General features: G+C 41.4%; 5 pseudogenes; 2 read left to right on the top strand and 3 right to left on the bottom strand.

Moving 5' to 3' along the window:
* Positions 1-277: 277 nt before the first annotated feature.
* LOC138848120 (histone acetyltransferase KAT2B-like) lies at positions 278-10383 on the bottom strand (annotated as a pseudogene).
* Positions 2943-3880, bottom strand: LOC127487016 (proteasome subunit alpha type-6 pseudogene; annotated as a pseudogene).
* Positions 10384-15334: 4951 nt separating the features above from the next.
* LOC100358932 (SERPINE1 mRNA-binding protein 1-like) lies at positions 15335-18312 on the top strand (annotated as a pseudogene).
* A 3424-nt stretch (positions 18313-21736) lies between these two features.
* On the bottom strand, positions 21737-33452 carry LOC138848119 (serine/arginine-rich splicing factor 10 pseudogene; annotated as a pseudogene).
* A 912-nt stretch (positions 33453-34364) lies between these two features.
* Positions 34365-45319, top strand: LOC138848118 (ubiquitin-conjugating enzyme E2 D3 pseudogene; annotated as a pseudogene).
* Positions 45320-60948: the final 15629 nt, after the last annotated feature.

Raw genomic sequence — 60948 nt, 5'->3', positions numbered from 1 at the left:
TAAGGTTCTTCAGAATAAAAAATAAAAATAAATTCTCACATTTCATTAGAAAAATGTGGAAACATTCATGGTCTGAAATTTTGTAGACTCCCCAAATCTTCAGAAAATGTGCAATTTCCTCATATACAGGAATTATTTATATATATATGTATATATGTTCCATGTCAATTTATATATATATACATATAAAGCTAAAAGGAGGGTTTTTTGTTTCTTTTTCAAAAGTGCTAATTATTACAAGTCTCTTCATCACATTTTGTCCAGTTCTTTGCACAACTTAACCACCTTGCATTAGGCACACTGCTTGATGAATTTCTAAGAAGCAGAGAGGGAAACATTGCTTGTCAATTAATCCAGCTTCCTTAATTTTACTGAAGAATTTCTCTAGAATATTGACACATTTGCAGTGTTCACTCTCAGGGGGGTTGTACTCTTTACAATTGGTAAAGACTCACTGTAAGTCTGCCATGAGTAATTTCTTAGATATGTGGTACCCATTCCTGAGGCATTCACTCATGATTTTCAGATCCATGGGAAACCTTATAACTTCATAATATCCCAGAGCTTCTGTTCTCTTCACCGGTTCCATGAAGAGCCAAGTGCTTTGATGGCTCTTCACCTGCTGAAGGATGTTCTTCAGCATGCTGTAAAGCTGTTCAGGGTTTTTGGGTTCCTTACGTTTATCCTTTCCACTTGGTGTCCAGCCTGTCTCTCTAATTCCAGGAATGCTTTCTATAGGAATTTGCCAAATTCTATCTTTAAAACATGAAAGTCCGGGGTAAACTTTCTGAATCTGGGCCTGCTTTCTATCATCTTTTTTTAAAAAATATTTTTATTTATTTATTTGAAAGGTAGAATTACAGACAGTGAGAGGGAGAAACAGAGAGAAAGGTCTTCCATCCATTGGTTCACTCTCCAATGGCTGCGACAGTCAGAGCTGCGCCAATCCAAAGCCAGGAGCCAGGTGCTTCTTCCCAGTGTCTCATGTGGGTGCAGGGGCCCAAGCACTTGGGCCATCTTTTACTGCTTTCCCAGGCCACAACAGAGAGCTGTATTGGAAGAAGACTAGAATGCCGGTGCCGCAGGTAGAGAATTAACCTACTGCACCATAGTGCCAGCCCCATCTATCAGCTTTTTAATGATCTCTTTCTACTTTTTAATGATGACAGAAAATTCTGCATATGGTATCTGAGAATTTAGCTCACATTCCATTAAAGTGGCTCCTTCATAATCCTTAATATAGCCAACATGTTTAGCTTTAGGTATTTTAATTTCTTTGGAGAAACCGTATTTCTTAAAGTACCCAACTGCATATTCATTTGCATATGTGAAGAAGTTCAGGATGTAATGTTTTATATGATATTCTTTCAAATGATTCATCACATGTATTCCATAATCCTTGACTTATTCATTTGAAGTTACAGCACAGAAAACAATCTCTGTGAATCCTTGGGTTGGGAACATATGGAAACATATACCACCAATAACATGGCCATCTTTAATTAAAGTGAGGGTTTTGTGTTTCTGGTCACAGACAAGTCACATGATATACTCTTTTGGCATTCGGGGCAGCTGATGGAAGAACACATTCTGCAGGCCTATCAGCCACATCAGGATCCTCTTGTTTGATTTTTGGTTCAGGGAATTGCCCAGCAGGTGAAATTCAATCCTGTCCCTGTGCTCTTCCAGCCTTGCTGCCTCATCCCTGGCTGAATGGGCTGACAGAAAACTGGTCTCTGGTCCAAGCATTGCTGCAGGGTCCATGATGGTGGACATCACCTCATGGATTAATTCCATTGGAATATCCCCCATTACTCGGGGTTTCTTGGCCTCCTCCAGAACATAAGAGTCATTCATTTTCCTCTTTTCTCCTGGGTTTTCCTCTAGCCCAGAAGAAGCTTTGCAGGCAGGACTGCTACTCCCTCCATTTGGCTGCTCAAATGAAGATGAGTTTGAATTGTAGGAAACTGTCCTGGCCACAGGAGGTGGGTTGATAACTGTTTGGATTCTGGAAGAGGCTGAGAGAAAATCCTGATCCCAGATGGGAAAGTTTTGTCTATAAATTTCTTCTGACATGGACAGAAATTTTGGGAAATCAGTGAGGATCAGAGTTTGTTTCTCAGGAGGCAGTTTGTCTTTTTCCTGTCTTGCTTGTTCCAGGTGTTGTCTCCTCATAACAGTGAAGACTGAGGAAAGCACTATTCTCCCAAACACGTGGGTAGTTTCATACCGAGGTAGACTGTCACAGAACTGTGGCACATTGTGGTAACACAGCCACCTTGTGCAGTTCTCTTCATATCCAGAAAGATCAACATTGGGAAATCACAGTCTTCATTGAGACAGTGCCACAAATGCCAATTGTTGATGTGGTTTAGGAACATTTTTGCCAACTCAACTATTCTTTGTCTTTCTTTTGATGGCAGGTGACTAAATTTATATTGTACAAAGGTATTCACAGCCTGTTCAATACTAGGCTTTTCAAATAAGGGTTTCTTCTCCAAGGAGCCTTCAGCCACAGGCTTTCCTCTTTGTAAATAAACTGTCTCAGGAGCTTAAATAGGTAGAAATAACCTTGCATGGTATCTGCATCTTCCTCCTTCTGGACACATGTAAAGAGATGCTCCACATCCAACATTATTCCCAGGAGTCTGTTCATTTCTTCCTCTGACACATTCTCCAGGTGAGAAACATGAGCAGCTAGGGCATGGCTACAACCCTGGCAGGATTCCATTAGACTGATGATTATTTCCTGCAGATGGGCTCTGAGGGGAGTGGGAGAGGGGTTGGGGTTTTTCCAGCCTGCCGGGGTCCAGCCTTGGTAGGTCCAGGGGATTCTGAAGGAGGGGAGGCATTGGCAAAAAAAAGGAAATGAAGGGATGAGGTTTAGGTGGCAAGGGGAGGCATCATTTTGCCGTTCCTTCTTATTGCTTTATCTTATACTCTTTTTTTTTTTCCCAAAGCACTGTTTTTATTTATACAGACTCGTAACCACTTCAGTGGCAAGAGGAGTGGGAGAGGTTCCTTTTTCAATCTAGGGGCCTCCATAATGTTGGTACGGTGTTACCAAACACACAGGCAAGTGGCATCATGGATCTGGTAAACTAATGACAATGTTTAGTCTCTCTCGGCTAGAGCAACAAGGTGAGCATCAATCTCCGCTTCTGTTAGGATCCTGAATTTGGGATTTTCAACTGTAACTACTCCAACTTCTATTTCTGAAGGTTTGAAATCAATTGATAGGACAGTAGACAGGCATGTAATTGCAGTTTCCACCATCTGTTCAAAGGTCCAATCAAATTTCTTTTTCACTTTTTTTTCAAGGAAGCTGGTTGACTCAGTTTGTTTAACTCCTGCTGCAGTGGCTTTGAACCCACAGTAGTAACCCGCAGGATCACATTTGTACACCTGAGGGCCTTGTTCTTCATCTATGCCAATTAAAATCATACAACAACCAAGTGGCCTCATTTCAGCATTCTGTGTGTAGACCTGAGAAATATCAGCAATTCTTTTACACAGCATGTCCACAGGAATCTCATAGCCATACTTGTATTTCCAGTTAGCTGCCTCATAGCGTGCCCTCTGTACCTGGGATCTGCTGTCAGCTGTCATTCCTGTCATCACACAGCCAATATTTTCGGTTATCTTAAATAAGTGAGTCACTGTGCTGGAGTCCAACAATTTGTCAGGGACTTTCTTCTGTGTGACAATTACTGCACAGTCTTTCCCTCTGACAGCTACCGACGTAAGGCCACCCTGGTTAATAGCCTTAAAAGCATATTCTACTTGGTAGAGCCGACCCTCAGGTGAAAATATAGTAATGTGGCGGTCAAAGCCAGCGCTGGAACCACGGGACATGTTGGTGAATCTACTACTTCAAGCACACTCTATACTCTTTTTACATATACTTTTATTAAGCCTTCTTCCTCCCAAATCTCTCTTCTTTCGGGAAAGAACACACCACAAGTGATCATGTATGCATACCTTTCTCTATTAATCTTGTTTTGTTTCATTTTCCTTTCATGGCCTCATCGTAACCTTTCCACTAACTTTTTCTCTATTCATAGTGGATACATTAGCTATATGAAACTTGCTTAACTTATCTAAAGGTGCTAGACAAAATGTCTAAGATTTTATGTTAATCGATTTATTTTAAAGGGTTAAAACTGTATAGAGAAAGTTCTAATGATTATATCCTATTTTTCTAAAGGTAAACCACACCTCCAACAACTGTTTTTTATAAAACCTACTCCATTCCCTAATGTAAGTGTTCCTTGTTCCTTTGTTCTACATTTCCAAGCAGGGGCATAAGGTCATAACCTTTGTAAGAATAGTAGTGCTTGTTCATCATTCCATTTGCTGTATTATTAACTACGTACCTCCCAGTCTCATCATATACTCCTGTGTAAGGCAAAGGGGAGGTCTGTGGGAACAAGCACCTGCATGCTCTTTCTGTTCTATTTTCTCATAAAACTCATTACTAATGTTGCTAATAATATTTTACTCTATACAAATTTTAGGGGATTCCCCTCATTACTCCAGTCACCTCCTGTAACTCATTTTTTTTACAAGAAACAACAATTTTGCTTACATTGATATCCTTTATTCTCACACCCAAACCCAATGATTACATCACTATTAAGCCTAATAAAAACAACAGAGAAGATGGCTTCAGTTCAGTCAGGGCCTTCCTGCTTTGCTGAGTTCTGCCTCCTGCAGCTGTGACTTTGTCATACAGCACGGGTGACATCGCCTTCGCCCCCAGCCATTACATTTACAGGACGCCTCAGCCTTGCAGGAGGAGTACACTCCAAGTTTCTCCAGTTTCTTCGCCCGCGGAGCGGAATGCAGCTGTGCCTTTTTCAGGGCGATCTGAGCCGTCCACGGCCTTCCGGTTCTTGGGCCGTGCCAGCCGCAGCCACAGCTGTAGCCGGACCTCAGGAGCCCGAGCAGGCGGCGGCAGCACCCGAGGAGCCCTGCGGCGGCGCAGGCGGCGGCGCAGGGGACTGCGGGAACAGCGGCCCGGGCCCGGCCCCGCCAGCCTCGCACAAGCCGCCCTCCAGCGCGACAGGAGGCGCCGAGTGGCAGGCGCCGCCGCCAGGGTCTCCCTCTCGGGTTCTGGTCGTCGGGAGAGCCAGACCCTCCCCGCACGCCCTCCCGCCCCTTCGCCCACCTCTATCCTCCCGGAGCGCCACCAGCCCGGCTCGCCCTGGCCTTGGCCCGCGCGCTGGTGGCGGTGCTGTTCCCTCAGGAAGGAGGGAAGTAGCGGCTCCAATGCCGAGGCCGCCGTCCCTCGGCTCTCCTTCCCCAGGCTCGAAATTCTTTTAACATGTTGAGCACTCTATAATTCTGAGACATTGAGAGTTTTTATTCCTGAAGAAGACTCCACCTGGTCTGATATAAAATGCTATGAAAGAATCGAGATGGATGTAGGTTGTCAAAGAACAAAGGTTGTTTCTTCAAAATAGTGAATCCATGTGTAACTATTTATTTGTGTGTTTGTGTGTGACACATTACAGAGTCCTTGACTCATAGCCCTTTCATGAACAATTCCCAAAAGGTGATTCTCTCTTAGTGTAAGGGTGACCTTAAGGGTCTTGATCAACCAGGAAGCCTGGACTGGCCATGTTGTCACGTTTCTGCCAGGCCTCTAGCTCCTCCTGCGCTGCTAGGTCTCCACAGTGCTCCATGTCTAAGCTGCAGTATTGTGACCCCAGGGACTATGGAATGAGGCCTCTGATCACTCACTAGGGTGTGATCACTCACTAGGATCATGATTCTTGAGTGCTGCTTTCCTGTGGGCGAGATGGGGGAGCATGAAAGGTGGAGACAGGAGAGAAGACATGGCTGGCTTCACTAGTTGCAGCTTGGCAAGGGATCAAGACGAATGGAAACGGTTTCTTATCCCCAAAGGGTTCCTCAGAGACTTGGTGCCTGAACAGTTGCTGCAATCTGCCCCAGATTCTTCCAACAAAGAAGCCATCATACAAACTCCTTCTCCATGTTAAGTTTCCTCATAGTGCGTCCAAGGAGACTAGTGAAAATGCCAGCTGTGTAGTCTGGGGCAGCTCAGTTGTCATGAGGACATTGGGATCCAGGGCTGTTTCTGTCTGGTATTGCCTTACCACTCAATCAGTCAATTCTCAGGTCCCACTGATCTTATTGAAAGGTTAAGAAAGGGCTTGAAGGACTGGCACTGTGGCATAGTAGGTTAAACTGATGCCTGCAATGTTGGCATCCCAAGTGGGTGCCAGTTGGAATGTTAGTTGCCCCACTGCTGGTCCAGCTCCCTGCTAATACACCTGGGAAAGCAACAGAAGATGGCCCAAATCCTTGGGCCCCTGCCACCCATGTGGAAGTTCTGGGTGAAGCTGGTGCAGCCATTTGGGAAGTGAACCAGTAGAAGGAAGATCCCTTTCTGTCTCCCTGTCACCAACCCCCCTCTGTAATTCTGCAATCCAAATAAATAATCTTTAAAAAAGAGGAAAAGGCTTGGGTTTTATGACATCTAACAGAATCATTGGCTGGATGTAGGGTTTCTCTGAATGTGGTGCAATGAGAAGGCCATGCCAAGATGGCCACAGGCAAGTGAGCATCATTAACTCAAGAATGATTTCAAAACCCACCTGGCAACAGAGCCTGCCTCACAACAGGCTGTGATTGGTTAGGGCATAAACCACCCCTTGACCAGATTGTCTGCCTTGGCTATATAAGCTACTTTACCAACTGAAATAAAGGAGTCTACAGGATGATCGTCTCTGGCCCACTTTCACCCAGCTCTCAGGGTCTGTGTGGTGACTCTGTGCCTCTTACCCCCACTGCGCTCCTCCTCTCAGAACAAATCCACAGCAACATTTGGCCCCCAATGTGACTGAGAGAGACAGCGTGTTGGACTTGGTGAGGTCCCCCCTTGATTTTGGCAAGTAGGCCCCTCTGTGTTTTGTGTGCTGTTTGGTTCTGTGAGGGTGAGCACAGAACCCCCTCCTGTACCCCTTTCCTTATCGTTGTCCTTGGTCTAAGTGACCCCAGGTTAGGCACACACTGCCCAGAAGCATAACGCCACTTCTCTGCTCCTCCTTTTACTTTCGGTTCATCCGGCAAATTTACGTAAGGGACTGATTATCCCAGAATTGGAAACCAAGTCATCTTCCCTCACTTGAGAGGGGTGATGCTCTGGAGACACTGTGTGGGCATATGGCCTTGACCTAATGAATCAAGGAAGTCTTCCACTTAGCACAGGCCATAGTTATGATCTGATACACCACTGTATGTTCATCTAATGTAGGGAACCCCTTGCATAATGCCATCAGCCACTGAGGTGCTAGGAATTAGTTTTGTTATGGCAGCAGTGCTGTGGGTGTCTTTCTTTTGGCTAGAATCAGTGTGGTTGCCGCTATTAAGTGCTCAAACATGGGAAACATATCACCCTCTCAGAAACCCACACAGATTACCAAACATAATGAATCTGTGAGTGATAAGAGCCTGTCACTCCAGGCCTCTGCCTCACAGGCAAGAGTTGATGACTTAGGAGAGAGAGCTCCCATAGTGAAAATGACATGACAGCAGACAACGCAACAATGCCTAGTCAGCAACTCCCCAAATATCCATGGAATGAACTTAGATGACCTTGAGGCAATAACCCATGTGAGGTCATCCCATCTGCACCTAGTGAGGACCCTCACACTTGTGGCAGTCCCCGGGTACCCCAGGCTCTCAGGGCAGCCGCTAGACCCTTTCCCACCCACATGTTTTCCATTAATGTAGGAGTGGATGCAGAATTCAGGCCTTGGATTCCAATACCTACAGATGACCTTACTATGCTAAAAAAGGCTTCTCAAGAGTAAGATCCTGACTCTCCCTGCTTTGACCAGGTGCTCACACAATGGGCAGCGAATCTTCAAACTCATTTTGAGTGGATTACACTGCTCAAAGCATATTTGTCAAGACCACAGTTCAGTTCTTACTGTGGAAAGCCTCCTATGAGGAAGAGGATGAAACCGTGGTGAGGAATAATGCTGCCTATGGAATAGCAGTAACCTTTGATATGCTTAGAGGCCGTGGCACCTACAAATATTCTCATGAACAGGCCTGCATTGGAGTAGTTACCTATTTTGATCAGGTCAGAGATTTGGCACTTAGAGCCTTAAAAAATATAAATCCTCCTAAATATAGTCAGCTCTTTAGAAACCTAGTTCAAGGCCCAGGTGAATGGTTCCTCAATTTCCTTGCCAGAGTCTTGGAGGCAGTAGAGAAAATATCACTGCTTGGCCTGATCAAGACAATCTGGTCAATTAGCTTGGGGAAGTGCTACCAAAGAGGCAAAAGCTCCAATTGCCCCAGTCCGTAATGAAGACCTTTCTAAATGGATAGTAGCTACAAAGGAGGTAAACCCTGCTGATACATCAATACAGGCCTTAAATGTGGCCATTAACAAACTGAACACAAGGAAGTCTAATGACCCTCCAGTTTGTTGGGGATGTCAGGAAACAGGACACCTATGGCAAAACTGCCCAAACACTGACAGATGGGGCAAGCCCAAAATGCTGTGTCCCAGATGTAAAAAAGGCTTTCATTGGGCAAATGATCGCAAAACCAAGCCTTTAAACTCCCAGTGGGGTGGCCCTCAGCCCAACAAGTAAGAGGGAGTCCCACCACCATTAACTGGTCAATGCCTATCTTCAATTTGAGGCCAAAATGGACCCTATACTTAGATTACATTGCTTTTGTGGGTTTAATTGATATGGGGGTGGATGCCACTATCTTAAAAGCTAGGGACATAAGAAAAATGCAACATTGGAAGACAGCACCTGGGCCTGACCTCCAAGGCATTGGAGGATTAAAATCAGCTGATCAGGTCATCAAGCCAATAATGTGGTGAGATGACACAGTGTGGTGAGATGGTTCCATACAGGAACCATCTTTCTACTAATTGCTGAGGTTTCCACGAGCTTTCAGGGGAGACATGTGCTCTCACAAATGCAAGTGGTCCTTACTACAGATCACAAATCTCCACAAGCCAACAGCTTTAATGGAGAGCCTACAAGTAAGATTCACCCCCAATTCTAGGGGCCACTGCTCACCTCACAAAAACCAGGCCCAATCCCCATTAAATGTGAAAGAACAGGAAACATCTGGGTAGAGAGAGCAGTGGCCAATATTACAACCCAAATCTGTAGGTATTGGAATTGGTACAGGAACAATTGGAAAAGGGACACATAGAGCCCTCCACTAGCCCTCACAACACACCCATTTTTGTGATAGCAAAGAAACAGGGAAAATATAGGCTACTATAGGATTTGAGAGCCATCAACAAAATCATAAAAAAGATGGGAACATTCCAGGCTGGCATTCCCCATCCAGGGGCCATTCCTAACAGATTCCACATAGTTACCATTGATATCAAAGATTGCTTTTTCCATTCCCATCACAGAGGAGGATAAGGCCTGCTTTGCCTTTACAGTATGGGAGCCCAATTTCTAGCTCCTCACAAAAAGATTTCAGTAGACAGTACTCCCACAAGGCATGAAAAATTGCCCTGCCATTTGTCAAAAATATGTTTCTCATGCAACCAGCACACCTAAAGGTCAGTTCTTGGTCATACATTATCAGGATGATATCTTACTTGCTCAGGAGAATGTGATGACTCTGAAGGCCTAAGTCAGACAGTAAGAAATTTACAATTCCTGGGTTTGTCTATTGCCACAGAAAAGGTACAATATTTTCCTCCTTTTCAATTCCTGGGTTATCAAATCTCCTCCCATATATTTCCAATGGGTCCAAATCTAAAAGTCAAGCATAAATATTCACTTAATGAACTTCAGCAACTATGCGGCCAACTCAATTGGTTGAAGCCCTTCCTTCCCTTAACACCCGCAGAGCTTAAATCACTATTTGACTTACTAAGGGGAACAGCCCTCCCTCAAAAATCACATTGACAACAGCAGCCAAATCCACTATAGAAAAGATCAACACCCAGTTGTCAAATTTAAAAACCCTTAGATATGAACCTTGGGTGCCTCTATTTGCCATAATCATTTCTACCCTCAAGGCCCCATTAGATACTGGGTTACCTGGCATGATTTTCCAAGGCAATGAAAAGGTTGATCATCTTATCTCCTGCAATACGGCTTCCATTGGATACCTACAACAAGCCCATATTCTACACCAAAAATTTCATATGTCAGCAAGCAACATAAAATTGCTTTTTCCAGAGCTAACAATGATCCAATGGAAACACCTAGTGTGCTCTTGCAAGAATTGTATCCCCCTCACCCCGTTAGGCCCACTGCAACAAGCAGGGTGAACTCTCAAGGCCTTGCTCCTAATAAGCTCTGGCAAGTGGACATCACTCACATTAACTCCTTTGTTAAACTTAAGTTTGTCCATGTGGTGGTAGATACTTATTCAAAGGCTGTATTTGCAACAGCCCAATCTAGAGAAAAGGCTAGTAATGTGATAAAGGCTCTCAAGTCAGCCATGTGGGTCTTCAGTATCCCTTGGACCATAAAGACATAATGGGTCACCATATACATCACAGGAATTTAATTCCTTCCTGAGGTCCTGGAACATACAGTGCCACAGGTATCCCATACAACCCACAGGGACAGGCAATCATTGAAACAACTCATAGGACTATTAAATATCTCTTACAAAGACAGAAAAACAATCTCATGCCCCCAGACACACCGTTTGCTTTGACTGAGGTTCTTTTCACTATCAATTTTCTTACTTTTGGTTCCCAAAGTGTCAGCCCAGCTTATAAACACTGGAGATCCTTTCCATCCCAGATCCCAGCCCCTATGTTTAGGTGGAAAGATCCCCTGATAAGAGAATGGAAGAGACCACACTCTCTGCTAACCAAGGGCCTAGGATATGCTTGTGTCTTTCCAGAGAATGTGGGACAGCACATTTGGGTACCAGCCAGAAACATCAAGCCTGCAACTGACAGTCAACCAGAACCAGCTGAACAAGATTGAGAGTCTGTCTTGTTAGTGGATGCACCTACTACCAATTGTCAAGCTGCCGCTCTATCATCCTACCCTGAGGAACTGCCCATAGCCACATTCTCTACTGCTTTATACTCTACTAACTCTGGTCAGCCACTCAAATGGCCCACAGCCTGTGTGCAGTCACTCTGTTCCTGATTACCATTGTTCCTCATTCCTACCCCCATCTGAGCAAGCACTCCTGTGGTCTCCCATTTTGAGGGCTGGTTAGTCAATTATGGGTAAGGTCCCCTGGGGGACAACCTAAGACAGGCACAGCCACATACAGAGACCACATGGAAACAGAGTCAACAATGATATGACAAAGGATCATGCCTCCTGTTGCTCAAAAATAAATGAAAAGGGGGAAATGTGGTGGAATAAGGCCATGCCAAGATGGCCACAGGCAAGTGAGCATCAGTTACTCAAGAATGATTTCAAAACCCACCTGGCAAATGGAGCCTGCCGCTCAACAGGCTGTGATTGGTTAGGGCATAAACCACCCCTTGACTGGATTGTCTGCCTCAGCTATATAAGTTACTGTACTAACTGAAATAAATGAGTCTGTGGGCTGCTCGCCTCTGGCCAGCTTTCACCTGACTCCTGGAGTCTGTGTGGTGACTCTGTGTCTCTTACCCCCACTGCACTCCTCCTCTCAGAAATAATCCACAGCAACATCTGAAGTAGACTTTTAATTTTAGTAGCATCTTTGGTTTCTCGTATTTTGTGAGTGTTGACAGATACGAGCTATGTGACAAAGAAAAACTGGAAGATTTGGGGCAAGATAATCTCCCATCTCAGAATTCTATTACTGTGATGCTCTCTAAATCCCCTCCAAGCCTGAATGCTCAGTGGGTCTTGGACTTGCTACACACAATGATCCTGAGGTTATTCATTTTTTATCTGAAAGGCAGAGTTACACACACACACACACACAGAGAGAGAGAGAGAGAAGCAATCTTTACCTGCTGGTTTACTCTCCAAATGGTCTCAATGGCTGGAGCTGGGCCAGTCAAAAGCCAGAAGCCAGGAGCTTCTTCTGGGTCTTCCTCATGGGTGCAGTACTTGGGCCATCCTCCATTGCTTTCTCATGTACATTAACAGGGACCTGGATCAGAAGTGGAGCATCTGGGACTTGAACTGGCACCCATATGGGATGCTGGTGTCACTGGCAGAAGCTTTACTGACACAGCCTAACCTTTTTAAAAAATATTTTTATTTTATTTTAAAGGCAGAGACAGAAATTTTTATCTGCTGGGTTATCCACAAATACCCACAAAATCCAGGGCTGGACCAGGCTAAATCCAGAAGCATGGAACTCCACCTGGGTACGCTATGTGGGTGGTAGGAATGGAGTCATCATTTTCTGCCTCCCAACATGCACATTAGCAGGATGTTGAAGTGGAGTCGGATTAGCCAGGACTTTTGAACCATAAATGCAAGTGGAGATCATTATACTTAGTAAAATAAGCAAGTCCTCAAAAGACAAATATCAGATTTTTCCTGATTTCTGGTAATTAATATACAGAGTACAAAACAATATAATGTATATGAGTAATGTTGACATTTTAGGATTTGATTTTTAAAAAAGATTTATTTGAAAGGCAGAGATACAGAGAGGAGAGAGGGAGAGGGGGAGAGAAAGAGAGGGAAAGAGTGAGTAAGAGAGAGAACCTTCCATCCACTGGTTCACTCCCCAAATGGTTGCAACAGCAGGGGTTGGAACAGGCCAAAGCTAGGAGTCTGGAGCTTCTTCTGGGTCTCCCACATGGGTGGCAGAGGCCCAAGAACTCAGCCATCCACTGCCCTCCCAAGCACATCAGCAAGGAGCTAGATCAGTAGTAGAGCAGCCAGGATTTGAACTGGTACCCATATGGGATGCTGGCACTGCAAGCAGCAGCTTAGCCTTCTATGCCACAATCCTGGCCCTCATAGATTTGATTATTATTTATAGTCCTATATTCCTTGTCTATACTCCTGAGGAACAGTGGTTATTCTGCTTACTACTTGTTAAGCCTTTTATTTAGTGGATGATTAAGCTTGTGATTATAAAGTAAATTGAAAGTTTGTCATAGCAAACCTTAAAATATGAAAGGAATATGAAGGGGGAGTGTGGATGGAAGTATCATTACTCTTAAAACCATATATATGAAAAACATGAAATTTGTTGCCTGTCCTTCAAGTTAATTTTTAAAAAGAGTTATCTATTCATACACCACTGATTCTCTTGAATTGCTGTTGCCATACATTTTCCATATGGCACCAATTATTTCACCATTCTTCCACTTGAGTTGTACCATCAATGTGGAGTTTTCTCTGTATTTTCAGAATTCATGTTGCATTACGAGCTCTTTTGAAATTGTTGCCTTATACATCCTAGCACCTCAAACTACATCCTGTTCAAATATGTTGTAATAAGTTAATATGAGTTTATTTTAAGGCAAAAATATCAAAATTTATGCACTGTTTTTGTAGTATGCATTTCCCACCAATGTTCTGAAGACCCCTTTTATTATTATGCTTTCTCTCTCCATAGTGGACTTAGAGTGTATTGAGAACTTTGCCTTTTTCATGTCAAGATATAGCATATTTCAAGCACTTGGTTGGAATTCAGCATTGATGTATGAGTGACAGATGGGAACTCCTTGCAATTGATATCTCAGAAATAATCATCAAAGTTAAAAAAAAAAAAGCTTAATTCATATAATTTGTGTGTGTGTGATTTTCAAAACTGTTTTTGAGAAACAGAGAGAGAGTGCTCCCATAAACTGGTTCATTCCCCAAATATTTGCAATGGCTGCAGCTGAGTCAAACATTTGAGAATCACTTTTATTTCACTTTCCCTGATATGAAGATATTCTTGAGAGACTTGAAAATGCAAACTTATGCTTTTCACAGGAATTTCTAATCTACTATAGATTCTTAATGTTTGGTTTATGGTGTTTTTGCCTTGAAGAAAGTTTTGATTTATGTGACTCAGATTTTATTTTATTTCTTTTGTGTCTTCTAGATTTTATGACTTCCTTTGTAAAGGTTTATTTATGGGCCATATTGTGGCAAGCAGACCAAGCTACTACCCACAAAGCCAGCATCTAGTATGTTCCCAGTCACAGAGGGGAGGGTAGTTACTGGAGTGAATTCAGTGGGTTCCTTTCCTTAGCCCAGTAAAGAAAAAAAGCCTGGAAACAATGGCAAGTGAGTGGAAACTTTATTGCTTATTTGTTTTGCAAGTGAAAGTGAGCAGCTCATCTGAGAGGTGAGATGGAGTGCCAGAGTGGGACACTGGCTTTTCCACAAGTGCACTGGGTTTTTAAGAATTTACTATTTTCTTATTGGGTCATCTTATGGGCTTTCCCATTGGATAGGGGTTTCACATACTGTATGCTCATTGGCTTGGGGCCCATAGTAATAGTGGGATTTTTGTTGGTGACAGTCTGAATGGGAATTTCTAAATGCTAACTTCCTCTTTTGGTGGCCTCAGCCCTCTCTCTGCTAGTTCTGAGTGAAAAATTGCAACTAGTTTGAAGACATTGCCAAAATCACAGGCTGTAGCATAGGATGCTACAATGGGGAGAGGTATGAGCAAGTCTCAGAGAAAACCACAGTCACAGCCTACAGCCTGCATGCTAAAGACATTCTGCTAAAGCCTGAGAGGCCCACAGATGCCCAGCCCAACTAAACAGGCTCAGCATTTGGGCACTGGTTCGTGTTCTGGCTGCTTCAATTTTCTTTCCTTCATTTTGTTTTTATTAAAACATGTTTGCTTAATTTACAGCAAGCAGAAAATAGGCTGGGTCTTTTTTTGATCCAAGCATTGATGTTTTAAAGGTTGTACACAATATTTTTAAAAAGGACATATAAAAATACAATATTAGAAGTTTCCATAAGAAAGAAAATACAACTTTTAACCCCACAACTTTTCCTTTTTCAGAACTGCAAAACTACTGCTAGTAGTTTTATTTTTAAAACTAGTTTTAAGAAATAGAAAGAGAGAGACAAAGAGAGACAGAGAAGTCTTCCATCTGATGGTTCACTCTCCAGTTGGCTGCGATGACTGGAGCTGTGCTGATTTGAGGCCAGGAGCTTCCTCCAGGTCTCCCACATGGGTGCAGGGGCCCAAGCATTTTGTGCCATCTTCTACTGCTTTCCCAGGCCATAGCAGAAAGCTGGATTGGAAGTGGAGCAGCCGGGTCTCAAACCAGTACCCATATGGGATGCCAGTGCTTCAGGCCAGGGCATTACCCCACTGTGCCACAGCACCGGCCCCTAAAACTACAGTGTTAAGTAGATCCCCTGAGCTGGATCATCTTGTGGGAAGTACTGAAGCAGGAGCTCTTAACTCAAGGTGGCCCATGGCAATCTGTGGAGAAAAGCACCGCCGAGCCACAATCAGGGCTGGGCACCTACAGGAAGGCTTCTCTGCGTGGTTACCAACCAAGTAAACCAGTTATTTGACATTGAATCCAATCCATTCCAGATGCTAAAGGAGCAGAGACCAAGAAAAAAGAAGCCGGCAGAAGGGGGGCTGGGGGTGGGGTGCATTGGAGTCCCCGTGGCCAATAATGCAGCTCAGGCAGAGGCCCAGACCAACTCCAAAGCAGCAGGCAAACAGCCATGGAAAGAGTCCCAGAAAGACCAATAAACTCACTGCCAGATTGGCCTGGTTGACAAGAAAGAGGAGGTGCAGCCACCTGTGGCGTTCAAGAAAGAAGGAATAAGACATGTTGGAAGAAGACTGATCAACAACTTCAGGGTGAAGGAAAAATCATTGATAGAGGACCAAAAAGGTGACCACCTCTTGAATGGTGGTGAAGAAGGGTGAAGAAGCAGGTTTTCTTTTCTTTTAAACACTGAAAAACTGCTATTTATTTAAAAGGAAACTTTTCAATACAATAAAGAAATGGCAATAGCTGGTACATACATTAAATCAAAATATTTTCGTTAAGCACCAAGTAGCATCATTCTCATTCTTTTCATTAAGAGCACCTTTATTATTAAAAGACTAATACTTTTAAGTTTTTAATCAAATTTAAAGCTGCCAATCAGAGCTTCTAATTAGCTTGAGATGACTGGGTAAGCCTTCTTATAGTGTGAGCAAAAATGACTTATAAAAACTTTGTTTAACTGTAACTGAAGGGATTCACTGGCTTCAGGCTGAGAATCAGTGCTGGGGGCTAAACGCTACCCACAACAGAAAAATGAGTAATGAGTACCACGTATCAATGATAGATGACATATGGTTTCTTCCTAGTCAAAGGACTAATACCTAACTCTAATAGGTCTTGAAGGATTGACCCACAGGGACTGATTCAAATTCTTAACCTTCCAGGGTGAACAAGTCAAGGACAAGGAAAGAGGTGAAAGTCCTGCACCCTGGGTGGCAGGGGAAATGGCAGCAAACCAGGTGGGGAACATCAAGGAGTGTTTAAAGGCCAGGGAGAACAAAACAGCTGAGACTCAGACCCACAAAAGTACTAACTGGTCAGAAGGCAGTTCAACACATGTTTTGGGAGGAAGGACGTAATCCACTAACAGATTATATGCATTATATAAAGGAAAATGTCATTCAACAAGAGAGGGAAGATGTCTCTCCTAGCACAGAGACTCCGCAGCTGTTTGGGGAAGCTCTGAGGCTGAGGATCACCCTGGGATCCAGTCCACATTCCAAAGCCCTACCCCCTTGCAATTAAATCCACAAACCAAAACTTTATTAATGGAACTGTCTGCTCCAAAAAAGTGAAACACAAACACAAGCAAAGAAAACAAACTGAAGGGCCATTAGAGTAAGCTTTAATCCCTGCTACTATCCCTGCCCTGCAAGAACAGGATCTGCCCTGTTACTTCCATTGATTCACTTCTGCAAAGCTTGTCAAAACCCAGCATCTTACTGTTCCTGCTACATCCTCTCCTAATGAAAGCAAATACTATGCAAAAACACAAACACACCACAAATAGAAGCCAGCATCAACTTAATGACCCCCTGGAATATTACAAACCTAACCTAGGATATTTTAATCATCTTCTGACTTATTCACAGAATATCCACTTCTGTAATGTTTTGGGAGCATTGCAGACTTGGCTGCATTAGATTCCTCTTCTTGAAGTAGTTCAAAGTTTGAATGCAATTTAGATAATTTTCTAAATTATCTGAGGGGAAATTATCCTAAAAGGCCCAGGAAAAATCCCTTTTCCTCTATTCTCAGGCTCCAGTAATTCTTTTTCTCATATCATAAAACCTAACCTAACAACTGGAAAGAGGATAAAAAGTCATACAAAAAATACAAAAAAAAAAAAAAAAAAACGGAAAAGGGAACCAACATCATCATAAGGGTCTGTCAGTGTCATCACACTATCTCAACATGGCACAAGACAAAAAAAAAATGGTATTTTGTCTAGCAAAGTTATAGTCATTTTGTAAAGTATGCAAGAAATTAACAATTTATAAAAATAGGGGAAAGTTTTAATTGGGAGCATAAAACTAAAATGTCATTCTCTGGCGAAGAGTGCTTCCCAACATCAGGTCTACAGGTGGAAGTTGAGGCACAACTGTTGGCTCAAGGCTGCCTCAGGTCTGCTTCAGAGGGGCATGGATATTAGCAGATGAGAGGTGAGTTTTCTGTTGATACATTTATAATTGACTGACCTGAGGTAGTGGTGGTCTTAGAAGAGGTCAGGAGGCCATGGATGTGGAATGGGCCTAGGAGATGGATTTGGTTCTCACGGCAAATGTGAATTTGATAGACACAGTAAAAGCAATAGATCTTTATCACATTACAGTGGTCTAAAGCAGGTAGACAAATGTGGAGGTTGTGGGTCTCACAAATGGGAAACTGTCAAAGATGAATTAACTGACTTTGATTCATCAAAATGTGACTCAGGAAACACTTGAAGGTGAAGAACATCCAGTGGCCAACATGGAAAATGGGGAAATGTGAATGGAAGAGGTAAAAGAGAGTACAAAAGAGATTACTTTGGATGAGTGGAAGACAATTCATAAAGACAGGATAAAACTAGAATTTAATATCTGAAAATCAAATCAAGGTGCTGATTGGCAATGAAAGGATTTGTTTTTCATAAATCAAGGTGTGAAGAGGCTCATGCTGAAGATTCTATTATGGCCTATCATTTTTGGAAACCAGCAAATGATATAACATCTTAGCTAGAGATCACCTTTGGAGACTTAGGCCACCTAGATTATGGTGGTAGAAGAGGGCAGAGGTAGACATGGGCATGATGGATGTCATGATGGATGACCTAGTCCAGCAGGACTAAGTCAAGTGTTTCTGTTTCTGATATGAATGATCCAGAGGCATTTCTAGCTATGGCTTAATGGGATGTCCTAACAACCTTAGTTCCTTTGTGGACTTTCCTGTGCAATGCTTTTGCATGCTTAATGATCCCAAAGGACTAAGAAATTAAAAAAAAAAAAAAAACAGCCTAAAGATTGAATTTTATCTGTTTTGCAAATGAGTTTCTCTCACTACCCAGAAGTAACAAATATGGTAGTCACTTTTGTACTTAGGAATGTATTAGTAGCAAGGATGTTTTAATAATTTTCATAGATTATGAATTATTCATGGACACTTTTGCATGGCTGCTTGCAAATGTGCATTTCCAAACTTGAAGTGCAGGTGTTAATAGTGTGTAACAGTTTAATAAAAAATTGACTTTGTTCTTTATACATCCAGAAAAATCTTAAAAAATTAAAGAAATGTGCATAGCATGATTTTATAGCAAAACATGAACATCAACTGCAAACAGTAAATAAATGAAAGCTAGAAATACTATCCAATATATAGCAGTCCTAGAATCAATCCCTCAAACACAATCCACAAGCAGTATCTAAAAACCATTGTCTTGTTCTTCACAGGCAAAACCTAGGTTTCCAAAACCAAAATTGGAAAGAGTACTCCTCTGAAAGAAATTTTTTCCCCACAATATTACCTAGATCTACAAGTAAACAATCTGAGATTTAAAAAAGATGTTAGCTTCTTACTCTGAAATCAGTTTGGATATGTCAAGTCACTTTTGGTTCCTCAAAGAAATCTTTCAGAGAAATTACAGAAATTATAAATGGTTAAGGATTTTATTTCCTCATTTTTAGTCAGCTACATTGATAACTAAAGCTGAGAGATGACTCTTGCTTAGAACTGATCCTTTTCCTGAAATATTTTAAACTTCACGACACAACCTCACCTAAAATGGGAGTGTTGTCTCTCAGCTTGCCACACATTAAATAAAACTGAAGTGTGAAAAGCAAGCCTCCCTCATAAATAGGTAGGCACATTTTGATACAAATACACACTCTAAGTGCTATAAGCATCACCATTTAGTTTACACAATGCACACTCTCACACAAACAAAACTTACTTTGAAACAACTTACTTCTAATGGCACTAAGATAATTAGTCAGCAATTCTCATTAAACTTCAGAGTAATTATGTGAGGACATTCTTTCCCCCTTCAAATTGTTTCTGCCACCAATGATCTGCTCAACTTCTAAGGTGAGATTTTTGTATATTCCAAATCTGTACAGAAGCCAGAATAAAAGCAGTGAAGGCTCTGTGTTTCAGCCAAAATCTCAATCACCCTGAAAATGTTGTTTAACCCAGCCGGGGGGGGGGCAGTCCTACAAGTACTGGGGTTAAAAAAAAGAACTATTCTAAACTGTGTAATACATAAACTTTCTAAAAGATTTATTTGAAAGTCAGAGTTACACAGAGAGAGAAGGAGAGGTAGAGAGAGAGGTCTTCACTCCCCAATTTGCTACAGTGGCCAGAGCTACACCAATCTGAAGCCAGGAGCTTCTTCTGGGTCTCCCAAGCAGGTGCAGGGGCCCAAGGATGTGGGCTATCTTCTACTGCTTTCCCAGGCCATAGCAGAGAGCTGGCTTGGAAGTGGAGCAGCCAGGTCTGGAACTGGCACTCATATGGGATGCCAGCACTGCAGGCAGTGGCTTAACCCATTACACCACAGTGCCAGCTCCATAAATAAAATATTAACAGGGGACTAGACATCTTAACAAGACCTAAAAGTTCACCATGAACCTACTGTGTTTGAACAGTCAGTGTTATACTGTGGCTGCTTCATTTTTGTATTAATCTATCTTTTTTTTAACTTTTATTTAATGAATATAAATTTCCAAAGTACGGCTTATGGATTACAATGGCTTCCCCCCCCATAATGTCCCTCCCACCCACAACCCTCCCCTTTCCCACTCCCTCTCCCCTTCCATTCACATCAGGATTCATTTTCATTTCTCTTTATATACAGAAGATGAGTTTAACATGCATTAAGTAAAGATTTCAACAGTTTGCTCCCACACAGAAACATAAAGTGAAAAATAATAGATGATTTTTTAAATGATGATGAAATCAGATCAGACCTATTGTCATGTTTGATCCCATAAATAAAGGGGAGAGTGATCCAACATGGGAAGCGAGATACTCAGCAGACTCATAGAATGGCAGATGTCCTAAACAGCACTCTGGCCTCAGAATCAGCCCTTAAGGCATTCCGATCGGGCTGAAAAGCCCATGAGAGTATTTCAGGCATGGAAAGCCAAGACACTCTGGAAAAAAAAAAAAAACCTAAATGAAAGATCTCTGTGAGTGAGATCCCAGTGGAAAGAACAGGTCTTCAAAGAAGGAGGTACCTTTCTCTGAAGGGAGGAGAGAACCTCCACTTTGACTATGCCCTTGTCTAAACAAGAAAAGAGTCAGAGAACTCAAGGGGCTTCCATAGCCTTGGAAACTCATGACTGGTGCATAGGGAGATTACTGATGCCATAAACAGGAGTGTCAATTTGTAAAGTCAACAACAGGAGTCACTGTGCACTTACTCCTCATGTAGGATCTCTGTCCTTAATGTGCTGTGCATTGAGACTTAATGCTATAACGAGTACTCAAACAGTATATTTCACTTTGTGTTTCTATGGGGGTGCAAACTGTTGAAATCTTTACTTAATGTATACTAAACTGATCTTCTGTAAAAAAAAAAAAAAGAAGAAATTAATCTATCTTATTAGCAAGCTACAGCTCTAGGTTTCCAGTTCTATGAAATATGGAGATGAAATTTCATTTTTAGTAAGACAATGTTGCAAATTCAAGTCAATCAACATCTTTTCAATGAATACTTCAAGCATAATGAGAATCTTTGAGAAAATTGCAGATCCCACAGATTTGTTTTTATTTTTTTTTTTTAATTTTTTGACAGGCAGAGTGGACAGTGAGAGAGAGAGACAGAGAGAAAGGTCTTCCTTTCGCCGTTGGTTCACCCTCCAATGGCCGCCACGGCCAGCGCACTGCAGCTGGCGCACCGCACCAATCCGATGGCAGGAGCCAGGTACTTATCCTGGTTTCCCATGGGGTGCAGGGCCCAAGCACTTGGGCCATCCTCCACTGCACTCCCTGGCCACAGCAGAGAGCTGGCCTGGAAGAGGGGCAACCGGGACAGAATCCGGCACCCCGACCAGGACTAGAACCCGGTGTGCCGGCGCCGCAAAATGGAGGATTAGCCTAGTGAGCCGTGGCACCGGCCGACCCCACAAATTTGTACCTGCCCATGACATTAAGTAAATTGGACTCTTCAGAGTGGCTTCTAAATAACATGTCATTTTAATTATAACTGGATACATGGAAGGCTAACAAGTATTTCTAAAGTATCATTACAACATTGTACTTCTGATAATTTAAGTAAACCACACTATGAGTAAAATAATGATATATGCCTACAGATTATCATGGTTTATATTATCAGTGGCCACTGGACTTAGGACTAGTCTAAGATCTTGATCTAAATTTTGACCTAGACCTAGACTGTGATCTTGACTGAACTTTGGATTTAGGTAGTCCTTTTCTCCCTGGTTCCTTTTCATCACTTGAGCAAGACTTATAATGTGTTTTGGAACCTGTTTTAGGGGTGCCTTTAATTTTTTTGTGAGATGCAGATCTAGAATGTGATTTAGTCTCCAATTATTTATTGGGCTGGGATATCACGATCTTTGGTGTTTGAATCTAACAATGTTGGAACGGCTTCTGCTACTGTGAAGTCTTCTAATCAGTCTACTGTTTCTAGGGCTATAAGATTTATACTTGTAATTAAAAGACTGACTTCTTGCTCTCCCTTCATAACATTAGATTCTAGAACATCAATATTTGTCAAATCATCATGACATAAAGAACTATACACATTCCTCCCTTCCTTGGCTTCCTTCTGATTTGGTGTCTTCTGATTGCCCTGTGCAAATTGTATTTTTGATGCCCACAAATCTATTTTCTGTCCAAGTTATGTAAAGCATTTTTGGAATCATGAGCATCCTCAAATTGAATGTAAGCAAATCCTCTTGGATGGTGAATGTAGAAATCAAGTGGAACATACACATGAACTTTAGGATCATAACAACAAAATTTTCACCATAAGTCTTCAGACCTGGTGTTGTCCACTACGTTCCTGACAGAGATGTGTTTGCAGGGCACGGGTAGTGGCGTGAATCTTGCTCAGGGTACTAATAGGCTCAGCAAACCACTTGCAGCCAAGTCTGACACAGACACACAACTTTTTTTTTTAACATTTATTTATTTATTTATTTGAGCTGGTGCCATGGCTCAGTTGGCTAATCCTCCACCTGTGGTGCCGGCACCCCGGGTTCTAGTCTCAGATGGGGCACCGGATTCTGTCCCGGTTGCTCCTCTTCCAGCCCAGCTCTCTGCTGTGGCCGGGGAAGGCAGTGGAGGATGGCCCAAGTGCTTGGGTCCTGCACCCACATGGGAGACCAGGAGGAAGCACCTGGCTCCTGGCTTCATATCAGTGCATCGCACCGGCCGTAGTGGCTACTTGGGGGGTGAACCAACAGAAGGAAGACCTTTCTCTCTGTCTATGTCTCTCTCACTGTCTAACTCTGCCTGTAAAAAAAATGATAATCGGATTGATATACCTTCTTAAAAAAAGATTTATTTGTTTATTTGAAACTCAAAGTTACAGAGAGGGAGAGATGGGGGAGAGAGAGTGAGAGAGGAGAGGGAGAGGGAGAGAGAGAGGGAGAGAAAAAGCAAGAGAGAGAGAGAAAGAGGGAGATGGAGGGAGGGAGGGAGAGAGAGAGAGAGAGATCTTCCATCCACTGGTTCACTCTCCAGATTTCTTCAAAGGCCAGTGCTGGGCCATGCCAAAACCAAAGCCAGAAGCTTTATCCAAGTGAAGCAGCCAGAACAAGAGGTAATGCCCATGTGGGGTGCTGCCAATAAAAGTGGGTGACTTTACCCACTATGCCACAATGTTGACCCTGAGTCTGCTCTATTTCTGATCCAGCTCCCTGCTAATGCACCTAGAAAAGAAGCAGAAAGTTGTCAAAGTACTTGGGCCCAACCACCCATGCAAGTGATCTGGATGACACTCATGGCTCCTGACTTCTGCTGGGCCTAGTTCTGGTCATAGCCATTTGGGGTGTGAATCAGCAGATGGAAGACTTCTCCTCTGTGTCTTTTCCTCTCACTCTGTACTCTTTCAAATAAACAAAAATAAATCTTAAAAAAGTGAAAGGGGCTTATTTAGCCTACACAGACAGGTTAATGATTTTTCAAGTAGGAAACAATAGGTTTTAAAATATCGGCAAACACAGACTATGATTCATGTGACACGATGAATTACTTTTGCCCTACCCTGATATAAACACACATACTGGCCCCTGGTTTTGGCCTGGCCAAGTCCCAGCTGTTACAGCCATCTGGTGAGTGAACCAGTGGGTGAGACAAATCTCTCCCTCTCATTCTGCCACTGTGTCTTTCAAATAAACTTTTTAAAAAAGATTTGAACTTAGGGACTTTGAGATATTAATCAAAATGCTGAGTCAGATACTCCTCTCAATGTGTCTTCCATGGGCCAGCTCCCCATGTGTGACTTTTTTTTTACTCTCTTTCTATAGATGACTCACAAATTTATGTCTGTAGCCTCTGAATTAGAAACAATCTAGTGGACATTTCCATTTGGATGGAATTTAGCATGCTTATATCATATACTGGAAAGATCAGACTGCTGTTTCTCATAATTCTTGGTAGAAAAGGTTGGAAATTGAAAGCATGGGACACTTAAATTCAGGTTCTCTATACCTAAGGTTGGTGCCTTTCTTCAGTGACTTAGGTTTGATTCACCAGCACCTCCTACAGACCCTGGTACCTGACCTGAGAGAATTTTCATTGATTCAGCTTTATTTGCATGTCATTGTTCTTTTAAGGTCAACAAGTCCTTTGGAAGGTGATTACCTTTATCCCACAAGTTCAAAGTACTGTAATTTATATTCATGATGAGAATATTTCCTAAAAGTGAGCAGGGATTCTTCTCAGAGAGCAATCATCACTGAAAGTCTGAATCTATGTAAATCCCCTTAGAGTCTTTAATCCATTGGAATTAATAATCACAGAGAACTCAAGGTAGCACATTAGATTTAAAGCAGTTCAATTCAAGCAAGTAAAGGAAACTTGGACTGAAAAGAGAAATCTTTGCACCAACAGGTCGGGTTTTAAGATTGAAATTGACAATTTCTATAGGACATGCATTGCCATTTTCAGTTCTTTAGAATGATGCTTTTCTTTTAAGGTTTCCATTAATTAAAATATATAAAAGTAACATATGCTTATTGGAACTATGACAATACTACAAACCCCTAGAAGTGACTGTTATTAATAGCCCACAGTGCATTTCTTATGCTGCTACAGGCTCAAAAACTGGATACCAATAGGTTTCACACATGAATAGTGTTGAATTATCTATTTTCTTATTTATTTTATGTCTTCAGTAATAGAAGGTTGAACTATATTTGCTTATTTATTTATGTCTTCAGTAATGGAACTATGCAATGTATATTACTCTGCAACTTGCTTTTCTCACTTAATGCTATAATACGGACAGCTCCTCAGTCAGGTAACATAGCCTTCCATTTTGTAAATAACTTATAATATGAGCTACTCCTCAGGAAGTTCATTGAAATGCACACTATGAAAAAGTATGTGTAGATTTAAAAAATCTGCATCAAAATAAAATAGTAATTTGTCACAATCTGTTTGCCCAGGATCTAGTTTGGGGCACTAAGAAGGTTAAGACATCAATTTGAAAAAGCCCTTATCAGAGCAACAGGAATTCTGCAGGAGAAGAAGAATGAACACTACCTTGATGGTGCAGCATGGATGGGAAAATGGCAACCCCATGGATGCCTTGTGGCAATTGTATGTGGACAAGGCCTCAAGGAAATCAGCAATTTATGAGGGGTAAATTTATTTAAGAAGGGCTGAGGTGATGTTAAAGATGAAGCCCACAGTGGCAGACCATCCACATCAATCTGCAAGGATAACATTAGGCTTGTTCATACCCTAATTGAAGAGGACTGATGAATAGCAACAGAAACAAGAGCCAACAGTACAGACATCTCCACTGTTCAGCTTACATAATTCTGACTAGAAAAACCAAAGACTAACATTCTTGTTCAGTGGGTGTGCAAAAACTGTTGTTCCCAGAACAGCTATAGAAATATTGTTTTCAATAGAAAGATTTTTAACTAAAAGCACCTCTTGCAAACACTGCAATAATATGAGGAGTTACACTAGGTAACTCATTAGGTCATTTCCCTATCAGAGTGAGAAAGGGACAAAAGCCCTTGAAGAGTGGACAAAGTGCTTGCTTCTCCCTGGAAGCTGTCTTAACCACACTTAGTTTTATGCCAAGAGAAGACTACACAGCATTGTAGGTCTTGCTCCTGATTGGTTGGTTATTCTAGTCTTCTAATTGTTACCCTCCCCCTCTGGTTGCTATTCTACCCTTCTGATTGCTTTTTATCCCTGCTTTGTGATTGGCTGTTAGTCTAATCCTCCCTGATTGGTTAAATCTAGGAATGGTTTTCAGAAAGCAACCAGAGAGAGCAACTGTATGTATAAAATGGCTAGCCCTCACAGGCTTAACTGGGAGATGCTCTCTTGGAACCCCACTCCTCACTGCTGCAACAAGGGGATTCTCACTTTCAATAAATTTTGCTTTGCTCACTGTCCCTGTCTGCATGGAAATTCTTCTTTAATGTGAGGTAAGAACTGAGATGGCTTTCATCATCCTGCAACAATACAAGATGAAACATGAATTTACCAGTATGATTCCTAAGTCAAAGCACAGTCAAGACAATGGCTACCAAGAGGTGGAAGTGGTCCAGTCAAAGTAGAAACAGAGAATGATCACATCTGAAAGCTCCAGCAGAAAAACACCTGGAAAAGCTTCACCAAGGAGTATCTCTGCACTACAACAATGCATTGGTTCATTTATCTCATCAAAAAGGGGTAATTTTGTGAGAATTTCCATGGGGTATAGCTAGGCATCTATACCATAATTCTGTTTGGGCTCCCTATGACTTCTTTATGTTTTATAATCTTAAAACTTTTTTTTAAAGACATGCAGTTTTCTTTAGTTACTAATGTAAAAATCCAGCAATACCATGTTTAAATTCCCAGAAACCTCAGTTCTTAGGGGTGAATTAAATGGCAAAGTATCTTGATTCACAAAAGTGTCTTGATCTTCACTGAAATGTGAAGAAGTAAACTTTTTAAATTTAAATTTAATTTTTCAATTCCATTTTTAATGAACATTTTGTGTATATCTTTTTTATATAATAAAGCATTTATTTTTGAAGAAGCATTTCTTTCCATCACTAAGATTTCTGAATTACAGAGAGGACTAGTTTTTCCAATTACCTTAATAAATGAGAAGAAGAAGGGAAAAGGGGAGCCACATATTTCTGTCTGCCAGATACTATAGGAGGTACTTTCCATAAGCGGTATACTTTGATCTTGGTTGCCTATTTCTAGTCCTGCCTCAATCCCTTCTCTAAACACAGAGGAGCATGTCAGCCTTTGCTCAAAGTCTCCTCCCCCCAGCCCCATGGTTCCCATGTTCCCCATGATACAGTACTGATTAGTAATACAAGCTACTAACCTGGCCCACAGGCCTTCCAGTTTGCTCTAACTTCCCTCTTCTGTCTTCCCATGTCCCCATCCTTTCTCTTTGTATCCCAGCTCACCTGAACGACCTACAGTTTCCCCAATTTCCAGGCCCTGTCAATCCTCAGGGCCCTTGTACTGCCTCCTTCTGTTCTCATGGTCCTTCTTCACCTCTTCTTCTGGCTGTTATTCCACTCACCAGTGAGTACTCACTGCTCTTTGGCTTTTTCAGAATGTCTTTTGCAGGGCGGTTTGTGAATTAGTGAAACAAGAGCATGCTGTAGTCATTTACAACCAGTAACTCTTGGTAAATTAACAGAAGTTTGTTGCTTAGCCAGTCAAATTTGGCTGCAGGTCTAGGTCATTCTCTTGGGCAGATCCTCTAAAAGCTCTGCTGATGGAGTTCGTGGAGTCTCTTCCATCCTGTAATTGTACTATTCAGAGCACTTGACTTCCTTGGCTATTGTGGCAGTAGAAGAGAATATAAATGGGTGACTTTCTGGCCATGAGACGTATTGGTTTCAAAGTGCCCCTGATACCCGTACTCTCAGACTTCTACTAGCACTGGTACATGGCCCTGATTTCAGAGGTCTAAGGTCTGATGCAAGTACAAAGCCAGAAGAAAGGAGAAGTGGACATAGAAGAGTGCCTGCAATCTCTACCACAGGTGTGATGCCAACAACCGCTTCTGTTTAGAGGGATTGCTGTGCAGTGTTAGAAGGATGGTGTAGGTGGCTCTCACCCACTAGAGTGTGCATTTTGTGAAGGTGAAGTCTTTTATAGTATTCATTTTTATGTCTCTGGAATCTAGCAGTGTCACCCACATGACAAATAGTCAAGAAAGTCAGTTAAACAAATCTATTCATCCACATTTCTAAGTGATCCAAGTTTATTTTTTTTCTTATTTGACAGAGTTAGACAGTGTGTGAGAGAGACAGAAAGAAAGGTCTTCCTTCTGTTGGTTCACCCCCCAAATGGCTGCTACAGCCAGAGCTATGCTGATCTGAAGCCAGGAGCCAAGTGCCTCCCTCTGGTCTCCCATGTGGGTGCAGGGGCCCAAGCACCTGGGCCATCTTCCACTGCCTTCTTGGGCCACAGCAGAGAGCTGGACTGGAAGAGGAGCAACTGGTACTAGAACCTGGTGCCCATATGAGATGCTGGTGCCACAGGCAGAGGATTAACCAAATGAGCCATGGCACCGGCCCTGATCCAAGTTTCTAAAAGGTTTATTATTTATTGAAAGGCAGAGTTACAAAGAGAGAGAGAGAGAGAGATCTTTCTTTCATCCACTGATTCACTCCCCCATATGGCAGCAAATGCTAGGCCAAAGCCAGGCTCCTGAAATTTCACCCCGATCTCCAATGTGAGTAGCAGGAACTCAGTACTTGAGTCATCTTCCACTGCCTTCTCAGGTGTATTAGTAGGAAGTTGAATCAGAAGCAGAGCACCTGGACTTGAACCAGCACTCTGATATGGGGATGCCAGTATTGCAAGTGACAACTTAACCTGATCCGCCACAATGCTGGCCCCTAATCTACATTTTATGTATGGGGAAACTAAAGGGTAGAGAAGTCAATTAATTCACATGGCTAGAAGGTAAGCAAAGCACAATTCAGATCCACATTTGTCAGATATCCTAATCTACAATTTTAGGAGAGGTTTTATAAGTTAAGATTCTTAGATCTTGGGGCCAGTACTGTAGCAAATCAGGTAAACCTGCCACCTACAGTGCCAGCAACCCTCTATGGCACTGGCTTGAGTCCTGGCTACTCCACTTCCAATGCAGCTCTCTGCTACGGCTTGGGAAAGCAGTGGAAGGTGGCCCAAGTCGTTAGGCCCCTGCACCTGCATGGGAGACCCTGAAGAAACTCCTGGCTCTTGGCTTTGTATCAGCACAATTCTGGCTATTGTGATCATCTGGGGAGTGAACCAATGGATGGAAGACTTCCCTCTTTCTGGTAAGGATGGGAGCTCTTTCTTTCTCTTTATTCCTCTCTGTGTGTCTCTGCTCTCAGATAAGTAAATAAAAAGTTAAAATAGATAAATAAATAAAACCTCTACTTTCACACATTTACATGCTAATTTCATGCCCTATAATGTTCCAAATGCAAGAAACTTCAGATAAATGCTCTACCTTCCTCATACTCCCATAATTTGTTCTATCTTATCATGTTTTGCGGCAGACTTGCAGTAGCATTCCTTCTATAGTGCTGTTTCATGTTGTTAAAATGTTATTAAAAGGGGCTGGCATTGTGTCACAACAGGTTAAGCCACAGCCTAATGCCAGCAACCCATACAATACCAGTTTGAGTCCTGGCTGCTCTGCTACTGATCCAGCTCCCAGTTAATGTGCCCAGGAATGCAGGGGATGATGACCCAAGTGCTAGGGCCTCTGCCACCTGTATGGAGTTCTTGGCTCCTTGGCTTCAGCAAGGACCAGCCTGGCAGCTGTAGTCATTTTGGGAGTGAACCAGTAGCTAAAAGCATTTCTCCCTCTCCCTTTCTGTCTTCCTTTCTCACTCCCCACCATCTCCACTGTAAGTCTTCCTTTTAAATAAATAAGTCTTTAAAGAATCAGAGACCAACATTGGATTTATTTTTCCTTCAAAGTATGTTATTAAAGGACAACTACTTCCTTGAAGTCCAGTAAGAATACAGTTCAATAAAATCCCTACACCTACTAACTTTATTTTCTTTACTGATTGATTTTTTAACAGGCAGAGTTAGACAGTGAGAGAGAGAGACAGAGAGAAGGGTCCTCCTTCCATTGGTTCACCCCCCCAAATGGCCACCAAGGGCCGGCGTGCTGCGCTGATCCAAAGCCAGGATCCAGGTGCTTCCTCCTGGTCTCCCATGAAGGTGAAGGGCCCAAGCACCTGGGCAATCCTCCACTGCCCTCCCAGGCCACAGCAGAGAGCTGGACAGGAAGAGGAGCAACTGGGACAGAATCTGTCTCCCTGACTGGGACTAGAACCCTGGGGTGCCAGTGCCGCAGGTGGAGGATTAGCCAAGTGAGCCACAGTGCCACCCTACTGATTGATTTTTTTTAAAGATTTATTTATTTATTTGAAAGTCAGCGTTACACAGAGAGAGCAGAGGCGGGGGGTCTTCCATCCAATGGTTTACCCCCAGATGGCCACAACAGCTGGAAACTGCACTGATCCAAAGCCAGAAGCCAGGAGCTTCTTCTGGGTCTCCCACGCAGGTGCAGGGGCCCAAGGACTTGGGCCATCTTCTACTGCTATCCCAGACCATAGCAGACAGCTATATTGCAAGTGGAACAGCTGGATCTTGAACAAGTGCCCATATGGGATGCTGGTGCTTCCAGCCAGGACATTAACCCACTGTGCCACAGTGCCAGCCCCTACTGATTGATTTTTTAAGGGAAAGAGTTTATTGGGGGAAACCCAACATACCAGTGGGAAGGGGAAAAGAAGGAAAAGAGGGAGAAGAAGAGCATAAGAGAGACAGAGATCAGGAGATGGAGAGAAAGAGATAGGTCCTTTTAAAACTTTGCCAGGGGGCAGGCAGGGAAGTAGGAGCAGCAAATCCCATTAGGATGGGAGTGGAGCTTGACACCAATGGTTGAGCCATGTAACCACCTGACTTCCAGCAATGGCAGTGGGGGCTAGAGCCTAGGATGGTGTCAGGGTGTAGTTTACACCATAGATAAGATTGTACCATTTTACTAACATCCCCCCTTTTAGTTTTTTATGAAGCAGGAATTGTATGGGAATACATTAGTCCCAAAAGTCCAGGAGGGTTAGAGGGACGATGATCTGTCTTTAAAGCTACTTCCTGCTGGAACAGGGCAATGAGATACTCTTCACTGGCATGGAGCAATGTCTCAAGCCACTGTCTCCTGGGCAGGGAGCCAAGTATATCCCTGTAGCAGCAACAGCATTTGGTTGACCGCCTGGTTGCTGAATGCCTTGGTTCATTCCATTATCAACTCCTGTAAACACTTAAACAGACACTGTAGTATAAAAGACAGGGTGAGAATAGCAACCAATGATCCTGAGAGTGGCATTAACCAGGTAATGAGAGGATTTCATAGAGGAGAGGAAATGATGGTGGGGGGGGGTCTCTGGACCCTTGTGAGGACTGCGTGATAAATGTGGTTTAAAGCTGATCCCAACCAACATCAGGAGAAAGGCCACTCAACTTTTTCAGGTAGAGGGGTTTGTCTGTAGAGAAATTCTGAACAACAATACAACATTAAGTAGGGGAAAGGACCATCAATACACACAGGTGGGGAGTAGAACCCTTGATATTAGAGTAGAGGCTATGATTACAAAGGAATGAGGCCCTAAGTGGGCTAGATACAAAGGACAGAGTCATCATTAGAGGACCTAAGAAAGGTGCTGTGTAAGCCAAATAGAAATTGACAGTCTGGCCGTTGTGGCCAATTGGGGAGTAAACCATCAGATGGGGGATCAATCTCTCTCTCTCTCTCTCTGTGCCTCTTGTCTCTCTGTGTAACTCTGACTTTCAAGTAAATAAAATAAATCTTTTAAAAAAAGGAAAGAACTGACAGAAGGGGCCTGATAATAATCTGGTGAGCTTTAAGGCCTTGTAAGTTATAAGGCCCAGACCTATCTATCTCTTCACATGGGGTACAGCCTAAGGGAGGTGTGAACCTCCTTGGGGAAGGCAGCCTGTTGACTTCCATTACCTAGCTGGCTTGGGAGGAGAGGTGGTCAGGTTAAGGCAAGTGGCATCTTCTGCCTGCAACGTTACTGACTCTGCGTGGCTGTACCCTCAGCAGTGGTGGTCACTTTGGAAACTTGGCCAAGTGAAGGGCTTTTCAGCTTGTAGCTTGCAAGATCTGTGGCTCTGAACTGGGCATCCTTCAACTCCAGGGCAGTTCCATTTCCAGTGATCCAACTCTTGGCTGGCAGAGCTGCCAGGGCTCTTCATAAGTGGATTTCTGCTGAATCCCAGGATTACCACATTGAAAGCCACTGTAGCGGACTGGCCTGCTGGGTCTCTTTGAGGGCAGATCGCTGTACAGAGCAACCTTTAATAGGCCTGCCACCTATGTTTACATTGCTTCTGATGCCTAGCTTTCTTCTCCTCCTGGTTTTTCTTAAAGCAGACCAGAGGATGCAAGTCAAGGAGGTGCTCAAGTCCCATCTCTAATTTACTGATTGATTTTTATCATCACATGTCCCACTTACTGAGATTACAGTAGTTGCAATTTGCCTGTGTGTTCATTTTCTCTCCCACTAGGATGGAAATTCCTGGGAATGTGGATTTTGTTTATTCAGCACTATATATCAGTTTCTATCAAAGTACCCACTATGTAATAAATTTCAAAAATACTTATGGAATAAATGAAGACATTGATATTTAATAAGGCTAATCCATTAATATTGGGAATTCCTTCAGAGATGTGCAATACAAGAGTTAATCTGACACTACTGATTCAGTGAGCTGTAAATGTGATGAACTCACAAATTTGAATCCCTTTTCATTTGGAAATGACTCTGGAGTTCATCAATGATCAACTAAATATAGGAAGTCATTGGTTTATAGCAAAGATCTATTTTAATTTGTTTATTCAGAAATAGAGCATAAAGTGGAAGTGGAACTTGCCACATTTTCTGGTGATGTTTGTTTATCTTCTTTTTTGTTGATTTTTAAAATTTATTTTAAGGAATACAAGTTTCATCAGTACAACTTTAGGTATGTTTTATTATTTAAAATGCTTAAAAATTCTCTGCTGGATCCAGCATTGTAAAATAGTGGGTAGAACGGCCATCTGTGATGCTGGTATTCTGTATGGGATCTGGTTCCAGTACTGGCTATTCTACTTCCTATCAAGGCCCCTGCTAATGCACCTGGGAAAACAGCAGATGTTCCAAGTACTTGGGCCCCTGCATGCATGTGGGACACCTGGATCCTGGCTTTGGATAGGCCCAGCTGCAGCCATTATGACCATTTGGAGTGTGAACCCTGGCTGGTAGATATCTCTCCCTCTCTGTACCTTTGCTTTTCAAATAAATAAACAAATCTCTTTTTAAAAATTCTCTGCTAATGTACTAAAATTTCCCTCCTTTCACATCTTTTGACCTCCAGTCCCACTTCCTAGAAGTGACCTAAGTACTCTTGAAATTTTGTTCAAGGTACTTGTGGGTAGTGGGCCACAGATTGACTCATTCCCTACATATGGATATACAAACTGCAGCTCTCTGTTTACTCTGATAGGCTGTCTTTTTTCTTGTTAGTGCTCCCTCACTAGGCACTTTGACTCAATGCCTTTCCAGAGACTGCTCCATCCTTTAGCACTCCTTCTCAATACAGCCCCATGAGGAACTTAACCTGGCTCTTAGTTGTGCCTGTGGGATGGGTATAGCCATATTTTGTGCCTTTGGTCAGCCTACCGGTGTCTGCTTTTAAAGCCTGATGCCAGTATACCTGAGGCTGTGCTCCCCTGGCTGGGTCTAGCCTGGCTCAGCTGCAGTTCCCTGTGACAGGGCTGGATGATCCTTTGCCTCATCTTTCCCCACACCCCATCCTTGGAAGATGCCCTGAGAAACTGAGCACTCAAGAGACATAGGGACCTAAACACCCCCTTGCCATCCTGCGGCTAGGGAGAACTTGCCCACCAAACTGGGCTGTTTGTCTCAGCACACCTCGTATGTGCAGTGTGCCACAGGCCATGAGAGACAGTGTCTTCAAGTCAGTCAGAAAAGGAGCAAGAGCCTCCTGGGAGGCAGAGTTTTCATCATACACATCCAACCCTCTGCCAACTCAACAGCTCTCTCTTCCTCCCACAGTCCCTCAACCCTGAGGTGAGGCTTTCATTTCCTTCCTGTCTGCTATGGACTTCTACTATGGCTAATCTTCCCCTGTCTCAACTTTGCTGCTAGGTCTTAATCTAAGTGCTGAGTACAAGTTCAGAGACAGAAGCAGTTTTATTGGTAAAGGAAGATAAATTGGGAAATACATTCAAAATGACTTACTGTTACAGATTTTATCTATAAAATTTACTGTATAAATTTTATGTAGCTTAACTAATCAATAGTGATGTTGTATTCCATATAATATTCTTTTCTTTTTGATGCAATATTTGTTACAGTTGTTACCACAGCCATACACACATCTCTATCTTATTATTTTCTAGGACCACATAGTTTTGCATTGAAAAAATATTTTGCCAGTCTCTTAGTCATGGGCATTTAGGTCATTTCCAGTCATTTTCTTTGCAAGCAATGCTGTAGTAGGCATTACTAAGTACAGTTTGAGCATTATTTTTTATTTTTGTGTGAGTATATACTTTAGCTACATCTCTAGAAGTGGGACTGCTGGAAAACTGTTATGAGAATTGAAGATTGACTATAAAAGTGTTTATCTATTTCATTTTGACATGAAGTCACAGGATGCCCTTTCAGCATTAGTTTGGATAACTATGTCAGTGATGACCAGAACACAAGAATCCATTTTGAAGATAGAGAGGAGGAAATTGGAAGGAGGTGAGTCACTTACTGGGCACCAGTGCAATGTGGGCATGGGCTCAAGGGCTTGGGAATCACATAAACTGTGTGGGAATTCTAGCTCTGCCATTTGCTGGCTGTATGGCCGGTTTCCTCATTCATGTGAACAGCTGTGAAGGTAAATAAAACACTTGTACAGTATTTAGTAATGAAAAATGTACATTTTTAGCACCATTATTATGTATCTAGTACTGTGCCAGATGCTTAACAAATAGTGGGACTGATGAGCACATAAGAGGAGGTATTAAACTTTATTTCTGTCTAGTTGGGAAAATACAACATGCCCATCAGAAATCTTCAAATAACATCCATCCTTCACAAACTGTGAATGTTCTATAAGTCTAGACACACTTTGTAGAATATTTATGAGAATAATTGATGTGAATAATTTCAAAAATCAGTTCCAAAAAATACATGTGTATTTAGATGTTTGGTGCTTTGAAGAGCTCTCTTTAATTTCACATGGCTTTATTGAAAGCAACAATATGTTCTATGATGGGTTGAGATGTCAACCTTATGTTTTAAAAGTTTAATTGCATGTCTTATGGTTTCTCTAGAGTCAACATACTAAAATATTTTAAGTAAAGGTTACTGCCATTTATATTAAAATAGTGTCATTGTACAGTTGAAGGAGATTTGATTCTTCTGATGGATTTCAAAAATAAATTTTAGACTTGGTTTTAGAACTTTTCTATTTCATAAACTGCCAGGGTCCTGTGAGTGCCTCTGTTTGAAGATGTTTTGGTGTCTACCCTACCTTGTTATGATATGTCTTAAAAGGATATAGTTTGAAGCACTAACAAGAATAGACATCAATTAGGAAAAAGCCCCTATCAGAGCAACACAAATTCTGCTAAGCTTGAGCAAAAATAAATATCAAATTGATGGTAAATCTTGGGTTTAAGAATGGTGAAATCACTGATCATTTGTTAAAAAAAAAAGTGTATGGGGACAATACCTCAAAGGAATCAGCAAAATACAAAAGAATTAATTGTTTTAAGAAGGAAAAAGACAATGTTGAATGTGAACCCTACAATTTCAGATCATCTATATCAATTTGTGGAAAAACCTCACCTTGATTATGACTTAATCAAAGGGTACTGATGATCAACATTAGAAAAAATGGCCAGCCAGGGCCATGGCTCACTTGGCTAATCCTCCATCTGTGGTGTCAGCACCCCAGGTTCTAGTCCCGATTGGGGCACCGGGTACTAGTCCTGGTTGCTCCTCTTCCAGTCCAGCTCTCAGCTATGGCCCAGGAGGGCAACAAAGGATGGCCCAAGTGCTTGGGTCCCTGCACCCACATGGGAGACCAGGAGGAAGTACCTGGTTTCTGGCTTCAGATCGGCACAGCGCCAGCCGTAGTGGCCATTAGGGGAGTGAACCGATGGAAGGAAGACCTCTTTCACTGTCTATAACTCTCTCTCTGTTTCTCTCTCTCTCACTGTCTAACTCTGCCTGGCAAAAAATAAAAAAAAATAAAAAATAAAAAAAGAAACAATGGCCAACACTGCAGATATCTGATTCATGTTTCACAATTCTGGCTCAAAAGCTCAAATAGAAGATTCCTCAGAAACCTGAATATAGCCTTACCACATGACCTAGCCATCCCACTCCTTGGAATTTACCCAAAGGAAATTTAATTGGCAAATAAAAGAGCTGTCTGCACCTCAATGTTTATTGCAGCTCAATACACAATAGACATGGAATCAATCTAAATGCTCATCAACAGAAGACTGGATAAAGAAATTACAGGATATGTACTCTATAGAATACTATACAACAGTAAAAAAATGAAATCTGGTCATTTGCAACAAAATGGAGGAATCTGGAAAACATCATGCTGAGTGAAATAAACCAGTCCCAAAGGGACAAATATCATATGTTCTCCCTGATCAGTGACAACTGAGCACCTAAAAGGAAACCTGTTGAAGTGAAATGGACACTATGAGAAACAATGACTTGATCAGTTCTTGTCCTGTCAAGGAACAACTTACTATTTTATTACTTTTAGTATTTTTTTGTTCTACTTAATATCATTGGTTGAACTCCTTAATTAATACACAATTATTCTTAGGTATTTAAATTTAACTGAAAAGTGATCCCTGTTAAATATAAGAGTGGGAATAAGAGAGGGAGGAGATGTACAGTTCAGCACATGCTCACTCGGACTTGTCCCTAATGGTAGAGCTAGAAATGTTCCAGGGGATTCCAAATCAATCTCATCAAGGTGGCATGTACCAATGCCATCTTACTTGTCAAAGTGATCAGTTTAAGTTCATAATTGATCATAAAGATAGGATTAAGTGTCAAAGGGATCACATAAACAAGACTAATGTCTACTAATAATAGCTGATAAAATTAAAAAGGAGAAAATGATCCAACATGGGAAGTGAGATACATAGCAGACTCATAGAATGGCAAATGCCCTAAACAACACTCTGGCCTCTGAATCAGCCCTTAAGGCATTCAGATCCAGCTAAAAAGCCCATGAGAATTTCTCAGGCCAAGACACTGGAAAGCCAAGACACTGTGGAAAAAATGACCTAAATGAAAGATCTCTGTGAGTGAGATTCCTGTGGAAAGAACAGGCCATCAGAGAAAGAGATGCCTTTCTCTGAAGGGAGGGAAGGAACTTCCACTTTGATTATGGCCTTGTCTACATAAAGTTGGAGTTTGTGAACTCAAGAGGCTTCCATAGCCTTGGCAGCTCATGACAAGAGCCTCAAGTAATTACTGATGTCATAAATAAGAGTGTCAATTGTTAAATCAACAACAGGAGTCACTGTACACTTACCTTGTAGGATCTCTGTCCTTAATGTGTTGTACTATGTGAATTAATGGTAAAACTAGTACTTAAACAGTACTTTATACTTTGTGTATCTATGTGGATGCAAACTGTTGCAATCTTTACCTAGTATATACTAAGTTGATCTTCGGTATATACAGATAATTGAAAATGAATCTTGATTAAGGATGGGATGGGAGAGGGAGTGGGAGATAGGATGGTTGTGGGTGGGAGGGAGGTTATGGGGGGAAAAGCCACTATAATTCAAAGGATGTACTTTGGAAATTTATATTTATTAAAAGTTGAAAAAAACCAAAAAGACAAAAGTTTTACTTTTGAAATTTATATTTATTCGATAAAAGTTTAAAAAAAAGCTCAAATGGAGCAAACACTCTTTGATGAGTTCTAAACTTGATGCACCTAGATCAACTTCAGACAACAGTAGAATTTTCTATGGAAAATTTCAGTAGTCCCTGAAGTATTTCTTGGAAGAATTTTTAAGAGGAGATGAAATATAGACTTAGCAAAATGATCCGGAAGACAAAACCCAATGAAAAAATGGCTAACCAGAGTGGGAAATGGTTTAGACAAAACAGATTTATCAAGAGTAAATGTCATGAAAATGGTTTTTCAGATGCTCAAGGAGTTTTGCTTGTTGTATTTCTGGAGAATGATCATTGAGCATGCTTACATCACTTACTTGGAAAGAGCTTCAAGAAAGTCAGCCAAAGCTTTAGCAGGAAAACATGTAGGCAATCTTCACTAGGCAGTCCTTCATCATGACAATGTTTCTTCATTTCTTTCATCAAACAAGAACAATTTTGTAACTATTTCTACAGGAAATAGTTATGCATCTATATTACACACCTCATTTGGCCTATTCTGACTTATTTTTGTTCTATAATCTTTTTTGTAAAGATTCACTTTATTTATTTGAATGATTTACAGAGAAAGGCAGACACATACAGAGAGAGAGAGAAGGAGAGGGAGAGAGAGAGAGACAGAGAGAGTGAGGTCTTTCATCCATTGGGTCACTCCCCAAATAATTGCAATGACCAGGGATGAGTAGGCCAAAGCCAGGAAACAGGAGCTTCTTCTGTGTCTCCAAAATGGGGTCAGGGTCTTAAGCACTCTGATACTTTCTCAGGCACATTAGCAGGGAGCTGGATCAGAAGCAGAGCAAGGAGCTAGGACTTGAAATGGCATCCATATGGGATACTGGCACTGCAGGCCAGGGCTTTAACCCACTGCACCACAGCACCAGCCCCTGTACTAGAATCTTAAAAATCTTTAAAGAACATTCAGTTTTCTTTAGTTAATAATGTAAAACCCTGCATTGACATGGTCAAATTACTAGGAGACACAATTGTTTGCAAATGAACTAAATGCCAAGTATCATTGTTTTAAAAATGTCTGGAACTTCATGGAGCTTATGTAAACAAATAACATTTATATTTGTATGTGATTTTTGAAGTTGCCTCATATGTTTTCTTACTTTTTTATCATAAGGTATCTTATCTATTACATCTTGGCCACCTTCCTTGATACTTTCTTATTTTTTTAATTTATTTGACAGGTAGAGTTATAGAAAGTGAGAGAGAGAGAGAGAGAGAGAGAGGTCTTCCTTCCATTGGTTCACTCCCCAAATGGCCACCATGGCTGGCGCCGTGCCAATCTGTAGCCAGGAGCCAGGTGCTTCTTCCTGTTCTCCCGTTCTCCCATGTGGTTGCAGGGGCCCAAGCACATGGGCCATCCTCCATTGCCCTCCTGGGCCACAACAGAGAGCTGGACAGGAAGAGGAGCAACCAGGACTAGAACTCAGCACCCATATGGGATGCTGGCACTGCAGGTGGAGGATTAACCAAGTGAGTTATGGCACCAACCCCCCTTGATACTTTCTAATGTGACTGCATTATATAGGAAATAGCAAGGACCTTATGACTTTAAGAATGAGAAGTGGGCCGGCTCCGCGGCTCAATAGGCTAATCCTCCGCCTAGCGGCGCCGGCACACCGGGTTCTAGTCCCGGTCGGGGTGCCGGATTCTGTCCCGGTTGCCCCTCTTCCAGGCCAGCCCTCTGCTGTGGCCAGGGAGTGCAGTGGAGGATGGCCCAGGTGCTTGGGCCCTGCACCCCATGGGAGACCAGGAAAAGCACCTGGCTCCTGGCTCCTGCCATCGGATCAGCGCAGTGCGCCGGCTGCAGCGCGCTGGCCGCGGCGGCCATTGGAGGGTGAACCAACGGCAAAGGAAGACCTTTCTCTCTGTCTCTCTCTCTCACTGTCCACTCTGCCTGTCAAAAAATAAAAAATAAAAAAAAAAATAAAAAATAAAAAAAAAAATAAGAATGAGAAGTGACCGGTGCCATGGCTCACTAGCCTAATCCTCCACCTGTGGTGCTGGCACTCCAGGTTCTAATCCCAGTTGGGGCACCAATTCTGTCCCAGTTGCTCCTCTTCTGGTCCAGCTCTCTGCTGTGGCCTGGGAAGGCAGTGGAGGATGGCCCAAGTGCTTGGGCCCTGCACCTGCATGGGAGACCAGGAGGAAGCACCTGGCTCCTGGCTTCAGATCAGCACAGTGCACCAACCATAGTGGCCATTTGGGGGGTGAACCAACGGAAGGAAGACCTTTCTCTCTGTCTCTCTGTCTCTCTCTGTCTAACTCTGCCTGTCAAAAAAAAAAAAAAGAATGAGAAGTGCTTAATAAATTAACCATCTTTTCTCCTTTGCAGAACTTCTGGGGAACTCCCTCTGATCATGAATGCCAGAGAGATAGATTTAGACTAGAAGTTATAGGCTGTTTCATGGTTTTCACAGAGGGTTGACTCTAAATAACTTAGAAAAATAAAATTATAATCTACAGTTATTTGTAGTCCATTGAATTCCTTTATTCACCCACGATAATTTTAGCATCAAAGTGTTCCCCGAGATCTTTGGGCTGATCATTTCACAGATTTCATACTACTATAAATCATAACAGTAAATTGCTTCACACTATAACCTATAATTAGTAAAAGTCTAAAATTGGTAAATTTTAAAGAAGATTTGTTTTGTTTGAAAGGCAGAGACGATGGCCAGGGCTGGTCACACTGAAGCCAGGAGACAGGAGCTTCTTCTGGGTCTCCCACATGGGTCCAAGCACTTGGGTCATCTTCCATTGCTTCCCTGGGAGCATTAGCAAGGAGCTGGGTCAGAAATGGCACAGTCAAGACTTCAACCAGCACCTATATGGGATGCTAGTGTCACTGGCAGTGACTTTACCTGATAAAGCACAATGCCATCCCTTAATCAGTAGATGTTGAATTCCATAGTATAGGGCATTTAATATGTTCATGTTGAATAGGCCAAGAAAGCTATTGGCCTGAGATAAAGGTGAGTGGGAAGGTTTTGAGATCTTTCTAGGGATAGCTGGGAGCATCCACAAGAACCAGAAAGCTTTAACTGGGGACTAGTCAAGATATGGCATGCAGTGACTGAACATCTAATGCTTAGTAAATATAAGACATCCTTACTGTGGAGATGCTATACATATTTGTGGTTTAATAATTGGAAAGAAGCAATCTGCCAAGTTCTCTTTGTCTCTGATTAATGTACACACTGGATTCTGTCTACTTATTAATTAGAATAATCCAACGGTCTGTCACACCTTTGAAAAAGGAAGCATTCAGGGCTGGAATTGTGGTATAATGGATTAGGCTGCCACCTGAAATACCAGCATCCCAAATGGATACCTGTGTGGGTCCCAGCTGCTCCATTTCTGAACCAACTCCTTGTTAATATGCCTGGGAAGCAGCAGGAGATGGCCTAAGTCCTTAGGCCTCTACACTCACGTGGGAAATCAAGAAGTTCCTTGCACCTAGCCCAGCCCTGGCCATTAAAGCTATTCAGGGAGTGAGCCAATGGATGGAAGATCTCTGTCTCTTCCTCTCCTGTGTACCTCTGACTTTCCAATAAATAAATAAATAAATCTTTAAAAAGAAGATCATCTACATATTGTAGCAATTGAGTCTCTGTGGAAGGTTGGAACTCCCCCAGAACTTTCCTAACACCTGGCCAAATAGATTTGAGGCTTCAGTAAAGCTTCATGGTAAATATTGGAATCTGGAATCCCTCCTTCTGTTACTCCCGGTTCTATAACATCCATTTACAGTTTTAGGAATTCCCTTCTGTATTTCACTCCTAGTTATTTGTTGAAATTTGGGATTTCCCCATCTTTTGCAAGGAGTATTCTGATCTAATCTCTCTTTTTAACTGTCTCTTCTACAGTGCAAATCATGAATTTTGCCTTTTATTTTTACTCTTTTGAAAAATTTCTGTGCTGCTCTTTATCTTTTGCATTTCTTTGGCCTATCAAGCCACCTCTTAATTACAAAATTAAGAATACTAGAGCTTGGTATATTTAATCTTCCTCTGAGCCAAACTTGGATCAAAAGACTGAGAGTTCATAAATTGGATCTTTAAGTCAAATAAAGCATCAACACTTAATCGTTGTTTTGCTTTTCTTTGTTCCTGGTCTGAGAGGTGTTCCCCCAGGACTCCAAAATTCTCCCCAGTAGACTATCCAGGGAAATGTCAGAGAGAGCCTCCTCAGTTCTCCTTTCCCTAGACCTGGAATTTTTATTTCCCAGTTTGATCTCTGTGTCTGAGTTTTCCTGTGTGCCCAATGTCCCATAATGGAGATTCCTTGGACATGTGTATTCAGTCTCCCATAAGGGAGCTTTCTTGAACACCACCCCAAATTTTTCTTGAGCTCAAACCTCTGTAGTGGAGGTTTCCTTCACATCTTGGGATCCAACTGGCCCATGCCCAGCTGTTTTCCTTGAAGGAGAATGAAACTGTAGAACAGGACTCCACACTTGCCTCATACTTGGGATATGTGTCAGTGACATATGCTTGACCTCCAAAAATGCCCAACTACCAATGCAATACTTAGACTCTAATTTTTCCTACTCAGCTCACATGTGAGGTTGTTTGGTTGCTGCAGTACCTGCTTTTTGTTTTCTGTGGCACCTCTGCTGTCCTCCAAATAACAAGTCTCAGGCTTCTGGAGTGAGATGGGGCACCCAGATAGAGTAGGCCACATGCAATTGGATGGGATGTGTCTCCCCCTCTATTAGAGCCCCCACTCCATTCAGGCACAGAGATCCCAGATGAGCCCTCAAGTTGTGAGAAACAGCCTCACCTTTCCACTCAAGACACAGGAAGTGCATTGAGAGGGGAGACTATGAATGGTCTTGCAAGATGGGGTGCCTGGTGGGACAGCACACTCAGCGTGTTTTACAGCAAGCTATTTGTTTCCTAGCATGCAGGTTCTTACTCCGATTCCTCCTTGGCTGAGTAACTACAGGATTACAATCTTCCCAGCATTTGCTTCAGCTGTTTTGGCTACTAACCTCCTGTTTGCCTAAGAACTTTCAGGTGCATATCTTAGTTTGAAAATGCACCAAATATTTACTTGTCACACACTGAACCAAGTGTGCAATCATTTGTTATTTCTTACCCTTTGTTGGTTGACATTTCTTTTCAGAAAACTGAATTGTGTCTTTCTCACTAAACCTCAAACTCCATGACAGAGGCATCCTGACTTTGATGCCTTTTGTTTCTATCAGACCTACAATTGTGATATAACATAGATGCTCAGCAGACACTTACATATATCACCTCCCCAGTCCTCTCGGAAGGCTAGAAAGCATTTACCATTCTCACCCCACTTTGTAAATAAGGAAGCTGAGGTACATCATTCAAGTAATTTGCTAGTCATTAGTGGGTCAGAATTGGAGCCTAATTACTTGAATGATTGGATTCTTCTGCCACATACAAATGTTTGGTCAAGGAAATGATGCTCCACAGGACCAGGATCAGAGCAGCTTTGGTTATATGACACATGAGTCAGCCAAACAGACATGTTCAAGGCTTCAGTGAGCCAGAATGTCTCATAATTGTGTGTCTAAACTAGGGGAAATGAAGAGAGGTGAGAAGGCATACAGGGGAGGCTGTGCTAAGTGGAAGGAGGTTGTCTGGTTAGAGGCAATTTAAGAACAAATGGGGCTTTATTGAGGCTGTCCAGTGAGGCTTGAGGGTCTGTGAGTCCCTCAGATGTAGGTAGAATTCCTTCACAAGTGGACTGCCATCTGTCACTGGAAAGCTTGTTTCCAGACCAACTGGCATCTCCCCCACTAATAGCTTCTCATGATGCATGTGTGACCTTGCAGCTTTAAATCACACTTTCAGTGTGGTTGCAATCTTTCACCCTGAGCTAGCAGAAGAGGGGTTTGAGCTTCTAAGGAGAACACAGCCTGTCTCCAGGAGACCCACACAATCTCTGTGAGCCCCAAGCTAATCAACATTCATATGTGAAACCCCTGACCAATGGACACTTCCCAGAATGATCCAATTGGAAAAAAAAAGTAATGCCTTAAAACCCTGGGCACTTCCTGAAAGCCAGTGTCCTGCTCAGGCACTCTGCCTCGTCTTCTCTTGGACCAGATGCTTTTGTCAAATAAATGTTTCTGCCTCTTAGTAAATTGTTGCCTAGCTTTTTATTTCGATACTAACCTGTGGAAAACAATTCTCAAAATTCGCTCCTGCAACCACCCTCCCCTCTGTGACTGTTAACACTTATCTGATTCTTTTTCTCTGGATGAGCAATTAAGATCTAGGTGGGATCTCTCCGCAGCAGTAGACGGCCTATGGCCTAGGTGCATGGAGGACTTCTAAGGGCTCTGAAGCCACATATGCAGCTGTGAACTTCCAAATTGTAGTAGTGGGGCCTCTGGTGCCACTGAGAGGAGCTAGAGAGGGTAACAGATTCCAAGAGGTTCATTTCAGCTGTACCATGCTCTCTTTTAAAATATTTTTAAACCAGATATTTTAAAAGATATATGTGTATATATTTGAAAGGTAGAATTGCAGAGAGAGAGAGAGTTTTTCCATCTGCTGGTTCACTTCTCAAGTGACTGCAATGACTGAACATGGACCAGGAAAAAGCCAGGAGCATGGAATTCCATCTGTATCTCCCCTATAAGTCACAAGGGTCTGAGCACTTGGGCCATCCTTTGGTGCTTTTCCATGTGCATTAGTAGGGGACCAGGTTGGAAGTGGAGCATCTGGGATTTGAACTGGTGCTCATATGAAATGTCAGCATCACAGGCAAAGGCTTAACCTGCTACACTACAATGCTAATCTCTAAACTGGATCTTTAAAAGATTTCATTTTAGACAAGGTCTTTACAAATTATTCACAGCTATGACTTTTAAATTAAAAACCAATTAGTATGAAAGTATAAAAAATGAAAAGTAAAAGCAGCCTTGTTTCTATGTCTCCATCTCTGTATGGATTCATCTTTTTCTCACATAAATGGAAACAGACTTATATATCCTGAATATTTTTAAAAAAAAAATGCATTGGGGGGTGGCTCAGATTTGCTAAGCCCTGCATGTGGGCAATAAAGTGTCCCCTGCTATCCTTAGCTTCGTCCCATGCTTGTGACAGCCTCGTTAGTGGACTGATACACAGCAGTGAAGAGACGCCTGTGTTTGGCAGAGCCAATGTGAGACCAAGAGACAATCCTTCCCTGCTGCCTGGATAATCAAAAGTTTTAGCCAGACTTCTGAGCACACACTGAGAGAGAGGAACCAGACTGAAAGCACAGACTATAGCACTGAAATGGATTAATAAGGAATTCAGTGATTTGGCCCATGACCTTCTGGCACGATGTTCTGCAGGTCCAGTTTGGGATGATGTGCTTCACTAGCAAGTCACAATTATGGGACAGCTCATATCATGACAGTGTATTCTTTTTGGCAATTCATTTTCCTACAGACTACCCCCTTCAAATCACTTAATGTTGCATTTACAACAAGAATTTATTATCCAAATGTTAACAGTAATGGCAGCATTTGTCTCGATATTCTAAGATCACAGTGGTCTAATGCTTTAATAATTTCTAAAGTTCTTTTATCCATTTGTTCACTGCTATGTAATCCAAATCCAGACAAACCCCTAGTGCTAGAGATTGCACAAATCTATAAAACAGAGATAAATACAACAGAATACCTTGGGAATGGACTCAGAAGTATGCCATCTGATGCTACCTTAAATTCAGAATAATCTGCATATAGCTGAAGTAAACTTAAATTACTGTTTCTTTTTTGATTTTCTTATCTGGTGGCTTCCCTATCAGATCTCATCTTCTAAAAAATTTTTTTAACTCCCTTCATTCATTGATATGTTCATCTGAGAATACTTTGTTCTTCCAGCTTTGGACAATAGCTGCTTTTGAAACTGTAAGGTAGGGGCTGGCACTGTGGCATAGTAGGTAAAGCCATCGCCTGCAGTGCTGGCATCCCATATGGGTGCTGGTTCAACTCCCGGCCACTCCACTTTTGATCCAGCTCTCTGGTATAGCCTGGGAAAGCAGTCCAGCTATTGCAGCCAATTGGGGAGTGAACCAGTGGATGGAAGATTTCTCTCTCTGTGTCTCTCTTTATCTTTGTGTAATTCTGACTTTCAAATAAATAAATAAATCTTTAAAAAAATAAACTGCAAGGTAGTTGCAACTGAACAGATTCCCAAGATTCAGAATTTATTTTAAAAAGTGAAGCATGTTGACTATGACCTTGTCTAAACAAGATAAGAATCGGAGAACTCAGAGGGCTTCCATAGCCTTGGAAACTCATGACTGGAGCATAGGGAGATTACTGATGCCATAGACAGGAGTGTCAATTGGTAAAGTCAACAACAGGAGTCACTGTGCACTTACTCCTCATGTAGGATCTCTGTCCTTAACGTGCTGTGCATTGAGATTTAATGCTATAACGAGTACTCAAACAATATATTTCACTTTGTGTTTCTATGGGGGTGCAAACTGTTGAAATCTTTACTTAATGCATACTAAACTGATCCTCTGTAAAAAAAAAAAAAAAAAAAGAAATTATCAACTCCCAACTTGACTCTCACTGGGATTAAACATGACAATAGGTCTGATCTGATTTCATCATCATTTAAAAAAAATCATCTATTATTTTTCACTTTATGTTTCTGTGTGGGAGCAAACTGTTGAAATCCTTACTTAATGTATACTAAGCTGATCTTCTGTATATTAAGATAATCGAAAATGAATCTTGATGTGAATGGAAGGGGAGAGGGAGTGGGAAAGGGGAGGGTTGTGGGTGGGAGGGACGGTATGGGGGGGAAGCGATTGTAATCCATAAATCGTACTTTGGAAATTTATATTCATTAAATAAAAGTTTAAAAAAAGTTAAAAAAAAGTGAAGCATGTGTATTATGTGGCAAATGTCTTCACTCTAACTTGGTTGTGAGTCTAAAATCATTCTTCACTACTCTAACATGCTGAAGAAACCTGAGAGGGTGGAGACAGATGCTCAGTTGTCACATCAAAGGGAGCAGCATTATTATAGCAGCATCCATTCTTATTTAAGCCTTCCACTGTTAGAAATATGAGGTTAAATGATGTACTTTATGCTCATCACTGATGCAGCTGGAGAACTGATATTGAATTTATAGCATCAGCAGAACAAAAAATGTGGTGTATTTTATGCCTACAAGTAAAGGAATGACCTGTTTTTGTTCTACAGGGAATAGAACTTGCAAGTCAAACACCCTTTGTATTCCAAAATAGGGTCTCCAACAATTTGTGATTTTCATTTAAATTGTTAGGAGGCTTGGAACTATTAGTTAATCTATCTTCCAATACATTGTTTAAGACAGCACTGAATGAATGATGCAAGTTCTCAATGGATGAGTATCAACTAACAAGTCTGCTAGTAATTAATTTATTTTCTTCAATAACGTTACATAGACCAAAACAAAAACCACGTGTCTATTTGGGGAGAGTGATTTTGGGGGTAACACGGTAGCTTGATCACATAATTTTGCTGTATGCCACAAACTTCATGAAAAATATGCAAGAATTTTTAAATGATTAAATTTGAAAAATGGAGTCAGAGGAAGCAAAAGTGTGGAAAACTGTGGAAGCAGAAGGTGAATGTATAGTCAGTAGACCCAGAAAAGTTGGACCCTACACTGGCCAAGGAGATAACTGAAAATAACATGCTCTGCCTCAAGATGTTCAGAAGCTCAACAGTTCTTCATTGGAACTATGTGCCTTGGGGAAGGGATACAGGGGAATGGGAGATGAAGGCAACCAAGTCTCCAGCCTAACAATGCAAGGGTTTGTGCTGAGAAGTGGATTGATGAACACACACATGTTGAAGATTTCCCCAAGGAACTGCATTCAGCAGTCAGGACTTCACCCTCCATGTAGAGGCTAGAAGAACACACCCTGGGGAATCTGATCTGTATAAGCACAGAGCATAAAGATATGAACACTGTACAGTGGTCTTTACTGTATAGTGAAAGCCAAGTCAGTGAGCCCCATCCTCAATTTTCACTTCCAATCTAGTATACACCCTTTAATCATGAGCAACAAGCCAGCTATGATAGGATAGCTTCTAAATGAGAAAGCTAAAATCAAACAGAAAAGAAACTTGTGGGAAGCATGCAGGTGCAACAAAATCTGACATTAATAGCCTCCAGGAAAATGTTTGCACTGTGAAAGAACAGCAGTATGCCATAAAAATCTCTGGGAGCAAAAAATAGTCCTTGGGTATTAGAAATGTAGCAGAAATGAAAAATTCAAAAGAAGAATTGAATGAAAAAATTTCCCAAAAGTAGAGCAAAACAAGAGTAGAAAGTAGGAAGGAAAACAGAGGAAAATTAGAATTTGGATCCTGGAGGTTTAACAACCCAACAATTAAATCTCAAGAAGCAAAAGAGAACATGGATGACAGAACACTTTTTAGAACCAAAGGATATGTATTTTGGGATGAAAGGGACTCAATCATAGTCCAATGAAAAGGACAAAACAAAAACTTCCAGCATAATTGTGAAGTTGCATTATATTTAGAATTAGGAAGAGTCCATAAACTCCCAGAAAATAAAACAGTTCACACAGAAAGGATCAGCAACTTCCTAATGGCAGTACTAAAAGCTAGAAGACAATGGAAAAACCTCTAAAAGTAAAAGAACATTGATTTCTATAGCAACCCAAGCTATGAATCAAGTTTGATGAAAAATAGACACTCTCAGGCAGGCAAATCTAAATAAGATTTCAGAAATTTGCCTTCTTAGACAGTTCCTGGAGGATATACTCCATACAGATGAGTGGAGAAGCCAATGCAGAGAAAGACTGGGATAGAGGACCCTGTAGGAAGGGAGAGGATTTCCTGGAGAGTGATACAAAGGGACACAAGGATAACAATTTTACCTCCAAAGTAAATGGCAATCAGTATAGGTGGGAAGTGTGTGACTCCGCACATTGTGATCATATGGGGAATGCACCAGTGGATGGAAGATCTTTCTCTCTGTCTCTCCCTCTCTCTGTCTGTAACTCTGCCTCTCAAAAACAAAAAAAAAAAGTTATAACATCAATCTTTTGCATGTGAGTATATTGTTTTCCCAGCATCATTTGTTGAAGAGACTATTTTTCTGCACTGAATGGTCTTGGCAATCTCACCAATACAATTTTTTAAATTCTATTTTATTGTTCTGTGTATTTGCTTTGATGCCAGGGCCCTAGTGGTTTGAGAATTGTACATGTGTAATTTTTAAATTTTTTTTTCTTTTTTTTTATTTGAAAGGTAAAGTTACAGATAGAGGAAGAGACAAAGAGAAAGGTCACTCATCTGCTGGTCAATTCCCCAAATGGCAGCAATGGCCAGAGCTGAGCCAATTCAAAGCCAGGAGCCAGGATATTCTTCAGGGTCTCCCACAGGAGTGCAGGGGCCCAAGCACTTGGACCATCTTCAATTGTTTTCCCAGGCCATTAGCAGAGAACTGGATCAGAATAGGAGCAGTTGGAACCCAAACTAATGCCCATATGGGATGCTAGTGCTGCAGTCAGAGGTTTAGCCTACCATGCCACAGCATCAGATCAATAATGTTTCTAAATCAAGAAATGTGATGCTCACAAATTTATTTTTTTCAAAATTGCATTGGACATTTGCAGTCTTTTGAGGTTCTGTATGAATTTTGGAAAGGTTTTTCTGTTTCTGCAAAAAAAAAAAAAAACTCAGATTTTGATAGGATGTATTGAGTCTGTAATTCACTTTGATAATGTGAACACTATACCAGGCTTTTTTTCTCACAAGTATAACATTACCAAATTATGAATCTGACCAAAATGAACAAATGAAACAAGCAAGTGAGATATGGGAGACCAATGCAAACTGAGGATTCTATGATGGAGCTGACCAGCAGAGCACTATACTGGAAGTATTAGAGTTAAAAAAAAAAGTCCGCCACCCCCAAGAAAAACTCCAAGAGACTCTCTCATGCAATCAGCAAAGGGTTAAGGATTTATTGATCCAGCATGCTGGGGCTCTCTGAACATGCCAGAACAGAGCAGCCCCAAGGAACTAAAGTATAGGGTTTATAAAGGCAAAAACCACAAAATCGGGAGGGGGGAATGCACGGTTGCTATACACGGTTGCTAAGATCAAAGGAGAGTACATAGTTACTGGGGTCAACATAACCCAAGACCTAAGTGAAATTAATATGCACTATAATCTTAACAATACCAGTTACAATTTTACAATTATTAATTATGATCTTGACATTAATCCAAATTATATGTAAGACATAGACAAATCACATCTTTATCATTAACCCAGGTGCAACCTTTCTACTTTCAAGCTAGGGCAATCATGCTAAAGGGTTTTTGTGCTCTGCCAAGGGTGATGTAGTGTACTGCTATTGTCTGACTATTTGAGATCATAGTTGCAGTCCAGAGTGTCATGGTGGGGGGTGCTTTCCCAGAATGGAGTCTCAAGTGCTCCAAAATGGAGTCCCTACTGTCAAGGTGCTACTTCAGAAGGCCATTGGAAGATAAGGAAGAGTTAGATTAAAATACACAATGACTCTGAAATTAATAAAAAGAAGACAATTATAACATTTGGTTTATATATAAGGAAAATAGAGAGGAAGCACTGCCATAACAAAATGCATAATTAGCTACATTTTTATGGACACATGCATATGACATAAATGTTGAATATTGAATCACAAGTATATAAATCTTATAAAAAAATGAAAGAAAGTTCAGTGTTAGGAAAGCTAAATGTTTATTTACCTGTAAGAGTTGTTGTACCTGAACACATGTTGACAGAGGAGCACCAAAAACTGATAAACTTTGGAGTCCTTTATTGCCAGCAGCTGAGAATAGGCTCTGCACTAAAGAACTTTGGACCACTAATCTCAAAGCAACAGGGTTTATAAAAGCAAAAACCACAAGGAGGGGATAGGGAATACATGGTTGTTAATGGTTGGGGAGAATACATAGTTGCTAGGGTCAAGCTGACCTAAGGCCTATGCAAAACTAATATCAATTACAATCATGAGAATACCAACTACAATCTTAACAATACTAAATACAGTCTTAACATTAGTCCAGGTATTGACCTAAATCCTATTTGGGATATAGACAAATTACAATCCTAACAATCCAGAGGCCAGAGCTGTGGCACAGCAAGTTAATGCCCTGGCCTGAAGCCCCAGCATCCCATATGGGTGCCGCTTTGAGACCCAGCAGCTCCACTTCTGATCCAGCTCTCTGCTATGGCCTGGGAAAGCAGTAGAAGATGGCCCAAGTCCTTGGGCCCCTGCACACACGTGGGAGACCTAGAAGAAGCTCCTGGCTCGTGGCTTCAGATCAGTGCAGCTCCAGCCATTGTGGCCACTTGGGAAGTGGACCATCAGATGGAAGACCTATCTCTCTCTCTGCTTTCCTCTCTCTGTGTAACTCTGACTTTCAAATAAATAAATAAATCTTTAAAAAAAAAAAACATTAATCCAGGATGCTAGGGAGTTTCCATGTTCTGCCAAGTGGGATGCAGTGTGTGCTTTTTTTTTTTTTTTTTTTTTTTTTTTTCTGGCAGAGTTAGACAGTGAGAGAGAGAGAGACAGAGAGAAAAGTCTTCCTTCCATTGGTTCACCCCCAAATGGCTGCTATGGCTGGTGCACTGCACCGATCTGAAGCCAGGAGCCAGGTGCTTCCTCCTGGTCTCCCATGCGGGTGCAGGACCCAAGCACTTGGGCCATCCTCCATTGCCTTCTGGGTCCATAGCAGAGAGCTGGCCTGAAAGAGGAGCCACCGGGACTAGAACCTGGTGCTCCAACCGGAACTAGAACCCAGAGTGCTGGCACCACAGGCAGAGGATTAGCCTAGTGAGCCATGGCGCTGGCCTGTACTCTAAGTTGTAGACCATAGTTAGTTTCAGATCATAGTCTCATGTGGGGGGGGTGCTTTCTCAAGATAGAGTCTCAGTTGCTCTAAAATCGAGTCCCTGCTTTCAAGGTATCACTTCAGAGTAAGTTAATCACCAATCAAAAAATAGATGTATACTTCAATTAGAGATATTATATCTAATATGGTAGTGACTAGTCCCATATGACTATTGAGAAATTTAAATGTAACTGGATCAAATTAAGATGCATTATTAGTGTAAACTACACCATGGATTTTGAAGGTGTAGTAAAAACTGTGAAATGTCTGTTTTCAATTATTTTCTGCTGCTACTATAGGATATCACAAACTGAGTAAATTATGAACAAAATAAGTTTATTTAACTTATTGTTCTTGAAGCTACAAAGTCCAAGTTGTAAGAACTGCATCTAGAAATGGTTTTCTTGCTGTCTCATAACATGGCAGAACATGTCACATGGCAATGAAAGAGAAGGAGGGGGGCAGAAAATATAAACCGTCAAAACATCTTCTTTTTTCATTAACCCATTCATAGGATAACAGCCTTAATTCACAAATGAGAGTTGTGCCCCCAGGACCTGATCACTTTACACAGATCCCACCTCCCAAACAACTGTGGCACTGGCAATTAAATTTCAATGTGACTTTTGAAGGGAACTTTCCAAACATACACCATCTTATTACTTATGTTCATACTGATTGCATATATTGTTAAAATTTGTGGTTAAATAAAAGATACTATTAAAATTCATGTTACCTGCTCATTTTAATTTTTAAAAGGTGGCCACTAGACAATTTAAAGTTATATTGTGGTTTACCTTATGTTTCTGTATTTTGTATATAATAAATAAGTTATTCCAAGAAATAGACCCACAGAAAGAACAGTGTTGATTTATAAGTAAAGTAACATGTATATGTGGGAAGGGACAGCTATGATAGTAAGATGTGCTTGTTTCTTGAAGAGGACTGGGGATTGGGAGAGGTAGAACAGGGAACCTAAGCCTTTTAATATCATTTAATCTTTTAATTTTAATTAGTTTTCTAAAGAGTATTTGAGAGAGTTGCAGGAAGAGATTGAGAGAGACAGAAAATACTCTTCCATCTACTGGTTCACTTCCACATGGCCACAATGGCCAGACCTGGGCCAATCAGAAGCCAGGAGTCAGGAGCTTCTTCCTGGCCTCCCACATGGGTGCAGGGGCTTAAGCAATTGGGCCATCTTCCATTGCTTTCCCATGTGATCAGCAGAGAGTTGGATCAGAAGAGAAGCTGCCAAGACATGAACTGGCACCCATATGGAACTCTGGGACCACACAGGTGGAGGCTTAATCTACCACACCACAGCACTAGTCCTTAATTATTTTTAAACAGATTCAATGTGTTTGTAGATACATTCTAAGAACATAATGATAATCCCTTCCTTCCTGCCTTTCACTCTCTCCCTCTCATCCTCTTCCTTCATTTCCTATTTTTAATTTTTTAAACAGTATATTTAAAATTTACATTACAGTAAAAAGGCTTAATACTACACTGAATACTACTTGTTGGTTAGTGTAAGGTTAACTTTATGATCATTTAGTAAACTGAAAATAGATCATTGTAGAAATTAAGAGTGAGAATGGGAGAAGTAAAAGAAGAGTGTTGTAGCATGGGCAGGAGGAAGAGAGGAAATAGAAGAAACTTGTATAATTTAAATAAAAAAGAAGTTTACTAAGTAAAAAGCAAAAAGACCCTAGTTAACAGTAATATAGACAATGACTATAACCATAATTGAATGCAAAATATGTAAGAATGACCGTTTTCCCATACAGTACATTTTAAAGTAATCATATATCATTAAAATTTTAGAAACATAACATTGTTAACCACTGATTTGACAAAGTTATAAAAAAAGTTTGACAAAACTATAATTGCAGTAATACAGACACACACAAGCATCTCTTCCTTTTTTGTTTTTGTTTTATTTTAATTTTTTATTTTTAGCTTCCACATAGATGAAAGATCAAACAGTATATGTCTTTCTGGGTATGGCTTATTTCAACATGGTGTCTTTCAGTTGTGTCAATTTTGCTGTAAATGGTAGAATCTCATTCTTTTTTATAGATGAAAACATTGCATTGTATATTTATACCACATTTCTTCATTCATTTAATGATGGACACCTTGATTGATTCCAAATTTTGGCTATTGTGAACAGTGCTGTTATAAACTTAGTGGTGCAGGTATCTCTTTGCTATGTTGTGTTCATGTTTTTTGGGTATATACCCAGTAGTGTGATTGCTGTATCAAATGGCAATCTATTTCTAGCTTCTAAATAAATCTTCACACAATTTTCCACAGTGGAGGCACTAATTTATATTTCCACCAATAGTGTATAATTGTTTCCCTTTCTCCACATCCTTGCCAGCATTTGTTATGCTCTATGTTTTGGATAAAAGCCATTCTGTCAGAGGTAAGGTGGTATTTCATTGTGGTTTTGATTTGTGTTTCCATGGTGGCTAGTGATGTTGAGAATTTTTTTCATATATTTCTTGGCCATTTGTACTTCTTGTTTTGAAAATTGTTTATTGAAGTCCTTCTCCCATTTCTCAACTGTGTTGGTAATTTTTTTGTTGAGTTTTTAAAGTTACTGATATATTTGAGATAGTAATCATTTGTCAGACAGCTGCCTTGCAAATACTTTTTCTGATTTTTTTGGTGTCTTCTTCATTTTATTGATTGTTTCCTTTGCTGTGCAAAAGTTTCTAGGTTTGATATGTCCCATTTGTTTAGTTTTTCTTTTGTTGCTTGTGCTTCAGGGCTCTTGTCCAAGTCATCCCCTAAACCTTGGAGTGTTTCCCCTACATTTTCTTCTAGCAGCTTAAAAGTCTCATCTCTTAAGTGTAGGTCTCTGATGCATCTTGAGTTGATTTTTGTATATGGTGAGAGATATGGATCTAATTTCATTATTCTATGTATATATATCCAGTTTTGCCAGTAGCATTTGTTGAAAAAATTATCTTTACTCCACTATATGTTCTGAGTGCTTTTTATCAAAAATCAATTGGCTGTATGTATTTGGATTAAATTCTGGGCTTCCCATTCTGTTCTGATGATCTATGTATCAGTTTTTGTGCCAATACAATGCCATTTTAATGTCTATAACTTTGTAGTATGCTTTTAAAAATATTTATTTATTTATTTGGAAGAGTTACACAGAGAGAGAAGGAGAGGCAGAGAGAGGTCCTCCATCCACTGGTTCATGCCCCAACTGGCCACAATGGCCAGAGCTGCACTGATCTGAAGCCAGGAGCCAGGGGCTTCTTCCAGATCTCCCATGTGGGTTCAGGGGCCCACAGACTTCAGCCATCCTCCACTGCTTTCCCAGGCCACAGCAGAGAGCTGGATCAGAAGTGGAGCAGCCAGGACTTGAGCCAGCACCCACTTGGGATTCCAGCACTGCAGGTGGTGGCCTTACCCACTACACCACAGCACCAGCCCCTGTAATATGCTTTGAAGTCAGGCATTGTAATGCTTTCAGCTTGATTTTTCTTGGTCAGGATTGCTTTGACTATTCTGGGTCTTTTTCTGTAGATTGGTTTAGGTGGTATAGACATTTTAATGATATTGATTCTTGCATTCCATGAGCAAAAATATCTTTCCATTTTTTTGTGAGATTGATTATTTCTTTCATCAATTTTTAAAAAGATTTATTTATTTGAAAGGCAGAGTTACAGAGAGGCAGAGGCAGAAACAGAGAAAGAGAGAGAGAGAGAGAGAGAGAGAGAGAGAGATTGATCTTCCATCCACTGGTTCATTTCCCAAATGGCCACAACAGCCAGAGATGAGCTGATCTGAAGCCAGATGCCTGAAGCTTCTTCAGGTCTTCTATGTGGGTGCAGTGGCCCAAGGATTTTGGCTATTTTCTACTGCTTTCTCAAGGCATAACAGAGATCTGGATCAGAAGTGCAGCAGCTAGGACTTGAACTGGTGCCTATATAGGATGCCAGCACTGCAGGAGGCAGCTTTACCTGCTACCCCACACTGCCGGCCCCATCATCAATGTTTGATAATTTCATTGTAGAGATCTTTCACTTCTTTGTTAAAATATTCCCCAATTTTTGTGTGTGTGTCTATTGTGAATGGGATTTCTTTAATTTCTCTTTCTCTGAGTTCATCATTAGTGTATTAAAAATCTACTGTTTTTGTGTGTTGATTTTGTAACCTGCAATTTTATTGAACTGGTTTATCAGTTCTAACAGCTTTTTGGTGGAATGTTTAGATTTTTCCTTGTGCAACACTGTGTCATTTACAAACATGGATAATCTGATTTCTTCTTTTCTATTTTGGTGTCCTTTATAATTTCTTCTCCCTAATTACTCTTGCTAAAACTTCCAGTATTATATTGAATAAGAGTGGTGAAAGTGGACAACCTTGTCTTCCAGATCTGAGGGGAAATGCTTTCAGCTTTCCCACATTCAGTACAATATTGGTTGTTGGTTTGATACATAACCTTTATGATTTGGTTTGTGGAGGGTTTTTATCATGAAGGGGTATTGGATTTTATTAATTGCCTTTTCTGCTTCTATAGCGATAACCATGTGGTTTTTGTTTATTGATGTGACTTATTACATTTATGGATTTGCAAATGTTGAAACACCTTTGCATTTATGAAGTAAATCCAACTTGATCATGATGCGTGATTTTTATATGACTTTGGATTTGATTTACTACTATTTTGTTGAGAATTTTGGCATCTATATTCATTAAGGATATAGGGCTGTAGTTTCCATGCTGTGTCTTTGGTTTTGGTATCAAAGTAATGTTGGTCTCATAAAAAGAGTCTGACAGAGTTCCATCCTGTTTAATATTTTGTAATAGTTTGAAGATATTGGGGTTATTTCCTCTTTGAATGTTTTGTAGTAAAACAATCAGGTCTTAGAGTTTTTCTTGATGGAAGACTTTTGATTACTGCTCCAATCTCTTTGCTTGTTATGGATCTGTTTAGGTTTTCTATGCATTCTTGATTTAATTTTCTAAAGATTTATTTATTTTATTTGAAAGGTAGAGTTACAGAGAGAGGGAGATATCTTCTATTTGCTGGTTCACTCCCCAAATTACCACAATGGCCAGAGCTGAGCTGATTTGAAGCCAGGAACCAGGAACTTCTTCTGTGTCCCCCTCATGGGTGCAGGGGCCCAAGGACTTCAGCTGTCTCCACTGCTTTCAAAGGCCATAACAGAGAGCTGGATCATAAGTGGAGCACCCAGAACTTGAACCAGTGCCCATATGGGATACTGGCACTGCATGCAGCCACTTTACCCACTATGCCACAGGATCAGAACCTTGATTTAATCTTGGTAGGTTATACAAATCCAGGAATTTATCCATTCTTCAAAGTTTCCCAGTTTATTAGCATATAGTTCTTCACAGTAGTTTCCTTTTATCCTTTGTATTTCAGTGGTAATATAATTTAACTTTTAAACTCAGTGCATATATGACAGATAACTACAATTTAATAAAACTATATTTATGGACAGGTTTTAAAAATGACTTATTTATTTGAAAGGCAGACTAACAGAGTGAGAGAGAGACAGGGTCACTCCCCAAATGGGAACAATGGCTGGGCATGAGGTTGGGCCAGGCCAAAGCCAGGAGCCTAGAACTCTATCAGGTCTCCCATGTGGGTAGCAGGAACCCAAGTACTTATATCGTCTACTGCTTTTCCCAGGCATATTCACAGGGAGCTGAATTGGAATGGAGCAGCCAGAGCTCAAACCAGGACTCATATGGGATGCCAATATTACAGGCAGAAGCTTAACTCACCGCACCACAATGTTGGCCCATTAATGGACAGTTTTACCCTATTAGTCTGTATAGATTTTCCTATTCCCTTAAAGAAATTACATAACATTCCTATGTAGGAAGTTACCATAACTAGTGTAATTTGTTCCTCTTTTTGATAACTATTTTGTCTCTACATTATATCCGTGAGACAAATATTCAAAAGTGGGATTCTTGAGAGTAATGGTATGCGCATTTACAGTTGTATTGGGGATCTGTTATCATTGCACAGCAGGTTAAGTCCCCCATTTGCAATGCAGGCATCCAATATCAGAGCACCAGTTCATGTACAGGCTGCTCCACTCCAGTTCAGATCCCTGCTGACGTATCTGGGAAAGCAGTGGATGATGATCTAAGTTCTTGGGTCCTTGCTACCCATATGGGAGATCCAGATGGACCTTCAGGCTCCAATGTGACCTGGCCCAACCCTGGTTGCTATAGCCATTTGGGGAGTGAGCCAATGGATGAAAGATTTCTTTCCTTTTGTGTTTCTCCTTTCTCTGTAACTCTGCCTTTAAAATAAATAAATCTCAAATAAAAAAAAGTAAGAGCTCATTTGGGGAGGTCGCTCTTTTTTGGAGACTGGGGAGGGCTGAAATAGAAGCTAATCATTAGAAAATTTAGGGGTAAGCTTGTGAAAAGCTGAAAAGAATAGTTTCTATCTAGTGATAAATGTCTGAGACCTCTTTGCTCTCCATCTGGATAGTGTGTACTGGCTGTGAAGTGCCAAGTGAGGAGCTGTTTCTAAAAGAAATAGAAAACTCTTGTCTCACCACAGTGGTAAGTTTCCATGACTCATACATGCTCTGTAGATACATCCAATATAACCAACATGTGTCTGGCAACAGGGATGCAGTAATCCAAAAAGAAATCCAGTGTGAGGTATGGGCAGTGACAAAGTGTGAGGCCACACTGCCCATTCATTGGCCTACTCTTGGTATTCATTCACTCCTTCATCTTCTCATTTCACCCTTGCTTTCCATGGCATGATCTTAAGCCAGCTTTCTTGACTGATCCTCTTCTTTCAAGTGATCTCCTTGTCTTTGTATCTCAGACAAGCTTCACTCCCAACTCCCACAACTCCACTAACAGGTGGAATTTGGACCCCAATCCATCACATAAAATACACAGTAAGTACTGTTGATTGAGTTTACTGTTAACCCATCATTTGTGCATTCTTTCTTTTGTCTCTTTGCTTATCAGAAATTTAATAAACAACAGCTGTTTGAGGGCCCAGGTTGGTCAGGTAGGCCAGAGAAAGGAGGAGAGGAGGAGAGCAGACTTTGACACCTGAGAAATCAAAGTCAGGCTCTGTCTTGTTCAAAATCCAAGGACACTGACAATAGGTGTCTACCCCTAGACTGGGTCTAGGAATAGACATACAACCAACCAGAAAGTAGAGAGAGATAGTAAGAGCGAGAGATGGACACTCTGCTTGTACCTTGCAAACTCATAGGACCCTTTGAATATGAGCCATCATTTTTCTGTTAAACAGGCTGTGGCCTCAAGATTAAGTGACTTATTTTGAGTTGGTACCCTTGGTCCCCTGAGATTTCATTGAAGTGATAAGAAGTAGCTATGGCTTGAACTTCAAGAAGCTGGTGAATGCTCTTGTCCTTGGATTTGAAAGAGACAAATTATTCCCAGAGAATTGAAAGGACTAGAGTGTGGATCCCAGAAGTGTGTGGAGAGAAATGGAGCTGTTCAGCATCTTAGACTTTTCTCCCCGGAACAGAGGTGGAGAGAGGAAGTGCCAGCAATCCAAACCAGAGAGCATTATGGGAGCACCACTTCCCTCAGGGTTGATTTGCCACTGCTAGGACTTACCAAAAAGCACACCTTTCTCCCATCATCATGAAAACATCTGGATGTTTGCCACATGCTCGGTGTGGCTCAGCTGTTCTACTTAGCATGCCACACAGTGAGTGCTTTCAAAATAACTCTACCTCCCACTTGCAGAGTTTTAGCAGGTACAAAACCTTTTCAAATATACTAGCTTATTTGGATCCATGGCACTCTGATGAAGAAAAGAAGGCTCAGATACTTTGAGGTTTGCCCAGTAGCCCATGGGCATGTTAGTGTCAGAGAGCAGAGGCCTGAGCCCAGGTTCCTGACCTGCTCATGTCCTGTGCCCTCTGTTCCCCCTGTTATCATGGGAAAGAATGTGTTTCTCCAGCAGTTTTGATACAGAGGTTTTGAAAATCCTAAAATTTCATTTCTTTCAAGGTTTGTTGTGCTATTTTGGCAAGTAAAATGGCATATATTGATAAAGTAAAAAGTGATGATGTATATACTGTGAAATGACTACCACCTATGAGGGAATTAACACATCCACCTTCTGCCATAGCTAGGGTGTGTGTAGTGGGACACTTAGGACACTTAAGATCACTCTCTTAGCAAACTGGCAGACAACACAGCCCAGTTCACTGCACTCACTGTGCCATTAGACCCCCAGCATGTATACATCTTAAAATTTCTGCCCTTTGACCAACAGAACACTTCATTTTCATACTCATGCTTAATCAATGCACAAAATTGACTTCTTATTTTTAATATTAACTTCAATTATCCATTTAAAAATATTATTTATTTATTGGACTGAGAAAGCCCCTATCTGATTGAGTCCCCTAAACACATGTAATGACCAGATTTGATGTCGGGAATTGAGAATCCAATCCATGTGGCATGGATAGGAACCTAACTATTTGAGCCATTACCCTCTTTCTCCCAGGGTCTGTTTCTTCAGGAAGCTGAAATTAGGACAGAGCCAGGGACCTAATCTAATCACTCTGATGTGAGATACATGTGTCTGGGTTTTTTTCCCTCAAGATTTATTTGTTTATCTGAGATGTAGAGCTACAAACCGAGAGAGAGACAGAGACAGAGAAAGGTTTTCTGTCTACTGGTTCACTTCCCAAATGGCATGGCCACAATAGCTGGAGCCAGGCTGATCTGGAATCAGGAGTCAGGAGCTTCTTCTGGGTCTCCCACATGGGTACAGTGGCCCAAGCACTTGGGCCATCTTATACTTCCTTCCTAGGCCATAGCAGAGAGCTGGATCTGAAGAGGAACAGCTTAGACATGAATCAGCACCCATATCGGATGCCAACATCACAAGTGGTGGATTAGCTTACTAAGCCACAGTACCAGCCCTGATACACAATTCTTAACTGGTAGCTTAGCCATTAGGCCAAGTGACTACGCCAATTAGGCCCTTGGAGTATTAAACAAAGACCTCAATATTGAATTGTGTAAAATATTCTGAAAACACTTGGGTTCAAAAAGTTACCTTTCTTGCATTTGGCATTGTGGTACAGTGGATTAAGCTGCCTCCTCTGATACTGATATTGAAAATCAAAGGGCTAGTTTCATTCCCAGCTGCTGTTGCTGCTATGCTTACAATCCAACTCTCTGTTAATGGACCTGGGAAAACAGCAGAAGATGGTCCAAGTACTTGGGCCCCTGTCAGCCACATGGGAGACCCAGATCAAGTTCTTTGCCCCTGGCTTTGGCTTGACTCAGCCTCAGTCATAGCAGCCATTTTGGGGAGTAAACAAGCAGATGGAAGATCTCTGTCTCTCTATATAAATAACTTTCAAATAAACACACCTT

The sequence above is a fragment of the Oryctolagus cuniculus genome, unplaced genomic scaffold (assembly GCF_964237555.1).
Source record: "Oryctolagus cuniculus unplaced genomic scaffold, mOryCun1.1 SCAFFOLD_80, whole genome shotgun sequence".
Lineage (NCBI taxonomy): Eukaryota > Metazoa > Chordata > Mammalia > Lagomorpha > Leporidae > Oryctolagus > Oryctolagus cuniculus.
This window is presented reverse-complemented; position numbering and strand designations above follow the sequence as displayed.